At 43.2% G+C, this 72,089-nt stretch overlaps 1 protein-coding gene across 1 annotated transcript; it reads right to left on the bottom strand.

The window, feature by feature from the left end:
• Positions 1 to 39,866: 39,866 nt before the first annotated feature.
• On the bottom strand, positions 39,867 to 71,652 carry QDPR (quinoid dihydropteridine reductase). The gene is made up of 7 exons (XM_082243205.1): positions 71,484 to 71,652; positions 71,214 to 71,306; positions 68,838 to 68,934; positions 62,979 to 63,119; positions 52,605 to 52,713; positions 41,679 to 41,762; positions 39,867 to 40,072 (listed from the first exon to the last, which is right to left on the bottom strand). Exons 1-7 carry the CDS (start codon positions 71,571 to 71,573, stop codon positions 39,967 to 39,969), a joined length of 720 nt encoding a protein of 239 aa, XP_082099331.1. The 5' UTR covers positions 71,574 to 71,652; the 3' UTR covers positions 39,867 to 39,966.
• Positions 71,653 to 72,089: the final 437 nt, after the last annotated feature.

The following is a 72,089-nucleotide window of genomic DNA, read 5'->3' as shown; positions in this document are numbered from 1 at the left end:
TCAAGAATATTTATTGCACACATTTCACAGCCCCCCCCCCCCCCCATCACAGTGCCCCTTGCAGTCTGCCCTCCGTCTCTCTAATCACAGTTCCCCCTTTTGCACTCTCTGCCTCCCTCCCCTGCATAGTCCTACCTTCAGCATAAATAGATAGCTAATACTATTAGCAATGTGTTTAAGTTTGAGTATGAGATTGGAGACTTGCTAAAGGAGATGGCCAGAGACTGCAGACATAGTACAGGAGATGGTCAGAGACTGCAGACATGGTACAGGAGATGGTCAGAGACTGCAGACATGGTACAGGAGATGGTCAGAGACTGCAGACATGGTACAGGAGATGGTCAGAGACTGAAGACATGGTACAGGAGATGGTCAGAGACTGAAGACATGGTACAGGAGATGGTCAGAGACTGCAGACATGGTACAGGAGATGGTCAGAGACTGAAGACATGGTACAGGAGATGGTCAGAGACTGCAGACATGGTACAGGAGATGGTTAGAGACTGCGGACATGGTACAGGAGATGGTCAGAGACTGAAGACATGGTACAGGAGATGGTCAGAGACTGCAGACATTAAACAGGAGAGGGTCAGAGACTGAGGACATGATACAGGAGAGGGTCAGAGACTGAGGACATGATACAGGAGACGGTCAGAGACTGCGGACATGATACAGGAGACGGTCAGAGACTGCAGACATTAAACAGGAGAGGGTCAGAGACTGAGGACATGATACAGGAGATGGTCAGAGACTGAGGACATGATACAGGAGATGGTCAGAGACTGAGGACATTAAACAGAAGATGGCCAGAGACTGAGGACATGTTACAGAAGATTGTCAGAGACTGCAGACATGGTTCAGGAGATGGTCAGAGACTGCAGGCATGGTACAGGAGATGGTCAGAGACTGCAGACATGGTACAGGAGATGGTCAGAGACTGCAGACATGATACAGGAGATGGTCAGAGACTGCAGACATGGTACAGGAGATGGTCAGAGACTATAGACATGATACAAGAGGTGGTCAGAGACTGCAGACATGATACAAGAGGTGGTCAGAGACTGCAGACATGATACAAGAGATGGTCAGAGACTGCAGACATTAAACAGGAGAGGGTCAGAGACTGAGGACATGATACAGGAGATGGTCAGAGACTGAGGACATTAAACAGAAGATGGCCAGAGACTGCAGACATGATACAAGAGACGGTCAGAGACTGCAGACATGATACAAGAGACGGTCAGAGACTGCAGACATGATACAAGAGACGGTCAGAGACTGCAGACATGATACAAGAGATGCTCAGAGACTGAGGACATGATAGAAGATAGAAGGACACTAGGGGGGCCGGAGAGCACAGGCGAAGCAGAGAGCACTGGAGGAGCTGAAGGGCATGGTGGGGTGGGGGTGGGGGACTGGAGAGTATTAAGAGGGGGTTTGGAAAGCATTGCAGGGGGGTTGGAAGGCGCAGGGGGTGGAGAGCACTGGGGGGGACAGGGAGCATAGGGGGGAGGGAGATGAAAAGCACAGTGGGGAGCTGAAGAGCACCGGGGGAGGGCTAAAGAACAGGGGGCAGTCCAGTGCACTGGGTGGGGGGGTTAAGAGCACTGAGGCGGGGATAAGTGCACCGAGGGGGGGGGATAAGAGCACCGAGGGGGGGGAATAAGAGCACCGAGGGGGGGGAATAAGAGCACCGAGGGGGGGGGGGGAATAAGCACCGAGGGGGGGGGAATAAGAGCACCGATGGGGGGGGGGGAATAAGAGCACCGAGGGGGGGAATAAGAGCACCGAGGGGGGGGGAATAAGAGCACCGGGGGGGGGGAATAAGAGCACCGAGGGGGGGGAATAAGAGCACCGAGGGGGGGGAATAAGAGCACCGAGGGGGGGGGAATAAGAGCACCGAGGGGGGGGGAATAAGAGCACCGAGGGGGGGGGGATAAGAGCACCGAGGGGGGGGAATAAGAGCACCGAGGGGGGGGAATAAGAGCACCGAGGGGGGGAATAAGAGCACCGAGGGGGGGAATAAGAGCACCGAGGGGGGGGAATAAGAGCGCAGAGGGGGGGAATAAGAGCACCGAGGGGGGGGAATAAGAGCACCGAGGAGGGGGGAATAAGAGCATCGAGGGGGGGGAATAAGAGCACCGAGGGGGGGGGATAAGAGCACCGAGGGGGGGGAATAAGAGCACCGAGGAGGGGGGAATAAGAGCATCGAGGGGGGGGGAATAAGAGCACCGAGGGGGGGGAATAAGAGCACCGAGGGGGGGGAATAAGAGCACAGAGGGGGGGGGGAATAAGAGCACCGAGGGGGGGGGGAATAAGAGCACCGAGGGGGGGGAATAAGAGCATCGAGGGGGGGGGGAATAAGAGCATCGAGGGGGGGGGAATAAGAGCATCGAGGGGGGGGGAATAAGAGCATCGAGGGGGGGGGGAATAAGAGCAGGGGGGGGATAAGAGCAGTGAGGGGGGATTAGAACACTGGAGGGGGGGGGGGGGGTTAAGAGCACTGGTGAGCCAGCAAAAGAAGTTGTATAGGAGGGGGATGGGGCAGCTGCATATAGATGAATTGATCTTTCCCTATTCTTCCTGCAGGAGGGAAAGGAGGAGAATCAGTTATTCAGCAGCTGCAGAAAGAATAGAGAAAGATGAATTCCTCTATATGCAGCTTCCCCATCCCTCTACTACCCAGCACACACACTTGGGCAATGGGCACTCACCTTCTTCCCGCCGAGGCTCCGCCCCCTTCTTCCCGCCAAGGCTCCGCCCCCTTCCCGCCGTGGCTCCGCCCCCGCTAGTCCCCGCACTGAAGGAGCTGCCACTGCCTGCCCTTTACACAGTGCCCTTTACTCCACTGCATCCAGTGATTGGTGGGCGATCTGGGGCAGCCGCAAGGAAGGAGAGTGATTGCCGCTGTCAAGTAGCATTGATTTCGGGTGTGGGCGGGACCGGTATGCGGGGCTCCGCCCCATTGTTCCGTGCATAGAGAAACAGAAGCGGTCTGGGGAGGAAGGTGGGCGTGGCATACCGGCCCCGCCCACACCCGACATCAATGCTGAAACTTGACAGCTGCATTAACTCTCCTTGCGGCTGCCCTGGATTGCCCACCAATCATTGGATGTGCTTTATAAATTTTACACTGCTGAGGTATGTAGCCCGAGTTCTCGGCCAAATCCAGGCTTTGGGACTCGGGGCTAATCATTTTAAAAAAGCAACAGGAGACCCGGGGCTTTTGGGGAGCACACTCGGGGCTATAGCCCAGGTCAGCCCCCCCCTGCCGACGCCACTGAGGAGGAGCCTGGAACACTTTATCTTTTGGTGCCCTGGAAAAGCTGGTCTCTTGGCACCAAAGGAACCCAAGCAGCCCAAGAGAGCAGGGAGAGACAGGCCACTTGAAGAGCCAGAAGGTAGACCGGAGGCCACAGATACTGAAGACGCTTGCTAGACCCAATTTTCCTGTGTGTTGCCGAGAGACCAGAATGCTATTCAGGCCATCCATTCTTATAAGCAAGGCCACTGAGTGATCTGCATCATCCAGAGGGGCCCCTTCCACCACAAGACCTTGCTGATACCAAGAGTTGGTGAGAGGACTGCTAGCCCACCCTGTTTTGTTGCCCACACACAAGCCACTGGAGAGCCACATATCTCTATCTAAGTTGCAGTTACAATTCAACCTTGCCGCATTACCCTTAACATGCTGTGATATTCTTTGTTGTAATTCGAGCCACCCTTACCACTATTGTACTGCTGGCAGGAGTAAGGAGCATCCTTAAAGTGCACCAACGCCAACTTAAAAGGGCCCCAACATTAGCCGGCAAAAGACATCCTTTAGAGACTGTCCCACCTGCTGTTTCTTCAGCCCCTTCCTCCTCTTGTTTGCCTGTATGGTAAATGTAGTGTTGCTTCATTGACTACCTAGCCAGTCTAGACTGCATTTCAAACACACAGGCAGCAAAGTCCTTCTTGGTAAATCTTATTACCTCTGGGTGGCCTTGCAACTGTTTATGCTGAACTGTGTGAATATTATGTCATCATGCCTAATCTTTTCCTTACTGACGCAGAGCAGAGTGTTGTAATGCATTCTCTTTAAGAGTAATTTGCCTAACCATGTTTGAATATAAAATCTTTTGAGTAACAATATACAGTATTTCACAAAAGTGAGTACACCCCTCACATTTTTGTAAATATTTTATTATATCTTTTCATGCACTGAAGAAATGACACTTTGCTACAATGTAATGCAGTGAGTATACAGCTTATATAACAGTGTAATTTTTGCTGTCCCCTCAAAAAACTCAACACCTGCCATTAATGTCTAAACTGCTGGCAACAAAAGTGAATACACCCCTAAGGTAAAATGTCCAAATTAGGCCCAATTAGCCATTTTCACTCCCCGGTATCATGTGACTCATTGGTGTTACAAGATCTCAGGTGTGAATGGGGAGCAGGTGTGTTCAATTTGATGTTATCGCTCTCACTCTCTCATACTGGTCTCTGGAAATTCAACATGGCACCTCATAGCAAAGAACTCTCTGAGGATCTGAAAAAAAGAATGGTTGCTTTACCTAAATATGGCCTAGGCTATAGGAAGATTGCCAAGACCCTGAAACTGAGCTGCTGCATGGTGGCCAAGACCATACAGCAGTTTAACAGGACAGGTTCCACTCAGAACAGGCCTCGCCATGATCAACCAAAGAAGTTGAGTGCACATGCTCAGCGTCATATCCAGAGGTTGTCTTTTGGAAATAGACATATGAATGCTGCCAGCATTGCTGCAGAGGTTGAAGGGGCGGGGGGTCAGTCTGTCAGTGCTCAGACCATACACCGCACACTGCATCAAATTGGTCTGCATGGCTGTCATCCCAGAAGGAGGCCTATTTTATAGATGATGCACAAGAAAGCCCGCAAAACTTTCTGAAGACAAGCAGACTAAGGACATTGATTACTGGAACCATGTCCTGTGGTCTGATGAGACCAAGATAAACTTATTTGGTTCAGATGGTGTCAAGCGTGTGTGGCGTCAACCAGGTGAGGAGTACAAAGCTTGTCTTGCCTACAGTCAAGCATGGTGGTGAGAGTGTCATGGTCTGGGGCTGCACGAGTGCTGCCAACACTGGGGAGCTACAGTTATTTGAGGGAACCATGAATGCCAACATGTACTGTGACATACTGAACCAAAGCATGATCCTCTCCCTTCAGAGACTGGGCCGCAGGACAGTATTCCAACATGATAACGACCCCAAACACACCTCCAAGATGAACACTGTCTTGCTAAAGTAGCTGACGGTAAAGGTGATGGACTGGCCAAGCATGTCTCCAGACCTAAACCCTATTGAGCATCTGTGGAAAATGGAAATTGGTGGAGTGCAAGCTCTCTAACATCCACCAGCTGATGTCGTCATGGAGGAGTGGAAGAGGACTCCAGTGGCAACCTGTCAAGCTCTGGTGAACTCCATGCCCATGAGGGTTAAGGCAGTGCTGGAAAATAATGGTGGCCACGCAAAATATTGACACTTTGGGCCCAATTTGGACATTTTAACTTAGGGGTGTACTCACTTTTGTTGCCAGGGATTTAGACATTAATGGCTGTGTGTTGAGTTATTTTGAGGGGACAGCAAATTTACACTGTTATGCAAGCTGTACGCTCACTACTTTACATTGTAGCAAAGTGTCATCTCTTCAGTGTTGTCACATGAAAGGATAGAATAAAATATTTACAAAAATGTGAGGGGTGTACTCACTTTTGTGAGATACTGTATATTCCAAACAGTTTTTTTACCCAAAAAAAAAAAAGAATCCAAGGTGTCCGATTTCAGGCACTCTTATTATTCGGTATCAAAGGTATTCACTGAATTGGTTCTCACTCTCTCTCTTATCATAACCTGGTGCGTCGAGGCCCTTGTAAGGTCGTGGCAAAAGAACAGATTACCCACCAGTTGCTCCTATGAGAGTAGCGCTATAATTGTCTGCAATTTTCCCTTTAAAGCGAAACTGAAGTCAGAATATCCCTCCATTTTAGGGTTGCAGGCATTAGATCCCTCAGTGGGCACTGACATCTTCTCCCTGGGCTTCTTCCCGGTGCTGGTCTTCAGCCATGTATGCTGAACTGTTCATTCAATAGAAGATTTTGAGCAGAGAGGTAAATTTATTTTGCTGCAAAAAAGACATGGCAAAGCTCTTCTGAAATAAAAAGCTGCCTGTTTGCAAATTTTTTAAACATTTGTTTAGTTCCACTTTAAAACACAAGTCCTGGTTCCTTAGTTACTCCCCACTCCTCAAAATCTGTACCCTTCCACCTTTTGCTTTTGTACTTTAGTACTGCCTTTGTCTGCAGTCTTTTGACTAGCCTCATGATGCTGAAGGGTCATTTTCCTTTTTGCCTCTTTTCTGGGTTGGCTGCTCTCTGCACCAGTACACTGTGAATGCATGGTGTCATGGTGCCCCCCTGCACTCACAGTTCATGCTTAGTATTTAGTATATTTAATATGCCAGGTCCTGATGGAAAATGAAATCAGCATCTCCATAAGGCTGGTCAGCAGATGGAAGCATGAAGTGCTCTAGAATTTCCTGGTAGAGGACTGTGCTGACTGTGGGCTTAATAAAACACAGTGGACCAACACCAGCAGATGACATGGTTCCCCAAATCATCACAGCTTTGGAAACTTTTGCATTTAATTTGGAAATCAAGCTCCCAGAGTCTGTGTCGGAGAAACGGCCATGCTGCAACTGGCAACTCCGCCAGTACTTCCCATGGCCGCAATGGACTCAGGCCATAGACTAATTCACTGGCCTATAAAAGGACTCTGCTCAGCCCATCAGATTGCTGGATTGTCTTCAGCTCTTCCTGTTTCCTGAGCATTGCTACTTCCTGGATTCCAGTTTGACCCAGCTTGTTCCTGACCTGTCTGCTCTCTCTCCTGGCTTTGACCCTCGGCTTCGTCTGACCATCCCTTCTCCAGTTTGGCTCTCCCGTTATCTGATCTCGGCTTGGCTCACGGACTTGCTTCCTGTCTACCTGCCCTCCAGTACCTGATCTTGGCTTTCCCATGGACTTGTCTGCTTCTGGCCTTCCTGCTATACCTTTGACTTGCACCTGTTGCAGCTTCTTGCCGAGCCCTGTGTTCAACCCCCGGCCAGTCTTACACCTACTGCCTGGTTGTTCCTGGTTCCTCCTTGTATACCTGCCCAGCACTCTGCTAGAGACCGCCTGTCTACCATCAGGACCCTGCCGGCAACCAGTGCTTCTGTGGGCGCTACACCCTCTGTCTCAACCCCAGGGGTGTGCCGCACTCAGCTGCAAGGGGAGCCCTCTCTGCATCTCGGCCTCGGAACAGGTACGTGACAGTCTGGAGTGGAGAGGCACAGAATCCAAGATGTATGAGGGCCAGTGTGACGTTTTCCACTGTCAGTGATGATTTGGGGAGCCATGTCATCTGCTGGTGTTGGTCCACTGTGTTTTATCAAATCCAAAGTCAGCGCAGCCCTCTACCACAAAATTTTAGAGCACTTCATGCTTCCCTCTACTGACCAGCTTTATGGAGATGCTGATTTCATTTTCCAGCAGGACTTGGCACCTGCCCACACTGCCAAAAGTACCAATACCTGGTTTAATGATCATGGGATAACTGTGCTTGATTGGCCAACAAACTCACCTGACCTAAAGAGCAGGGATCCTCAAACTATGGCCTTCCAGCTGTTGCGGAACTACACATCCCATGAGGCATTGTAATTCACTTATAAAATTATACTCTGATAACACCCCACTTCAATATGTGGTATTGGGGGGCACTGGTTTATCACACCAGTTGTACAAAAAATTGGCCAGTGAGTTTGGCACTGTGTGTAGCAGAGTTAACGCAGCAATAGAGGCAATATTATTGCAGGACACAAATACACTTATAAAAGTATACTCAGATAACACCCCACTTTAATATGTGCTATTGGGGGGCCACTGGTCTATCACACCAGTTGTACAAAAAATTGGCCAGTATGTTTGGCACTGTGTGTAGCAGAGTTAACGCAGCAATAGAGGCAATATTGTTGCAAGACACAAATACACTTATAAAAGTATACTCAGATAACACCCCACTTCAACATGTGGTATTGGGGGGCCACTGGTTTATCACACCAGTTGTACAAAAAATTGGCCAGTGAGTTTGGCACTGTGTGTAGCAGAGTTAACACAGCAATAGAGGCAATATTGTTGCAGGACACAAGTATACATATAAAAGTATACTCAGATAACACCCCACTTCAATATGTGGCATTGGGGGACCACTGGTCTATCACACCAGTTGTACAAAAAATTGGCCAGTGAGTTTGGCACTGTGTGTAGCAGAGTTAACGCAGCTAAAGAGGCAATATTGTTGCAGGACACAAATACACTTATAAAATTATACTCTGATAACACCCCACTTCAATATGTGGTATTGGGGGGGGCACTGGTTTATCACACCAGTTGTACAAAAAATTGGCCAGTGAGTTTGGCACTGTGTGTAGCAGAGTTAACGCAGCAATAGAGGCAATATTGTTGCAGGACACAAATACACTTAAAAAAGTATACTCAGATAACACCCCACTTCAATATGTGGTATTGGTGGGCCACTGGTCTATCACACCAGTTGTACAAAAAATTGGCCAGTGAGTTTGGCACTGTGTGTAGCAGAGTTAACGCAGCAAAAGAGGCAATATTGTTGCAGGACACAAATACACTTATAAAAGTATACTCAGATATCACCCCACTTCAATATGTGGTATTGGGGGGCCACTGGTCTATCACACCAGTTGTACAAAAAATTGGCCAGTACGTTTGGCACTGTGTGTAGCAGAGTTAACGCAGCAAATGAGGCAATATTGTTGCAGGACACAAATACACTAATAAAAGTATACTCTGATAACACCCCACTTCAATATGTGGTATTGGGGGGCCACTGGTTTATCACACCAGTTGTACAAAACATTGGCCAGTGAGTTTGGCACTGTGTGTAGCAGAGTTAACGCAGAAAAAGAGGCTATATTGTTGCAGGACACAAATACACTTATAAAAGTATACTCAGATAACACCCCACTTCAATATGTGGTATTGGGGGGCCACTGGTCTATCACACCAGTTGTACAAAAAATTGACCAGTACATTTGGCACTGTGTGTAGCAGAGTTAACACAGCAAAAGAGGCAATATTGTTGCAGGATACAAATACACTTATAAAAGTATACTCAGATAACACCCCACTTCAATATGTGGTATTGGGGGGCCACTGGTCTTTCACACCAGTTGTATAAAAAAATTGGCCAGAGAGTTTGGCACTGTGTGTAGCAGAGTTAACACAGCTGTGGACCCTTTGACAGGAGCTTTGACTTGTTGTCTGCCTGTATGTAGAATGGAGAATTGTCTTTGATAAGGTGCGTTCTGTCATTCCGACAGGTGGTGCTGTGCTGCGGACTTGAGCAGCGCGGGAGCAGAGACTGACAAGGTGCGGGAGCAGAGGCTGACGTGTGTGAGGAGCGCGTGTGTGTGTTTGACTGAAGGAGCGAGTGAGTGTGTGTGAACACCCCCCCCCCCTTCTAAAGAGAGCGGCGGCGGCGAGCGGTGCGAACCCCCCCCCTCCTGAGGAGAGTGGCGGCGAGCAGTGCGAGACCCCCCCCCCCCCAGAGGTAAGAGCGTTGTGTGCGGACAGGGAGCGGTGAGGTAACCCACCCCCCCCCCTGCAAGGGCGGGCGGCAGACAGAGAGAGGGCAGGGGGGCAGAGGAGACGCACAATACCTGACCTGGCCATTGGCAGGGAGAGGAGCTGAGGGGAGACTGATCGGAAAGTGACAGAGGAGGGAGGCAGGAGCCTAAACAAGTGTCAGGCTTAAAGGAACACACACACAGGACTGGTGACTGAGGTTGAACACTGAGGCTCAGCGAGTACCTGGTGAGTATCCTTGCGACTGGGAGTGTCCTTGCGACTGGTGAGTATCTAGCGACTGGTGAGCATCTTGCGACTGGGAGTGTCCTTGCGACTGGTGAGTATCTAGCGACTGGTGAGCATCTTACCACTGGTGAGTGTCCCTGCGACTGGTGGGTGTCCTTGCGACTGGTGAGTGTCCTTGCGACTGGTGAGTGTCCCTGCGACTGGTGAGTGTCCTTGCGACTGGTGAGTGTCCTTGCGACTGGTGAAGTGTCCTTGCGACTGGTGAGTGTCCTTGCGACTGGTGGGTGTCTTTGCGACTGGTGAGTGTCCTTGCGACTGGTGAGTGTCCCTGCGACTGGTGAGTTTACTTGCGACTGGTGAGTGTCCCTGCGACTGGTGAGTGTCCTTGCGACTGGTGAGTGTCCTTGCGACTGGTGAGTGTCCTTGCGGCTGGGAGTGTGGTGCGACTGACCGGGCTGTGCAACTGAGTGTTGGGCAACTGAGAGTGTTGTGCGACTGACCGGCTGTGCGATTGTGAGTGTGGTGCGACTGAACCGGGCTGTGAGACTGTGAGTGAGTGCGACAATAGTGTGATGCGACTGACCGGGTGGTGCGACTGGGAGTGTCGTGAGACTGACCGGGCTGTGAGATTGTGAGTGTTGTGCAACTGAGTGTCAAGTGAGGGTAGCGGAGTACCAGACGGTGAGAAGGTAGAGATAGGAAGCTAGGAAATAGCCACATAGGATAGACTTAAATCACTGAATCCCCATTAGATTAGATTAGTAGGTACAATGCCCGGCGGGTGTGGAGATGCGATTCGGTGTACATCTTGTGGTATGTATACGTTCCTCGATCATGAGATCGAGGGCGAATACAAATGCACAAAGTGTAAGCACGTTGCTTCCCTGGAAGCTCAGGTCCTGAATCTAGGGAAGCAGCTGGCAACACTGAGACGCATGTCCATACTGAAGGAGAGCTGGGATCGTACCAGTCAGGTGCAGGCAGGGGCCTGCACAGAGGTGGGCGGAATGACCGAGGTGCAGGCAACAGAGCAGAGTAGACATGTGACAGTTAGGAAAGGTAGAGGGCAAAAAGGCAAGGAGGCTGATCCTGGGCTGGAGTACCCCAATAGATTTGCCCCGTTGCGTGATGTTGGGGAAACCAGTCAGGGACCAGCATTGAGGACTGGAGCAGAGCGACGCCCCTAGCTGCCAGGGGAAGAACTCCTCCCGTGAGGCTGGGAGAAAGGGAAAGGAAAGACAGGTGCTGGTGGTAGGGGACACAATTATTAGAAGGACAGACAGTGTAATCTGTGACAAAGACCGTGTGTGCCGAACAGTCTGTTGTTTGCCGGGCGCTCGGGTTCGGCACATCGCAGATCGGGTGGACAGATTATTGGGTGGGGCTGGGGAAGACCCAGCTGTCATGGTACACGTGGGTACCAATGACATAGGCAGAGGAAGATGGAGAGTCCTAAACGATTTCAGGGACTTAGGCGCTAAGTTGAGGAATAGGACCTCCAAGGTAGTATTTTCCGAAATACTACCTGTACCTCGAGCCACACCAGAGAGGCAGCGGGAGATTAGGGAAGTTAACGAGTGGCTGAGGAGCTGGTGTAGTAAGGAGGGTTTCGGGTTCCTGGAGAACTGGGCTGACTTCTCAGTCGGCCACCGGCTCTTTTGTAGGGACGGATTGCACCTAAATGGGGAGGGTGCAGCCGTACTGGGTGCGAGGATGGCCAAAAAGCTAGAGGGGCTTTTAAACTAGGTGATGGGGGGGAGGGTACAGATGTAGAATTAGCCAGGGGAAAGCAAGTTGCAGAGGGCAGAAATGGGGGCACTAGCTGTAGGATGTACGGAGCTCCTATACCCAGGATGGGTATGGGGAAAAATCAGGAGAGCAGCCTAAAAACATCAAATGAGGATATATGTAGCCGCTCAAAATTAAGAGGTTTGTATACCAATGCCAGAAGCCTGGCCAACAAGATGGGAGAGCTGGAGCTGCTGATGTTTGAGGAGGATTTAGATTTTGTGGGGATAACTGAGACTTGGTTTGCCAGCTCCCATGACTGGATGGTGACCATTCAGGGGTATTCCCTTTATCGCAGAGATAGAGAAGATAAAAAAGGGGGAGGGGAATGTCTGTATATTAAGAACAGTACACAGGTAAATATGAGGGATGATATTAATAATGGAGCTAAGGACGAGGCAGAATCCCTATGGGTAGAGCTTCAAAGGGAAGGCACAGTGGGGAAGGTAATATTGGGCGTATGCTATAGGCCCCCCAACCTGAGGGAGGAGGGGGAGGCGGACCTCATTTTACAGATAGGATTGGCAGCAAGGATGGGAAATGTCATTATAATGGGGGACTTTAATTATCCAGATATAGACTGGGCAGATGGAACCGCGCATTCAGCCAAGGCTAGGCAGTTCCTAAATATCTTGCAGGACAATTTCATGGGTCAGATGGTGAATGCACCGACAAGAAACAATGCGGTACTTGACCTACTGATTACCAACAATACAGACCTGCTGACGGATATAGAAATACGGGAGAACTTAGGAAACAGTGACCATAGGTCAATAAGTTTCAGTATTAATTACAGTAATAGGAAGCAGAGGGGTAATATAAGGACGCTGAATTTCAAAAGAGCCAATTTCCCAAAACTGCGCTCGCTGCTAGAAAATATCAAATGGGATAGAACCCTGGGAACAAAGAACACAGAGGAAAAATGGGAGTGCTTCAAGAGCATACTTAACAAAGGGGATTGACCAGTGCATTCCAAAGGGAAATAAATTTAAAAGAGCAAAATTAAACCCTGGGTGGCTAAACTCCAACATAAAAATGCATATTAGTGCTAAAGGAAAGGCTTTCAAAAAAATACAAGGCTGAGGGGTCATTGGCAGCATTTAAGCATTACAAAGAGTGTAATAAGAAATGTAAAGATGAAATCAGGGCGGCTAAAATAGAACACGAGAGACATATAGCGGAAGAGAGTAAAAAGAACCCCAAGAAGTTCTTTAAGTATATAAACAGTAAGAAAGCGAGGTCAGAACACATTGGCCCCATAAAAGATGACAAAGGAAATATGGCCACTGAGGACAGGGAAAAGGCGGAAGTGTTAAATAATTTCTTCTCTTCAGTCTTCACAAAAGAATCGTGGGGCTACACGAACCCAGCTTGTAAGGCCAAACTAAACAACACACCTCAGGAAGTACCCCCATGGCTAACAGAAGATAGACTTAGAACTAAACTTGAGAAACTTAACATAAATAAATCACCGGGACCGGATGGCTTGCACCCGAGGGTTCTTAAAGAGCTCAGCCAGGTGATTGCCAGACCATTATTCTTGATCTTTAAGGATAGTTTACAGACGGGTATGGTGCCAGCAGATTGGAAAAAGGCCAACGTAGTACTAATATTTAAAAGGGGGCCGAGGTGTATCCCGGGTAACAATAGACCTGTCAGCCTAACATCTGTAGTCTGCAAGATTTTGGAGGGGATGTTAAGGGACCACATACAAGACTTTAGTAATGAAAACAATATAATTAGTAGTAATCAGCATGGATTTATGAAAAATCGTTCTTGCCAAACCAATCTATTAACCTTCTACGATGAAGTGAGCTGCCACCTAGATAAAGGTAAGCCTGTGGATGTGGTGTATCTGGACTTTGCAAAGGCCTTTGACACCGTTCCCCACAAACGCTTACTGTACAAACTAAGGAAGGTAGGTATGGACCATAAGGTGAGTACCTGGATAGAGAACTGGCTCCAGGGGAGAGTCCAGAGGGTGATGATTAATGGGGAATACTCGGATTGGGTGGGTGTGGAAAGTGGGGTCCCCCAGGGTTCGGTCCTGGGACCAATCCTGTTTAATTTATTCATAAATGATCTAGAGGAGGGGATATCTAGTACAATCTCAGTATTTGCGGATGATGCTAAACTAAGCATGCCAATATCTTCTATGCAGGATGTGGAAACCTTACAAGCGGACCTGAAAAAAATAACGGGGTGGGCAACCAAATGGCAGATGAGGTTTAATGTTGATAAATGTAAAGTAATGTACTTGGGGGCCAGAAAGCAAGCTACTCACTAGGGGGGGACCTCTGGGGGAGTCTAGGATGGAAAAAGACTTGGGGGTACTGGTTGACAACAGGCTTGGCAGTGGCATGCAATGCCAAGCAGCTGCAAGCAAAGCCAACAAAATATTGGGATGTATAAAAAAGGGGATTCACTCCAGAAATAAAAAGATTATTCTCCCGCTCTACAAGACTCTGGTCCGGCCACATCTGGAGTATGCTGTCCAGTTCTGGGCACCGGTCCTCAGGAAGGATGTGCTGGAATTGGAAAGAGTCCAGAGAAGGGCAACAAAAATAATTAGGGGAATGGAGGACATCAGCTATGAGGAAATACTACAAGCACTGAACCTATTCTCTCTAGAGAAGAGACGTTTGAGGGGGGATATGATATCAATGTACAAATACTGTACTAGCGACCCTAGCATAAGGAACAAACTATTCAGAGTAAGGAAATACAATAAGACACTTGGCCACTCACTAAAACTAGAGAAAAGACGGTTTAACCTTAAAATGCGTAAGGGGTTCTTCACTGTAAGGGCGGTAAGGATGTGGAATTCTCTTCCACAAGCAGTCGTATCAGCAGGGAGCATTGATAGTTTCAAAAAACTATTAGATGGGCACCTTAAAGACCACAACATACAGGGGTATACAATGTACGGTTAAAAGCAAACACACACACACACATCATAGGTTGAACTGGATGGACTGATGTCTTTTTTCAACCTCACTAACTATGTAACTATGTAACAGCAAAAGAGGCAATATTGTAGCAGGACACAAATACACTTATAAAAGTATACTCAGATAACATCCCACTTCAATATGTGGTATTGGGGGGCCACTGCTCTATCACACCAGTTGTACAAAAAAATTGGCTAGTGAGTTTGGCACTGTGTGTAGCAGAGTTAACACAGCAAAAGAAGCAATATTGTAGCAGGACACAAATACACTTATAAAAGTATACTCTGATAACACCCCACTTCAATATGTGGTATTGGGGGGCCACTGGTTTATCACACCAGTTGTACAAAAAATTGGCTAGTGAGTTTGGCACTGTGTGTAGCAGAGTTAATGCAGCAAAAGAGGCAATATTGTTGCAGGACACAAATACACTTATAAAAGTATACTCAGATAACACCCCACTTCAATATGGGGTATTGGGGGGCCACTGGTCTATCACACCAGTTGTACAAAAAATTGGCCTTACCTTCTTTAATGCCTTGATATGCAATATTGCCCAAATGAAAATGAAGGCATAGCAGGATTCTATCTGTTTGCTGTTTTGTGGCCAAGTAAATTATTTTCTACCCAATACAGACGAACATATAAAAACCTCCATTCAGGTCTTGTATAGAAATACAGAAACGTATTTTAAATGGTGCTGTGTTTTGTTATCTGTTTTTCAAGGTGGAAGTGTTGTTACTAAGTACTGAAATGAGAAAATAAAGGTGCCAGGCACGAGGGATGAGTAACACAATTCCACATCGCCAGCACTCCTGTTTGCAGATGAGAGGCAACCTAGGAGGCAGATTTAAGCTTCCTAGATAAACATATTTTGCAGCTGAGATGAGGATTTTCAGATTTCTCAGTAAAGAAATACTAAAGTACTGGAAAAAATATTAGATCCAATAAACGTCTCTTCAAAAAATAAACTTTAGAAATTCATAAAGGCCATAAACCAGACTTCCTCTGAAAGACATGGCTCTTGAATATGTATGGGGAAACCATACATAGCGTTATAATTTATTGTTTATTGTCTGAGGTAAATTATTCTTTAAATTACCAAATTACACTGAACTCTATAATCAGGCATTCATTTATTACAGGTATTTATATAGCACCAATGATTCATGCAGCACTTTACATACTGCACATTGCACATCACAATCTAAGGTCCTTACCTCACATGCATACATACACATACACCGTTTAGACAGGAGCTATCAACCCACCAGCATGTCTTTGGAGTGTGCTAAAAGTTTTATAAGTAAATAAAAGGGATACTATAGTGTTTTTAGTACATTTTTTATTTTTTTTTAACATTTGTGTTTATATAAGCTTTGACAAGCAGGGCCTTCCCAATCCTCTTGCATTGAATTGTATTGTAACTGTACTGTCTCCTTTTGCATTGTAAACTGCTGCACAAACTGTTGTCGCTATATAAATCCTGCATATACTACAAACCCAAATCCAAAAAAGTTGGGACACTGAACAAATTGTGAGAAAAAAAGGAATAGACTAATTTACAAATCTCATAAACTTATATTTTATTCACAATATAATATAGATAACATATCAAATGTTGAAAGTGAGACAGTTTGAAATGTCATGCCAAATATTGGCGCATTTTGGATTTCATGAGAGCTACACATTCCAAAAAAGTTGGGACAGGTAGCAATAAGAGGCCAGAAAAGTTAAATGTAAATATAAGGAACAGCTGGAGGACCAATTTGCAACTTATTCGGTCAATTGGCAACATGATTGGGTATAAAAAGAGCCTCTCAGAGTGGCAGTATCTCTCAGAAGTCAAAATGTGCAGAGAATCACCAATTCCCCCAATGCTGCAGCGAAAAATAGTGGAGCAATATCAGAAAGGAGTTTCTCAGAGAAAATTTTGAAAGAGTTTGGAGTTATCATCATCTACAGTACAAAATATTATCCAAAGATACAGAGAATCTGGAACAATCTCTGTGCGTAAGGGTCAAGGCCAGAAAACCATACTGGATGCCCGTGATCTTCGGGCCCTTAGACGGCACTGCATCACATACAGGAATGCTACTGTAATGGAAATCACAACATAGGCTCAGGAATATTTTCAGAAAAACATTGTCGGTGAACACAATCCACCGTGCCATTCGCTGTTGCCGTCTAAAACTCGATAGGCCAAAAAAGAAGACAAATCTAAACATGATCCAGAAGCCCAGAGGTTTTCTCTGGGCCAAGGCTCATATAAAATGGACTGTGGCAAAGTGGAAAACTGTTTTGTGGTCAGACTAATCAAAATTTGAAGTTCTTTTAGGAAAACTGGGACGCCATGTCATCCAGACTAAAGAGGACAAGGACAACCCAAGTTGTTATAAGCACTCAGTTCAGAAGCCTGCATCTCTGATGGTATGGGGTTGCATGAGTGCGCGTGGCATGGGCAGCTTACACATCTGGAAAGGCACCATCAATGCTGAAAGGTATATCCAAGTTTTAGAACAACATATGCTCCCATTCAGACGTCGTCTCTTTCAGGGAAGACCTTGCATTTTCCAACATAACAATGCCAGACCACATACTGCATCAATTACAACATCATGGCTGCGTTGAAGAAGGATCCGGGTACTGAAATGGCCAGCCTGCAGTCCAGATCTTTCACCCATAGAAAATATTTGACGCATCATAAAGAGGAAGATGGGACAAAGAAGACCTAAGACAGTTCAGCAACTAAAAACCTGTATTAGACAAGACAACTTGTCTCCTCAGTCCCCAGACGTTTGCAGACTGTTATAAAAAGAAGAGGGGGTGCCACACAGTGGTAAACATGGCCTTGTCCCAACTTTTTTGAGATGTAGGGATGCCATACAATTTAAAATCAACTTATTTTTCCCTTAAAATTATACATTTTCTCAGTTTAAACATTTGATATGTCATCTATGTTGTATTCTGAATAAAATATTGAAATTTTAAACTTCCACATCATTGCATTCTGTTTTTATTCACAATTTGTACAGTGTGCCAACTTTTTGGAATCGGGTTTGTAAAAATAATAATATAAATGAATACTTTAACCACTTCCCGTCTGCCCACAGCCTACAAAACGTGGATGGGAAGCAGTGCAGATGCGAGTTAATGTACCTGTACATCAGCCTGCATCGATGGCTCCTGCACAGCTCCCAGAGTGCGCCCCCGGGAGCCCAGTGATTGGTGTGTTCCCTGGACACAGAGGATCACATTGCCCCTGGGTCCGGGTGATCGCATGGTCTTGTACCATGTTATTGCTGTGTCCAATCACAGCAATCACATAGTACTCAATATAAACCGAAAGTAAACATGGGTTCTCTCTGTTCTCACACAGATCAGTTGTGAGAGCAGAGAGAACAATGGCATGCAGCTTATGTGTGTACAGTCTGTCACACTGCATTTTCCCCTTATAGACTGCAGTGTCAGCCTGTCCAAGTGTTCCTGATCACCACCAACAGCATATTACAAATAAAAAGTGCAGGCAGCCCATGTCTCCTGTCCCAGTGTTACTAGTGCTCATAGTAACACCACCGTACACCATACCAACGTCCCAATTTCACCTTTAACAGCACCAATATGGTGCTGCTAGTCCTCCCTGTGTTTTGTCTCTAGATAAGATTTCATATTTAATCTGTGGTTTCTTTTTCTGCAAGATATAATTAACTATTAAGGTTCTATGTTTTTTTTAAATAAGTCTGCGGAACACTTATTGGCAACATCTGGAATTTACAAAATACAAAATCTTTGGTACTATTATCATTTTAACCAGATTTATGATCATGAGATAGGTTTCGATGCCATCTTCCTTATTTCTTGTTTGATTTCGTTCAGTAGTGGAATGTAATTTTCTTGGTAAAGTTCCCTCGCATTTGCTGTTAAGTTTATTCCCAGATATTTAAATACTTTTTTCCCCCCACATAAATGGGAATTCCGATCCCAACTTTAGTTCTTCTCTCTTACTTATACTCACATTTAATATTTCAGATTTAATTGGATTTATTTTTAGATTTGACAAGGTTCCATACTTTTTAATTTCTTTCATCAAGTTTGGTAATGATATTCTTGGGTTGGCTATGTTGAACAATACGTCATCCGTGTATGCGGCAACTTTATGTTAAACCTCACCAATTTTTATTCCCCCAATATCTACATTAATCCTAATCCTTTGACAAAAGTGGTTTTAATGATAACACAAACAGAATAGGGGATAATGGACAGCCTTGTCCCGTTCCATTTTGATATTAAAAGGTAGTGACAGTTTTCCATTTACTTTGACCGCCGCAGTTGGTCTGTTATATAAGGCTTTAACCCACTTCAAAATGTTTGGTCCTACTCAGACAGCTTCCACCATGGCCATCATAAAGCCCCAGTCTACCCTGTCAAAGGCCTTCTCAGCGTCAACTGACAGAAGAAGACCCAAGGGCCTGTTTCTCCTCATTTTTTGCATAATTAATAACGTTCTGATCCCATTGTCCCTTCCCTCTCTCCCTGGGACGAAACCTGTCTGGTCCACTTGTATCCACATGGGCATCAACTCCTTCAGTCTGGTTGCTAGGATTTTTGCGTAAAGTTTTATATCCTCATTTTATAGTACAATCGAATCGGTCCATAGCTTGCACACAAGGTTACGTCCTTTCCTTCCTTTGGGATTAGGGGTAATATGGGCTAACAGGGACTCCTTCCTAAACCCTGTCCCTTCTCCTATACTATTAAAATAAGCCCATAATTTAGGAATCAGTTGTTCTTTTAATTTTTTATAATAGAGGGTCGAGAAGACATCCGGGCTTTTACCTGTGGGTGTATTTTTTAATACCATACCAGCAATCTAATCACCACTATATGCCATACCAGTGTTCTGATCACCGCCATATCCCATACCAGCATCCTGATCATTGCACTATGCAATACCAGCATTCTAATCTCCACCATATGCCATACCAGCATCCTGATTACCACCATAATCCATACCAGCATCCTGATCATTGCAATATGCCATACCAGCATTCTAATCGCCACCATATGCCATACCAGTGTCCTTATCATCGCCATAACCCATGCCAGCATCCTGACCATAACCCATCAAGGCATCCTGGTTACCGCCATGCGCCATACCATAGTTTGTAGACTCTATAACTTTCACACAGACTAAAAAATATTCACTGTTTAGAGTTATGTTTACTAAAAAAAATGTAGCAGAATACATTTTGGCCTAATTTTATGGAGAAAGATTATTTATTTGCAAAACTAAGAAAAAAGTGTTTTTTTTTTTTTTCTCAACATTTTTGGTATTTTTTTGTTTATATTTAGAAAAAAAAAACAAACACAGTAGTGAATAAATACCACCAAAAGAAAGCTCTACCTGCCTAAAAAAAAAGATAAAACTTTCATTTGAGTACAGCATTGCTGACCTGAGTAATTGTCACTCATATTGTGACAGCGCTGAAAGCTGAAAACTGGCCTGGACTGGAAGGAGGTGAAAGTGTCCGGACTTCAAGTGGTTAAATTCCAGTTTCACAAAAAAAACCTTTAGGGCCTAGTCACATTACATTGCTAGTACAGACATGAGCACAGACATGCATAATGTAGAGTGCTGCATTACATTTTGTATGCACTTTGGTGCAATTTGTTTTTACACGCTGCACTAAGGTGCATTGTTTTTTTTTCCCACAGCAGCAAATAAAATGATTTTCTTTTTTTGGCCTTTCACACATTGCAATGAGCTGTACAGTTGTATAAAAAATTGCGCTAAACACACATGTAATTAGTGTTTAACTAAAAAATCAACAAATATAAAACATTCAAAAACTTCCCAATAATAAATTGTCCCAAGGAAAAAGATAATCAGTCCTTGTGAATAAACACAAATATTTTCGCATCACCCGTAAAGAAATAATGAAAAAAAGTAAAAATGTAGAAATGAAATTCCCCCAGTGTTAAGAATATCCAATCACCACAAATCGAGTGCAACCTCCACCTTATAAATTGCACGCTTACCAGATAGTATGGACCCCCATCACAGAGGGTCAAACACACTTGCGGCTAATACCCAGCCAAGGCCTTTGATTGTGCTGTCAGGGTAGATGGAATCATAACCTTGTCAAGATTCACATTAGGTAGACACAGCAAGGATGGATGTCAGAGCTATCCACGGAACACTGAAGGCGAGGATACTCCCACAAACAGTAGATCTCTCGGGCGGCGCAGGCCTCCTCTCCGACCTGGGTGTTCCCGGTGACGGCGAGGCCCAGCAGAGCAGCCCGCTGTGAGCCCCGGAGTGGGTTATAGGAGGAATCCTGGAGCTTGGGGCAGACGGCGGGGAGGGAAGGAAAAGAGGTGGATGGACACAGACACCGAGAACAGCTACCATCTGGAACAATGGGGGTTCCACTGGATGCCAACATGCTGCACTAAGGTGCATTTTTTTTTCAGCAAGTAAAATTGTTTTCTTTTTTTGGCCTTTCACACATTGCAATGAGTGTTGTAATGACAAATAACTTCGTCACAAGTGCTCCTGACAAAGTAATTTCTATGAAATGTGTTAGAAGAAGCCAGAGCCCTGTGACTTTACCGCACATGTTGAAACTGCACGCACAAGACCAGAAAGTGGTCTAGCTCTCTCACACAAGACTGGGCATTCTGGTCCTCAGTGCTGGGTATAATCACTATAGGGTGTAAGTGCACTTTATTATGCGTTTATTATTATGTGTTTTCATAAAGAATGTTTGTGCAGTGATCTTCCCAATGCCATGTGTTGACAAAGATATACAGTATATAAAAAGAGACTAGTGAATATTTAACTTCCCTAAAGTACCTGTGTGTAATTGGTCAAATACAGTATCTACTGCTTTGGTTGACAATCTTATAAGGTTAATGGGTCAATAATAGAATGTGAGTTAATTAACAATTGGATGTCCATAGAAAATAAACAACACTTGTAAGAACAGGAGTATGATCATTTTACTTCTGGGGGAGTCAATGATGGAGAAGGATCTTGGTGTTCCGGTAGATCCTAAGCTTAATAGCATCCAATGCCAAGCTGTGGTTTCCAAAGTAAACAAAGTCCTTTTTTTGTATTAAGAGAGGCGTGGACTTCAGAGAGAGATATAATTTTGCCCCTGTACAAGTTATTAGTAAGACCTCATCTGGAATATGCAGTTCAGTTTTGGCCACCAGTTCATAAAAAGGATATTGGGGAATTGGAGAAAGTGCAGAGAAGGGCAACCAAACTGATAATAAGAGGCATGGAGGAGCTCAGCTATGGGGAACGATTAGAGGAATTTATTCTCGCTTGAGAAGAGGAGATTAGGGGGGATATGATCAACATATATAAATACATAAGGGGTCCATATAGTGAACTTGGAGTTGAGTTATTCACTTTGGGGTCATCACAGAGGACAAGGGTGCACTCTTTACATATAGAGGAAAAGAGATTTGATGATGTGAAATAGACTCCCTTAAGAACTGGTTTTGGCCAGCTCAGTAGATTGCTTTAAAAAAGTCCTGGATTCTGTAAATAACATAACTGGACTCTAACATTTATAGGTAAGGTTGATCCAGGGAATATCCGATTACCTCTCGGGGATCAGGAAGAAATTCTTTCCTCTGCTGGAGCAAATTGGATCATGCTTTACTGGGGTTTTTTGCCTTCCTCTGGGACCACTGTGGATATAGGATAGCGTGTATGGGATTGTATGATCCCCCCCCCCCTTTATTGGTTGAACTAGATGGATTTGTGTCTTTTTTCAACCAGACTAACTATGTATGTACAGTATCTCACAAAAGTGAGAACACCCCTCACATTTTTGTAAATATTTTATTATATCTTTTCATGTGACAACACTGAAGAAATTACACTTTGTTACAATGTAAAGTAGTGAAAATGTCCAAATTGGACCCAAATTGTCAATATTTTGTGTGGGCTCCATTATTTTCCAGCACTGCCTTAACCCTCTTGGGCATGGAGTTCACCAGAGCTTCACAGGTTACCACTGGAGTCCTCTTCCATTCCTCCATGATGACATCACGGAGCTGGTGGATGTTAGAGACCTTGTTCTCCTCAACCTTCTTTTTGAGGATGCCCCGCAGATATTTAATAGGGTTTAGGTCTGGAGACATGCTTGGCCAGTCCATCACCTTTACCCTCAGCTTCTTTAGCAAGGCAGTGGTCATCTTGGAGTTGTGTTTGGGGTGGTTATCATGTTAGAATACTGCCCTGCAGCCCAGTCTCTGATGGGAGGGGATCATGCTCTGCTTCAGTATGTCACAGTACATGTTGGCACTCATGGTTCCCTCAATAAACTGTAGCTCCCCAGTGCAGGCAGCACTCATGCAGCCCCAAACCATTACACTCCCACCACCATGCTTGACTGTAGGCAAGACACACTTGTTTTTGTACTCCCCACCACGCTTGACACCATCTGAACCATATAAGTTTATCTTTGTTTCATCAGACCACAGGACATGGTTCCAGTAATCCATGTCCTTAGTCTTCTTGTCTTCAGCAAACTGTTTGCGGGCTTTCTTGAGCTTCTTCTTTAGAAGAGGCTTCCTTCTGGGACAACAGCCATGCAAACCAATTGGAGGCAGTGTGCGGCGGATGGTCTGAGCACTGACAGGCTGACCCCCCTCCCCTTCAACCTCTGCACTAATGCTATCAGCACTCATACGTCTATTTCCCAAAGACCATCTCTGGATATGACGCTGAGCATGGGCACTCAACTTCTTTGGTCGATCATGGTGAGGCCTGCTCTGAGTGGAACCAGTCCTGTTAAACTGCTTTATGGACCACTGTGCTGCAGCTCAGTTTCAGGGTCTTGGCAACCTTCTTACAGCCCAGGCCATCTTTATGTAGAGGAACAATTCTTTTTTTCAGATCCTCAGAGAGTTCTTTGCCATGAGGTGCCATGTTGAACTTCCAGTGACCAATATGTGAGAATGAGAGCGATAACAACAAATTTAACACACCTGCTCCCCATTCACACCTGAGACCTTGTAACACTAACGAGTCATGTGACACTGGGGAGGGAAAATGGCTAATTGGGCCCAATTTGGACATTTTCACTTAGGGGTGTCCTGACTTTTCTTGCCAGTGGTTTAGACATTAATTTCTGTGTGTTGAGTTATTTTGAGGGGACAGCAAATTTACACTGTTATACAAGCTGTACACTCATTACTTTACATCACATGTGTCAAACACAAGGCCCGAGGGGCGAATCTGGTCCCCCAGGCCATTTCATGTGGCCCTTGGGGCTTTTTATTTTAGCCAGAAAGTGGTGGAACTCCATTCACTTCTGTGTTTAGCCTTCTGTGTTTACAAGAACATATTTCCTCTTGGCGGCTCGTGGCTCTCACATATACTTGCCTGCCCTACATGCACTCATGGCGGGGACAGGTGACGACCAATAATCTCTCTGCAAGTACACAGTACACTCCTTAACCCTGCAGTCTGTACACAGAACACTCCTTAATGCCCCATACACACGTGCAGATTATCTGCAGACTTTTGTCTGCAGACTTACCTTTTCTATGTAGTGCAAGGGCCTGCCGGATTGCATACAAATTGAAAGTGTTTAGGTTTGACCTCATATTATATGGTTTTGGTAAGTGTGCAGACAAAAGTCTGCGGATAATCTGCACGTGTGTATGGGGCATAACTCTGCACTCTGTACAAAGCATACTCCTGAACCCTGCACTCTGTATGTAGCCCACTCCTGAACTCTGCATACATAGTCTTACAGATACAACTGGCCCTTTGAGGGAAATCATAATGCCGATGCTGCCCTTGATGAAATTGAGTTTGACACCCCTGCTTTACATTGCAGCAAAGTGTCATTTCTTCAGTGTTGTCACATGAAAAGATATAATAAAATATTTACAAAAATGTGAGGGTTGTACTCACTTTTGTGAGATACTGTAACTATGTAACTTCTACTGACAGCTGTACCTAGGAATATTGCACTTTGTGGGTATAGGTATTGGGGCAATACGTTAATGAATTGTAATTGTGATTTTTATTATCTAATGATTCATTTTTCTTTTCGAATTGTGCTGTTTTTTTCATTAGCATTTGTGTTTATCATATATTTGAACACATAGTAGCTGGGTCAGGGTTTCATCTGCACTTTAGCTAAGTGCTGAATTTTTGTGAGATTTATGCTACAGCAGTAAAAGACCTGGAGGTCCTAAATCGCATTTGCCACCTGCTGACACTTAACATCCCCCTTCCTTGCCTTAATGCAGTGCAGCTACCTGATTTTTTCTTTTGTGCTTATCTGAGAGTGAAGAGTGTTAGGTGGCCGGCATTACCATATATAACAGCGCTGCATTATGGACAGATCACTGGATATGCTGACATACAGCTTATAGGCTGAGCTTCCAAGAGAAATACCACAGTAACAGGAGATGAGAATTTTAGATTTCACAGTAAAGGGGCTCTAAAGAACTGGAGATATAGATAGATCTAAGTAATGGATGTTTATAAAAATAAACTTTAAAAGTACACAGTGGTCAGGAACAACCCTACACTGAGCATATTTTATTTAGAATTTCTCTGGATCACATGGAGATCCTGAAGATGTATTGGGAACCCAAACATCGACATCTGTCTTTCTGTAACCGAACAAGCTCAGCGAATTCCTAGTTTTGATGAAACATTTGGAAATGTATATTACTAAAAACTGATGGGATGTTAGGACATAAATATACAGACACATGTATGTACTTATTTTGTACTTTAATTTTAAAATGAAGCAAAAAAAGCTTATTTTATGTATTAAGCGCCTATTGATTTTTTTTTTCCTTTTTTAACAGCAGGATTTTCCCTTTATTATTTCAGCTTTAAAATACAAAACCAAATCTTGGTTCCAAAAAAGATTGAAAGCAAAACCAGGACAAAAGGATTGTGTAAAACCTCTTACAGTGGTGCTTTACTGCCACCTAGTGGCTGAACTACTTAGGAATAAATGTTAAACCAAGATTCCAATTTTAATTGCCTGTGCTCTGGCTAGAAAAAGGAGAGATTTACAGCCAGTTTGTTTTGCTGCTAAGATTCTTCTTTTACAGTTTGCTACAATTTGACAAGTTCTACTGTTATCAGATCTCTGTTCATATATCCCATGTCCCTGGCTTTGAAAATACGTAGCAGATTCTCACAACCGGGCAGCTTCTGAAAAATAGAATTCTAGGTAATGCTGAAAGTAATTCTACCTATTCAATGGGGTTCATTTACTCTTTAATTTAAAGAGTGTAAACTGTCCCCTTGGCAAATTGAATGTTTGCTTTCCAAAAACAGCATTTACTTAGTTTAGTGAATAAGGTGAAAGTAGAAAGGAAATTTTATAATAGCACTGCATATTATTATATTTATTTATGTTAAATCTTATTTTTTATTTTTTGGTTTTGTAATGGAACAAAATACATTTATGTATGTTTAACTGGGTTAAACACAGTACATTTAATTGGCAAAGGCTTGGACAAAATCAAAGGGCAAAAATATATGACTTTAGTTTGAGCACACACAAAGACATATAGAAAAATGAGTAACAAGTACAATAGCACGGATGTCTTCTTTTGAGTGTTCATAATAATAGCACAATGATAAAGAGGTATTGTGTCCAGTTTTACTTGCACAGTATATTATTACATTTTTCACTGTGCAATGGTAGAAACTATAAAATAGTATTCCTCTATTAGAACTATGATACTAGAAGGTAGAAAGAAATTGAGAGAGCAAAAGTGAGGGGCAAGATCCAAAATAAAAAAGAAGGGAAAGAAAAAAAGAGGGGGAAAGGGATTGTTGGCACCTACTAGCCCGTCACAACTGCATAGTGATATCGGCCACGTTAGTTAGCCAATATATTTCGGAATTCTTGAGAACATTCAAAAGTTGTCCAGGCCCAACTTTTGGTTTATCCCTACAACTGCACTTTTGTAACCTCATTCCGTTGGTACCCCTGCTGAGCCGTTCCCCTGGTGTAGTTCGATACCCTTCAACAGCATCTGTAATCCTCATATCTGGGTACATGAATCCATAATAACCTTGGACACAGCATTTTGTATCTTTTGTTCTGTATTGAGGGGTCGGAGTATCTAGTTCGGGGTTTTTTTTTGGTGCACATGTTTATGTACATTAGGCATGCGCACAGGGTGTGCCAGGTGTGCCCAGGCACACCCTAATCACCCTGTGCAGCACAGATTCCCCCTCCTACCCTGACTCCCCTTACCCTCACCCCCGCAGCTCTGCTGGCTTCTCTCCCACCAGTTGTTGCTGCGGGGATGCTTTAGGATGAGTGGGGAAAGGAGCCGGTAAATATATAATTTACCGTCCCCTTCTGTTTCTGAATGAACATCGTGAGTGATTGGTAGTGTATGTTTGAGCTTTGGTGTGCACACCCTAATGCATTAGGCTGAACACACCTATGTGTACATATATGTTACTATGTATGTATGTGTGTATATATATATATATATATATATATATATATATATATATATATATATATATATGTGTGTATTTATTTATATAACTTTATATGTATATACTGTTAAAAAAAATTAAAGGAACACTTTTTAATCAGAGTATAGCATCACGTCAATTAAACTCCAGGTCAGTTAAGTAGCAGAGGGGGTTGTTAATCAGTTTCAGCAAGTGTTAATGAAATTAACAACAGGTGCACTAGATGGGCAACAGTGAGATAACCCCCAAAAAAGGAATGGTTTTACAGGTGGAGGCCAGTGAATTTTTTTTTTGCTAATTTTTTTGCTAATTTGCTAATTTTTTCTAAATGTTTTTCACTAGTTTTGCATTTGGCTAGGGTCAGTGTCACTACTGGTAGGCAATACCTGGACCCTATAGAGGTTGCACAGGCAGTCCAAGTCCTCCAGGATGGCACATCAATACGTACCATTGCCAGAAGGGTTGCTGTTTCTCCCAGCATGGAGGAGATTCCGGGAGACAAACAGTTACTCTAGGAGAGCTGAACAGGGCCATAGAAGGTCCTTAACTCATCAGCAGGACCGGTATCTGCTCCTTTGTACAAGGAGGAACAGAATGAGCACTGCCAGAGCCCTACAAAATGACCTCCAGCAGACCACTGGTGTGAATGTCTCTGACCAAACAATCATAAACAGACATTATGAGGGTGGCCTGAGAGCCCAACATCCTGTTCTGGGCCCTGTGCTCACTGCCCAGCACCTTGCAGCTCAATTGGCATTTGCCATTGAACACCAGAATTGGCAGGTCCGCCTTTATGAATGCGTCTCTGTATGTATACATGTGTGTATGTATGTGTGTGTGTGTGTATGTATGTATGTGTGTACATGTGTGTATGTGTATGTACGTATGTGTATAAATGTGTGTCTATGTGTGTGTGTGTGTGTGTACATGTGTCTGTATGTGTGTACATGTGTATATGTGTGTGTGTGGTATGTATGTGTGTACATGTGTGTATGTATGTACTGTATGTGTGTAAATGTGTGTCTATGTGTGTGTGTACATGTGTCTGTATGTGTGTACATGTGTGTGTGTGTTACTTTTAATCCTGACCCCCCTATTCCTGTACCATCAGAACTGTTTTTTTAGGACTTGTTTGTGATAGCAGCAAGGACTGCTGCTCCTCTGAAAATAAATCCATGCTCAGATTGCTATTCAGAGGCATTTAACAGGTGGTAAAGAGACAATATGTTGCCTCCTCACCAACTGTTTAAAGCCTGTAAATGAAGCATCACTACACTGCAATCATGCTATGCACACAGTTGAGGGGTGGTTGTAGTGCAGCCCCATTCCCGCTGGGTATACCTCCAGCTGCAGCCACAGCATGTGTACACCCACACCCGCTGCCTCTGCAGCTAAAGATGGAGAAGTTGAGGGTGGTAACAACAGCTCGACTATGTGGTTTTACTGCCCCTCCAACCTGACATGTGAACAAGCCCTTGGTTCATATCTGTGTAGTGCATGCTATGTGTAGGGCATCCCATTAATATCAATGGGCTTCCCTACCCGCAGAAATGCAGGGAAAGAAGTCCCTGACCCTTTTTTTAAAATTGCGCCGCACCCTAAAAGCACCCCCTGTTTGCCAATCTGTGGGGCACTATTTAGAATAATGTCACCCCTAAAGAGCAGAGCATTTGTCTGTGTGTCAGGAATGAGCGCGATTAAGCGAATGTTCCGCTCATTGATGCTCTGGTCCATATCTGGGAGGAAATACCCCAGGACATCATCCATCATCTCAAAAGGAGCCTGCCCCGACATTATCAGGCATGCATACAGGCATGTGGGGGCCATACAAACTACTGAGTACCATTTTGAGTTGCTGCAATGAAATTTCAGCAAAATGGACTAGCCTGCTGCATCGTTTTTTCACTTTGATTTTCAGGGTGTCTGTATGTATGTATGTGTATAGATACAATATATACTTTTTTATCTTTATATATATATATATATGTATATTTTTTTTTTTTTTTTTTTGGTTACCCTGTATGATACCTCTGTACCTTTTGTGTATTTGTAGACTCTGTTTTGTTATTGAAAATTTCAATAAATTAAGATTAAACACAAAAGTTGTCCTGGCGTGTCCAGTATGTCTGTCCAATTAATCGTATTCTGTGGTTACTAGATGTTCAAAGTGCATAATAGTATCCAATTCAGTAACCTATTCCGCTAAAGTGGAAGGTGATGCAAAATGTCCTTTGTAATTGACCATATTGTGCCAGGAATAATAGATAATAAGGCATTAGGTATCACAATATCCGTTACCCTAATATAAGTTTGTAACGTACGGGCCCAATTGTTGAATTTGTTTGTAACTCTATGGCATACAGATTTCCAGGTGGACTAACTGTGTACATTTACCTTTCACCAAGTAAGTGTGCCAACTGTTCAGCTCATTGGATAAAGTAAAATGCTTCAAAAGCAAGAGAAGACGGTTTGATCGCTGGATATTTTTTAAAATCATTTCCCTTCAAACTTTATTAAAAATCATGCCAGCTTTTGAAATTCTTCATTATTATTGCAGTTTGAAGGTAGATTGTTTACAAAGAAAACAACATGGGAACTAAACCTGTACACTCTTCATTAGAAACACCACGCTTTAGACAGCCGAGGTTACTGGTGGATGGCTTTATGTCCGCTTTGAGGTTTGCTTTTTCTAATTGAAACTTTGGATTGAGCCTTCTGATAAGAGAGGAGTGGGTGCGATAAGACTTTTACTTGTTTATGAAAATATAATAAACATAAGTCCACACTATTATACACCTAAACAAATGTAAATGCCTCAGCAGCTTGCAGAAAGACTGACGTATTTAGCCCTTCAAAAATGTACATGAAAAACTGCAAAGCTTAAAATAAATTACTTTTCTTTAAAAAGATGTTCTCTCATTCATTCAGTGACCTCCACCAAGTTTATGCCCTTCAGTCAGTGACCTCCATCAAGTCAATTCACCCAGAATATTTCAAGTCCTGAAAAGCTATTAAATTCAAGTGCTGAATATACAGTGCCTTATGAAAGTATTCGGCCCCCTTGAACTTTTCGACCTTTTGCCACATTTCAGGCTTCAAACAAAGATATAAAACTGTAATTTTTTGTGAAGAATCAACAACAAGTGGGACACAACCATGAAGTGGAACAAAATTTATTGGATATTTCAAACTTTTTTAACAAATAAAAAACTGAAAAATTGGGAGTTCAAAATTATTCAGCCCCTTTACTTTCAGTGCAGCAAACTCTCTCCAGAAGTTCCGTGAAGATCTCTGAATGATCCAATGTTGACCTAAATGACTAATGATGATAAATAGAATCCATCTGTGTGTAATCAAGTCTCCGTATAAATGCACCTGCACTGCGATAGTCTCAGAGGTCCATTTAAAGTGCAGAGAGCATCATGAAGAACAAGGAACACACCAGGCAGGTCCGAGATACTGTTGTGGAGAAGTTTAAAGCCGGATTTGGATACAAAAAGATTTCCCAAGCTTTAAACATCCCAAGGAGCACTGTGCAAGCGATAATATTGAAATGGAAGGAGTATCAGACCACTGCAAATCTACGAAGACCTGGCCGTCCCTCTAAACTTTCAGCTCATACAAGGAGAAGACTGATCAGAGATGCAGCCAAGAGGCCCATGATCACTCTGGATGAACTGCAGAGATCTACAGCGGAGGTGGGAGACTCTGTCCATAGGACAACAATCAGTCGTATACTGCACAAATCTGGCCTTTATGGAAGAGTGGCAAGAAGAAAGCCATTTCTTAAAGATATCCATAAAAAGTGCGGTTTAAAGTTTGCCACAAGCCACCTGGGAGACACACCAAACATGTGGAAGAAGGTGCTCTGGTCAGATGAAACCAAAATTGAACATTTTGGCAACAATGCAAAACGTTATGTTTGGCGTAAAAGCAACACAGCTCATCACCCTGAACACACCATCCCCACTGTCAAACATGGTGGTGGCAGCATCATGGTTTGGGCCTGCTTTTCTTCAGCAGGGACAGGGAAGATGGTTAAAATTGATGGGAAGATGGATGGAGCCAAATACAGGACCATTCTGGAAGAAAACCTGATGGAGTCTGCAAAAGACCTAAGACTGGGACGGAGATTTGTCTTCCAACAAGACAATGATCCAAAACATAAAGCAAAATCTACAATGGAATGGTTCACAAATAAACATATCCAGGTGTTAGAATGGCCAAGTCAAAGTCCAGACCTGAATCCAATCGAGAATCTGTGGAAAGAACTGAAAACTGCTGTTCACAAACGCTCTCCATCCAACCTAACTGAGCTTGAGCTGTTTTGCAAGGAGGAATGGGCAAAAATGTCAGTCTCTCGACGTGCAAAACTGATAGAGACATACCCCAAGCGACTTACAGCTGTAATCGCAGCAAAAGGTGGCGCTACAAAGTATTAACTTAAGGGGGCTGAATAATTTTACACACCCAATTTTTCAGTTTTTTTATTTGTTAAAAAAATTCATGATTGTGTCCCACTTGTTGTTGATTCTTCACAAAAAATTACAGTTTTATATATTTAAGTTTGAATCCTGAAATGTGGCAAAAGGTCGAAAAGTTCAAGTGGGCCGAATACTTTCGCAAGGCACTGTACTTGATGGAGGTCACTGACTGAAGGGCATAAACTTGGTGGAGGTCACTGAGTGAAGAAAAGCACATCTTTTAGAAGAAAAGTTAATTATTCCAACTGCTGCACTTTTTCATGTTAGTTGACACTGGTGTGTATACATTTCAGCTTGAGCTATTGAGCTCTGTAAACAAGAGGCTTTATATCAAAGAAGCAAATGGAGAGTTTCTAAAATTTGAAAAAGAGCATGAAGATCCATCTACTGGCTCAGAATGAGAATTCAAAATGTTCATGTGCAATATTTCATTTCTACCTGACCTAAGGAAAAAAAAATGTCCTGGCTGTCATGCTGACCAACTGGCTTCAACATTTTCTGCATTAGTGACGCAGAACAAGTATGTAGACCAGGACAGTCAGAGCCAATTTAGGGTTCCATGCGCTGTTGCAATTCGAATGACAATTGCACGGTCATGCAACACTGTACCCAAACAAAATTTAAAAAAAAATTTCACACAAATAAAGCTTTCTTTTGGTGTAATTTAACCACTTCCAGATGGCCTACCGCATATATACTGTGGCAGAGCAGCAGGGCGGGCCGGCTGTGCGAAATCACATCCATGTACGTGATTTCGTCCACAAGGTCTGGGCTCCCTCCCCCGATTGCACGCAGCAGGAGCCAATAAGTGGGTCCGGTGGCCGCGATAGCCACCGATCATTCAGAGGAAAGGCACATTGGCTGTCTGCCTATGTAAACAAGGCAGATCGCCATTCTGTGAGGGAGGAAAATGGAGATCTTCTGTTTCTGCTAAGCAGAAACACGGATCTCTGTTTTCCTCCAGTCACAGTATCCCCCCCCCCCACCCTTAGAAAGCCCTCCCTAGGAGCCCACTTAACCCTTTGATTGCCCCTGATGTTAACCCCTTCCCTGCCAGTGTCATTTATACAGTGACAGTGCGTTTTTTTAGCACTGATCGCTGTATTGGTGTCACTGGTCTCCAAAAATTGTCCCTAATGCCCCATACACACGTGCAGATTATCTGCAGACTTACCTTTTCTATGTAGTGCAAGGGCCTGCCGGATTGCATACAAATTGAAAGTGTTTAGGTTTGACCTCATATTATATGGTTTTGGTAAGTCTGCAGACAAAAGTCTGCAGATAATCTGCACGTGTGTATGGGGCATTAGTGTCAGATTTGTCCGTCGCAATGTCGCAGTCCCGCTAAAAATCGCTGTTTACCGTCATTACTAGTAAAAAAATAAATACAAATTCCATAAATCTATCCCAAAGTTTGTTAACGCAATAACTTTTGCGCAAACCAATCAATACACACTTACTGGGTTGTTTTTTTGTTTTTTTTTTTAACAAAAACATGTAGCAGATTACATATAGACTTAAATTGATGAAGAAAATTGATTTTTTTTTTTTTATTGGATAAGTTTTATAGCAGAAAGTAAAAAATATTGAGGTTTTTTTTTCAAAATGTTTTTGTTTAAAGCGCAAAAAATAAAAATACAGAGGTGATCAAATACCACCAAAAGAAAGCTCTGTTTGTAGGGAAAAAAATTACATCAATCTTATTTGGGTACAGTGTCGCACGACTGCGCAATTGTCAGTTAAAGCAACACAGTGCAGTATCACAAAAATGGCCTTGTCAGGAAGAGGGTAAAACCTTCTGGGGCTGAAGTGGTTAATCACCACTGGGTTTTTTATTTTTTGATAGCTTGTTATAAAATCTTGTAAATAGGTAACTTTTCTTTTTCACTGATGGACACTGATGAAGCTGCACTGATGAGGCGGCACTGATAGGTGGCACAGAAGGGCACTGAGAGGTGTCATGATAGGCAGCACTAATAGATGACACTGATGATGAAGCACTGATAGGTGGCACTGGTTGGCACTGATCAGCAGCACTGGCGGGCACAGATTGGGACGGATTTCCCTGTAACAGAAGCCGGTCACTGGCTTTCTTCTATTCCCCTCACGCGAATCATAAGGAGAAAAGAAAGCTTATATCCAGATTCTGTTTACTTCCATGATCAGCTGTTATTGGCTGATAGCTGATCACGTGGTAAAGGGCCTCTGTGATTGGCCCTTTACCCCGTTCTGTGATCAGCCAACTGGAAAAAGGACTTGATGATCACAGAGTGGGTTAAAGTGGTAATAAACTCTACTTTGTCACTTCTACCTACAGGTAAGATTTTAATAAAGTATAATGAAAATCTCCAAAAATGTTTAGGAGATATTTACGTTTTGCATCTGGTGATGTCACAGGGGCATGCGCACTGCACTCTGATGTGGGGGCACATTGAATGTGCTGTCAATTCAGAGAGCTGTGACGTGACCGTGACTTCCATGCACATGAGTGATGGCATTGCGGCTCGGCCATTCAAACAGCCGCAGCCCGGGAATCCCGAAGGAAGACCAGGTGAACATGGAAGCCTTTTCAGCATCAACAGCATGTCAATGGAAGGATCTGGTTTACAGGTAACACTTTGCATACTAGCACGTTATGCCATTCATTTTCAGGAACATCCACCATACACTTAAATGAATAAGTGTGGGAGGAGTATCTAAACCTACTTATTTTTGGTGGTTGCATTTGTTTTCTGTTTTCAAGCTTTTTTCCCTTTACTATCATCCAATAGGGTCCATCCAATGGGCTTAAAAAAAACACCAGTTCCCTTCCTGAAAACAAACGTTCATATTGTTTTTGTACGAGCATTTAGCGTTTCTTTTTGCCAAAAAACCTCCTCTCAAAAATGCAATCCAGGTTTTTTTTTCTTCCTGCCTCTAAAACGATGAACCTAAAATTTGCTTCTAAACATCCTAATGTGCATGGACACATAGGATAGCATTGAGCTGCTTCTACAGGCAAAACACAAAACTCCTGTAAAAGCTGTTTTTTAAGCTAGCGTGCAATGAGCGTTCCTGCTAGTAACACACTTCCTGTCCTAGTGTGACAACACTCCCTCACTGTACGGTGTGCATGCAGGAGCAGCGTTCTCACCCTCCTCACTTTCATAATTTAGGGGGGAGGTGTTATGTGGTCTACCAAGAGAACCGAGAGACAAAAACTCATGACAGCTGGTAGAGGCAGTGAAATCTATCAAGTCATTCCATGTTTGGCAGTATTAACAGGTATTTGTGTGTAATTATAAAAGAGATTACCTTTATATGAGTTTTCTGGTGTCAGAAAAGTACAAACACTGGGATCGATTCACTAAAAGATAAATACTGTATGAATTTTTGCCTTAAAGTAGAAGTCCAGTCCAACACTAACTATACTTATACATGATCCTAAGCCTATTCTAACTTCCCCGTAAAGGAAAGATGTCTATACTGTACTTACCTATTCTGAAGGTACTCAAGTCCGGTCATATGACCGGCTCCCAGTAACGTATTCACTGTAGAGGAAGGACAGCCGACAATGGATGCTCCATAGTAAGTATGACGTTATCATGTAGGCATATCTCCTCTTCACTGAAGCCAGCTGCTGGAGAGATCATGTGATCTCAAAAATAGTCAAAATTTAACACCTAAATTTAGTGTTATTTCCAATGTTTTATTGCAATTTTTTCTTTTTAAAACAGGCTAACACTGTGCCAGATAGAGATTTTTCTGTGAATGTAGGCACAGAGAAAAATTGTAACTATAACTATAAAAACTTTGTAAGGATAGGGTAGTGGTCGTTTGTCACATCCTCTGGTTGGACACCAAGCAAGGGTCACATGAGAAGTCTACTCTGGGGAGGGTTCTTCTGAGTTATGCTAAGCACCAGATACAGGGTCACTTTACTATACTTTGCTTTGTGTCATCTTCGTCAATGCCCTGGGACAAGGCTGCCGTGGAGGAATACTTAACCTTAAGATGGGTCCCTGCTCTTAGAGATGAACGTACATCATGTACACTTGGATTAGAACTGTTCTCCAGTTAACTCTTGGTTCCCCGTGACAACGTACATCTTCTCAGTAACGTGCACTTAGGTGTGACATGTTGAGCTATGTCCCCATCCACATGTTTAAGATTATATATATATATATATATAGTAGCGGAGTGGGCCCCGCTGTGCACTCTGCATGGACTCCCCACGTGAACTTAACTCTTGAACCTCAAAATCTCTGTATAGGATGGGAACCTCTGCTGCACACATCAGCTCCCTTTGCTCTGGGAGACAGACCGCTGGCAGAAGAAAGTGCCGACAACATCTCCATCACTGCTAGAGGCTGTTACATAAATACCAGCTACACGCTACCGACAGGCTGCTTGTTAAATGTTTATTACTCTTGGCAACCACTATTGTCTTCACATTACTCCACATACCCCCAATGTGTTAAGAAAGACCCACTTGGTAAACTGTGTGTGTGGCGGTTACTTGTGATGCACCTCTTTAGCAACTTCACACCAGGCAAGGACAAGGTTCCAATATTTTACTTAGAAAAAAGTGCAAAAAGGAACAATCCAAAGACCAACATTCTTACAGCACAACTGGTAACTACAGGCTTGTGCTGTCCCAGTATACCTGCAAAGGTGAAGTCTAAGCAATTACAGTCCTTCAATCTCATGCAGATGCAAGTTCTTCAGAGGCATGCTCCAGTGCTGGCGGCAAACCCTCAGTACAGATGGCTTTAAATCCCAGCAGTGATAGCTAACTTCTTTCAGCTCCTTGTGGGTATCATTCTCTGTCTCGCTCCCCCTTACAGGCCCTGGATACAGCTATCCCTTTCCCCTAAGGCCTCCAAAGGGGAAAATCTCCATACGCTTTGTCCCCCAAGAAGGAACTCCTCTGGGGGCAAACGATGACTCCTACTGGACCACTGTCTCATATTTGTATACCACAGGATTAGAGGGCTGGACCCAGAGCTGAAAAAGCCCAAAAAGACCAAAGAACCATGAAAGCATTACCTCCTACCCTTCCGGCCAAGACAGCACCCATCTAGCTGTTTTAACCCACTTACAACTTTCTTGCGCTTCACTCACAAAACAATCTCCCTTCAGCACAATGTTACAACGTTTTTACATTATGGAGCATAACTACCACATTCCTACATTGTTTTCTTTTAACTTATTGGCCAGTGCAGACTCTCTCTCATTATTTGTACAATCCTAAATATCAACTGACTACCAAAATAACAATAAGGGCTTTTTTGCGGTATTTATGGATTTACTGCACATATATACTGAACTTGATGTTTACCGCCAATTCGTCAGTTTACAATCAATGAACTGACATTTTTTGTATCGCTAATTGTTTTCTATGTGTCCTAGCAGGGACTGGCATTCTTCTAGTGCAGAAATACACAGGCTACTGCACTATATGTGAACAGGCCTTTGTGGGCTGTTGTTGAGGCCTTTAAATTCATGGCGTCTGAACAGAGCGAATCATGTGTCGTCAGTACCACAAGCTTTTATCAGTACACATGGATGCAAAAAAATATGCTGAAGGTGGTATTTAGGAACCAATGGATGAGAGTGCATGAGGTATACTGCAAGTATGACCACAACACCTTACATAGGGAAGAGGAACGTGTACATTATTTGGATTTCAAATTGGTGAAGTTCTAAGTTTAGTTATTGGTGTGAAGTTGAAAAGAACCATGTATAATAAAAGGCAATAAAGAAAGTATCAGCAATGTAGGCCAATTAGACCTTGTGCTTAGCCTAGGTCATCAGATAAGTTTGTTAAATTAAGTTTAGAACATACAGGTTAATAATGCACATAGGCATGCACAGAGGGTGTGCCCAATGTGTATCAGTCACTGGTGGCGGACCTCAACATCCCCCGTATGGAAGAATAGGAAGCCAGTATTGAAAGAAACAATGCCATTGCAGGCCTCCATCTGAAAATGGTGGTTGCCTTGCTGTCTCTTGTATCTGAACCACTGACCCAAACTAGCATTCAGATTAGGAAAGGCAGAACTCCTAATCAATATGCTTCTTCCAAGTCACTGGCTGAATAAGTATCAAAGCCATTGGATCACCATGACGGCCTAGTAATTAGCATTTGTAGTAGAATATGTCTGCAATGGCAGCCTTTATGCTTCACCAGTACCAGTTTATACACAGGTCATGCATGAGAGGAGCCTCAAGTTTCTTTAGACTGGAGAGGCAAGAGAAATAAAAAAAAAAAAAAAAAAAAGGAGCCCTTGGTACAGAAAGTGAAAGGAAATCTCAGCATTGACCCAAAACAAAAAAGTAATGGGTTTTACCTATAGTTCTAGTTTAATGTTGAATATTGTGGTGAATGTGTAATTCTCTAGTTGACAGAGCCACAAAACTCCATACTTCCTCCAAGATAATTTTATTCTCAACACTTTCTCATTTATGAAGTAGGCTATGGTAATCTTATGTAGGCTGAGGACAGAACTCAAAAAGGAAGAATTCATGAGTAACTCCACTTTTGTTTAGAAAAAAAAAAAAAAAAAAAAAAAAACACCACAATCCCCTCTGGGTGATCAATGTACATTGCAGGGATTTTAACAAACTAGGTTGTTGATGCTCACTGGTTTCTGTTATGAGGAAAAAGTTTTTTTTTTTTTTTTTTTAAAACGTTTCTAAATGGCAGGACTTTCATCATCAGTGGATATACTTGCAGAGCTCTAATGAGGAACGCTGCAGTGCCTGTATGCCTTTAAAAGTTTAACCCTTTAGCAAAATCTCATCAAAAATGACATTTTGTTGCAGAGGATGCCTAAAATCTGACTTGTATCTTAGTGCAGACCTCTGGGAAAATCAGTGAGACAAATCACACAAGCAGCAAATGACATTTCTGAGGAAGTTCTGTACACTGTGTACATAATGCCTCCAGGGTGCCATATTGCATTGAGTTTTACAGCACTGCAGAGTTAAAAAGAAAATACATTTTTGTAAAAATGCTAGATTTTTTTTGTTTTATTTGTCATTTTTTTTTTTTTTTTCAAAAAAAAAAAAAAAAAAAAAAAAGTTGAGTTACCCTGAACTTATTGGACTCCTGCAAGTTTCTTGCTTTTTTTTTTTTTTTTCCAATTTTTCGGTTAGCAATTTGTCTTGGTATGTGTGTGTACTTTAGGGCCCGCTTATACTATGAAGTTACCTGCATTCTTCCCTGTGGATAAATGCAGGCAACTTCCACTACAAATAATAAACAATATTTTTCTATGTTTCATGCTTTTACTAGAACACCGTTTCACTGCATTTCAGAGATGTGCAATATTATGCAACATTTGCATTTCATCATACCTCTCTGGAAAGGAAAAAGAAAAAAGAAAAAAGAAAAAAGAAAAAAGAAAAAAGAAAAAAGAAAAAAGAAGAAGGAAGAAGGAAGAAGGAAGAAAGAAGAAGGAAAGGGAGCTTTGTGATGCAATTAAATACACATCACACTGCCCCCTACTGGCTGCTGGGACAGACAGCTGCTGCACACTAAACCACTGATATAGTGTACAGGGCATTGTGAACGGGCCGTAAAGAGAAGTAAAGCTTCCTCTGTAACTTGTACCTATAGGTACGGTAAGTCTATGATAAGTTTTACCTATAGGTACTGTAAATTGCTCCTAAACATTCACCGTTTAGGAAATATTTACTTTGCATGCAGCCATTGAAAATCACTGACGCATATTTTTTTTGCATTTTTAGCAAGTAAAAATGCATCAGTGTGAAAGCAGCCTTAGTCATTTCATAAACCTTCATTAATTGTTTGTTTGAAGCAGCCATTGAAAAAAAAGACTTCAGAATACATTTGCCAAAAAAAAAAAAAAATAAGTTAGAATAAAAGGATAGTGTAGTGTAGCCCTGCACCTTCATTTAACCTAGACTCTTGGTGTCTCATGTCGTTCCCCCCCCCCCCCCCCCACCCCGACCCAAAAAACAAGTTACATTTCCCAGAGAAAATAAGGCAAAATGCACCTCAGAAGGCCAAATGCAGGAATGGTTTATTCAAAAACTAAATTTTAAATTGAATATTCAAAAAATTCCACGAACAGCTTAAATGGGATGAGCTAATACTTTAACAATGAATGATACAGGAAAATTACAATAAAAGGTTATTGTTTTTGGTTACTGGTAGTACATCATAAAAGGGCTAAGAAATACATATTTTAGTTTGTTTCCTTTATATTCAGAATGGTAACTAATTAAAAACTTAAACAAAAAAAAAAAAAAAAAATGACACCCCTAATTAAGGACAACATTGGCTAGTTCACAGACAGACTCCCTTGTGGTTGGGCTCCATCTGTCTTACAGTTGTGCAGGAACAAGTTCTGTTTTTCCCTTTTCTGTGACCACAGTAATAAGGCTGCCAGACTTTGGCCTGTTATCCCCAGTTGTCCAGTTATAAAATGTTCTGCAAAGGAGGAAATAAAATATTTAATAAAGGGTCAGTTATTGCATGATGATCAGACAAGAAGAACAAACAGCAAGTTACATCAATACATTAATACCAACAATTAATACCAATATAAACTAAAACTAAAAGAGCAATAGCTGTGATAACAGCAGAAGTGAATATATTTTTAACACTGTCATCAATTATGATGATAACAGTATTTGTTGACAAATTTTAGACTAGTTATTCATGTGTTACTGAGCCAATTACTTCATTATCTAAATAGATCACATTGATAAAAGAAATGGGTAAAAATTCATAAATATATGATCAGCATTAGACCTGAATATTTAAATATTGTAACATGAGCTATAAACTATAAATCCCATATTCAAGTGTATGTTAAAAAGGCAAAAACACTTTTGTTTTAGATATAGTGGGTTAAGCGGACCTTTGATGGATCAAAACTCAACAGGGATGACTTCTAAGGCCGGGCTCACATCTGTGCGAATTGGATGCGGTTTTCGCATGTTCGGGGCAGGCGTGGGGTGGTTTCCAAAAAAATCCTGTGTGTGTTTTTGGGCCCGATTCCGGTGCGAATTCAGGCAAAAATTCAGACCAAAACTGCACCGAACCGGTGAACAAAAAACGCACCAGGCCCCAGGCTGGAAAAAGCGGTCACACATGTGAACCCGGCCTAAACAATCAGCTTCTTTCCAACTGGAATGTTGGAAAACTTTTCCCAGTCAGCAGCTGCAGCCATGATCAGTGTATTCTGACAGCTGAGGAGTCCCGCTGTCAGGGTACAATGGCACAGCAGGGAGGATTCCTCCATCCATCTCCCTTGTGTTGAGGATGAAATCAGTTTTGCCGGCTGATGAAAAAATAAAAAACGATCCAGCCATCACCAACCCTAAACTTTTTTTTTCCATTACCTGTGATCCTGTTCGATAGATCCCCGCCTACTGTATAGATTATCCATGGGATAAAGATAGCCATACAATATCAGTGGGTTCTCTGCTAATGAATACTGTATTATGTATCAGGATTACCATAGATTCGTTTCACAAACTGAGCATGTAAACGGTTTTCGTGCAAGTTACCTGAGATTTCCCATAGGCTTATTAGATCGCACATTTTTGATGCATTTTCTGAAAATGCACCAAAAGTCTTGTATGCTGCATCTTTTGAGCGCTTTTAGAACAAAAAAAAAAAATGCACCAAGAATGCACGCTGTAATAGAAAGCTTATGGGAAACCATGGATAACCTGTACAAAATCTGCAGGTACATGGCACTGCACCCGCCCTGCGGCCAAACCGCACCACAGCAAATGTAAAACTGCCTTTAGCGTTTAAGGTGCCTTAACTGCAGAAATATGTGAGAAATGAAAGCTGTACAGCAGAGCATGTGTAATGTTCATACATGCTAAGAGGGTATGTAAAAAGGAATATATTACACACCTCATTTACATACTAGCACTTTACAGTGCTAGAGAAATACTGTCACTGCATACAGCATCAGACAGTAATTGTGCCGAGCGGAACATCACAAGGTAAACAATATAATAAGAACATAGTCTGGGGCGAGAGGCTGGCAGCTGATAAGAGGATACTGTGTACTCACTCCGCGATAAAGTCTAATGGTGTCCAAGAACTGAAGTCTGCATCAGGCATTGAGGCTCTGTTGGCTGGCGTATCCAAGGTAACGCTGGCAATGGAAAAAGATAACGATTAATAAAACACACACTGTACACCTAAGAGCAGCATTGTATGTTAACCCTTCCGGGAATCTACAAAACAGCGCCGATATATATTTGTACATTTAGACAGAAGAGGCTCCTCTTCTGTCTGCCATCTAGGGCTGCAACTAACGATTATTTTCATAATCGATTAGTTGGCCGATTATTGTTTTGATTAATCGACTAATCGGATAAAAACCTCAACAGGTTGGTGTATAATTTAGTTAATATTCTTGAATATCTATATGCAGTGGTAAATATAAATATCCAGCTAAATAGTTGGATATTTAATCCACTATGAGACAGATATAGGTATTATTGGAGGTTTAAATTAGGGATCGACTGATTATCGGCAAGGCCGATATATCGAGGGCCGATATTGACTTTTGCCAATATATCTGTATCGGCCCTGGAACTGGCCGATATTCCAAACATTGCTCATGTAAGGGTAAAATTATGTCACATGGCATAATTCCATTTACACATTTTATTGAATATGCCACTTACATGTGTACAAATTAAAGATATAAGCAATTCCACATTAGCAGATCTGCTGGCAGATCGGTATCTCTCACCCACTTGCCGCAAGTGATACCCAGGTGATACCGCTCCATTCGGCATCCACTCAATACTGCTGTCTCTCACCCACCCAATACCGATCCGTCTCTCACCCACTTGCCGTAAGTGACACCCGGGTGATACCACTCTGTCCGACGTGACCGCCAAGATCGTATGCTGGACGGACAAATCTTCAAATAGTGTGTGTGGTTTTTGCTCAGGAGTTCTATTCATTTTAAAATTGAATGTTAAAAGCAAGTGGAATTTTCAAACACCACTCGTCCATTCAACAAATATACAAATCATTTTTGTATAAATATAGATGCAAATATTTTTTGTCCAAAAATCCAATACATGTATGGGCAGCATAAGACATTTAGTAACACCAACACAAAAAGCAGCATGCTTTTTTTTTTTTTTTTTTTTAATCACCTTTCATGATGGGGTAAAAAAAAAAAAAAAAAAAACAAAAAAAACTCTGCCTTTAGAATCACTTGGTTCCTTCCCTTGCCCAGGACTACATTTCCCATGAGGCATTGCTCCTCACACATTCACAAGTTCTCTACCATCAACTGACATGTACGGACGGTGTACTGAGCTGTATGTGCGTTGCACTGTATTTTCTGATATGTAAACAAATAATGCATTCTGTATGCACAACAACTAATCGGCTGACCGATTAATCGATTACGAAAATAGTTGACAACTTTTTTTTTTATAATCAATTAGTTGTTGATTAATCGATTAGTTGTTTCAGCCCTACTGCCATCAAAGCAAGCTGTTTGCTATGGGGTGCTTCGTTGCAGGCAGCCCTCCAACTGATAGACTCGTTTGGTAACTTTTCTGGGATACGGATCATTTGGGACAAATCAAATCAAGTTTATCCCCTTGGCTCCAGGTCTACCCCTCTGGCCACTGGTACTTCATTGCAGTGGGTTACAGAATTTAGGTATTTGGGGATTAGGGTGTCCATTGATGTTCGTTCATATGGTGTGGTTAATTTGGGGAGCTGTTATATATGGGATCGAGGTGTGTCTCCGTCCCAAATAGTGCAAACACCAACAAAAATCATAGCCCATGGGACTTTTAAACGAGACACAAGCAACGGATTAAAAACACAAAAAAGTATTTTTTGAAAAAACGACAAAAATTTTAGAATCATATCATGATAAATAATTTCCAAAAAGGTCCAACAGTAGAAAATACATAGGATGCATGCGTGTCAATGTATAAACATTCCAACAACCCTTGACCATCTGTACCATCTCTCTACACATTTCACGAGATACAAAACTCACTTCCTGAGATGCACAGATGAGAATCTAAAAAACACAAATTCAATTTAGAGAGAGAAAATATATATGTTTTTTATAATAATAATAATAATAATAATAATATTAATAGATCCCACCTCGTAACCGGACTGACAATTCATATAGTTGTCCGAATCCTCATTGGTCAATTGTCCAAATGGCTCAAAAAAAAAAAAAAAAAAAAAAGGCACACCGGACGAGAACACCCCCTGGTCTCTTAAATAATTTGTGTTTTTAGATTCTCATCTGTGCTTCTGAGGAAGGGTTTTGTATCCCACAAAACACGTAGAGAAATGAACGGCACAGACAGTCTAGTATTGTTCGAATGCTTACACATTGACACGCATACTATGCATTTTCTACGGTTGGATCCTTTTGGCAATTTTTTATCATGATAGGATTTTAAAATGTATATATGAGGTTATGTGCTTCAAATAATACATTATTGATTTTTTAATCCGTTTTAATCTGGTTCTCGTTTAAAGTCCCGTGGGCTAGGATTTTTGTTGACGTTTGGTTAATTAGTTCCCCTTACTCCAATCTCAGAGATGCACCACCTAGCGTGCCCTCCCGTTGTCCCCGGTGGGCAGAATTAACTTATTAAAAATTATCCATCTTCCCAAGTTATTGTACTTTTTCTGTAATACCTCTATCTGCATTACAAGGTCATTCTTTGACAGGTTGGATGGTGTGGTTGGTTCCTTTGTTTGGGCTGGCAAGGCTCCTAGGATGGCTAAATCCGCACTGAAACTTCCGCTCTCTCTCAGGGGGGCCTGTCACTCCTGGAGATCCGCCTCTACTATTGGTCAGCAGTTTTAGTTCTCTCAACTGAGGGATAACCCAGCGGTAACACTGGAGGCGGCCATAGTGGGTTCCTACGCTACTCTATCAACTTTGTTTTCTCAGTTTTCTTGTTTTCTCAGAATTGAGAGCGCACCCTGCCTCAAAAAAAAAAAAAAAAGGATCACTATTAAAAAGCGTGGTAGCAGGCCAGGGCACGATATTGTCAGCCCCATGTGGTTCCCATTCTATGCATTAAGACAGAAAGCCTTCTGTGTGCAGCAGCACCCCCTAATACCTACCTGAGCCCCATCTATGTCCATGAGTCCTTTGGCCATCTGAGATCTCCCCCTACTGACTGGCGGAAACACAGCACCATTTGCTCCCGCAGCTGTCAAAATCAATTAGCCAATCAGGAGAGAGAGCTCAGCTTTGTGTCTGAATGGATGTGTCAGCTTGCTGTGGGGGCACTCGACAGGAGGGAGGGACTAGGAGAAGCAAAAAGGGACCCCAGATAAGGAGGATCTGGGCTGCTCTGTGTAAAACCAAATGCACAGAGGAGGTAAGGATTAGGGATCGACCGATTATCGCCAACACTGATATATCGAGGGCCGATATGCACTTTCCCCGATATATCGGAATCGGCCCCAGAAGTTACCGATACTGCGCGTGGCGCACATGTGACATCATTCTCCGGCATGCTGCATGCGTTCTGCCTTCTAAGATCGCCTCCCATGCCTCGGACAGCCGCGTGTGCAGCCAGCTGCAGTCCGGTCACAGTGCCAGCCAGCCACAGGCCCTGGCCTCACCCACCCACCAGGGTGCCAGCCATCGACCCACAACAGGGTTCCAGCAAGCCAGCCACCCACAACAGGGTGCCAGCCACCGACCCACAACAGGGTGCCAGCAGCCAGCCACCCACACTGCCAGGCGTCAGCCACCGACCCACAACAGGGTGCCAGCAGCCAGCCACCCCACAACAGGGTGCCAGCCACCCACACTGCCAGACGGCAGCCACCGACCCACAACAGGGTGCCAGCCAGCCACCCACACTGCCAGACGGCAGCCACCCACACTGCCAGGTGTCCGCAACCGACCCACAACAGGATGCCAGCAAGCCACCCACAGCAGGGCAAGGTGCCATCAGCCAGCCATTTTTTTTTTAACCTTATGGTCTCTTTCAAATTGCAATGGAGATGGATGAAGACAGAAAGTGTAAAAGTGTGGTCTGGGACTATTTCTTGTCTCAACCATCTCCAGGAAAAGCAGCAGTATGCAACACATGCACAAACAATATAAACATGGGATCAGTAACTGCAAAACACAAAAATACATCAAATCTTTGGGCCCATGTAAGAGTTCATATTCAATTATATCATGCAGCACAGAAAAAACAAAATGAATATCAATGTGATTTTGAAATACCTCCTCCACTATCCCAGGCAACAATAACCGATATGTTTCAGAAAAAAAAACACGTGTCACAGTCTAGATTCAGATGGAAGATCCCAACTGCTGGACAGGGTAATCACAGAGATGGTCACTGATAACCAGCCATTTACAATGGTGTCTGACTCAGGATTTAAGTGGTTGATATACATACTTGAGCCAAGGTACACACTGAAGAGTGAGCAGTATTATCAAACCGAAATGCTGGGAAAGATTCACCAAAAGGTCGTTCAGAAAGTAAAGGCTATGCTACAACCAGAGAATGCTGGCAACTTACTCTCATTCAGGACTGACTGCTGGTCAGGACAAAGTCACTAATGATTCTTACATGCCATTGACAGCGGATGGACAAAAAAGGCAATAGGTTTTAAATACAAAAGTGATGCAAGGATCCCACACTGAGTATAGTAGAGAAATGTTTCTAGGCATGCTTGAAGACTGGGGAATCAACAAAGACCGAGTGATGCTTGTGCTCCTTCGAGACAGTGGAGCAAACATCCGGAAAGGAATGCTTGCTGATATGTCAGACCTCAGTGTGATGGCACACAACACCCTCCAACTTTCAAATGATGGTCTGTCAAGCCAGAGAGCTTTGATTGATATATGTTTTGAGAAGCATGAAGAGATTAAAAATGTCGTGCTGGCAAGTCTTTTGAATCCTCAATACAAGAACAATGCTTTCTCTTCTGATGATGTATTGGCCATGGCAAAACAATGGCTGACAGAAGATATTCAACAGGAGGTGCAGGAGGTTACTGCCGAAAAGACAAGTCCAGAACAGCATTTTTATAATCTGAAAGAGCAGCATGCTGCAAAAACAGAAAAATGTCCAAAAAGATGACAACGAACAGAAGAGAATCTTCATCATGGTCAAATTGATCATGACATTTTCAGTGTTTTATTGGGGCCTCATGCGAAGGATTCTTCTGAATCTGCAATAATGAGCCTGGATGATGAATTTCATCTCCATTTGAAGGAACCAGTAATTGACAGAAGTGGTGACCCTCTTCAGTGGTGGAAGGAAAATGAGGCATGCTACAAAAGACTTGTTTCCATGCTAGAAGATACCGCTCTGCTCCTGTACCAAGTGAGCATGTTAATGAAGTGGCAGCATTTTATGAAAAAAAAAAAAAAAAACACAGAAGCCCTTTAACAGGTGAACATGAACATGCTGAAATGTTATGCTTTCTGCAGTATAATATATTTTTCTACCTAACTGGGAGTATAGAAAAGTGTAGTAGTACTAGTGTCCACTCCAATCCCCTGGCTAGCTTTTGTCTAGCATTTTTTCTAGCAGTTTTGCACTGACTGCAGTAGTTGCAGTGAGTGCAATACTGCAGTATTAATCCACTGACTCCAGTCCAACTCCAATCCACTGTCTTGCTGTTGTCTACCTTTTGTTCTAGCAGTTTTGCACTGACTGAACTGCAGTAGTGATTTAAAATTATTGCAGTGAGTGAGTGCACTACTGCAGCAGTTTATGCATCATTAACAAATCAGATGATGTGATTTCTGATGTCCCTGCAAGTGCAGTTTTCATATCAGTTTTAATGCAGTTAGGTGTGAAGAACGAGCCATTAAATGTTAATAAACACTGACATGTTCAGTAACAGATTTGTGCAAAATTTTAAATGTTTAAAAAATCGGCCGATACCGCTATGCATTGGCCACAATATCAATATCCTTTCTGACCAATTTCCTCCTGGCTCTTTCATGGAGTTTGGAGCAACTTCCTGATCCAGGGACGGTCTGTGTTGTACCACTGTGTTGTGTTGTATGCCAGTGGCACTATCTTTTGAAAAAAGCATTTATGCTGAAACGCGTCAAGGCCACGCTGCTGACAGCCTACCTTTGTATCTGTATACGCTCTTTACCACAAGATGTTTGTAAGTGCAATTTGGTGTATTTTTATTTAATAAAAATTTTAGCAGTGCTACACTGTTTTGTGCTCCCTTGTTTTTTGGTTCCTTTCTGGCCATTTGACAGAGTGAGAGCCTCTCTGGTGTGACGGTTTAAGAGATATTTACCTTACATGCAGCCAGTGACGTCACTGGCGCATGCGCTCTGAAGGAACGGCCGCTGGTGCCGTGACCGACGGCTCCCACGCGCGGGAGTGACGTCACCGCGGCTCCGGCCAATCAGATGGCCGGATGCCGCGACCCCGGAAGACGGGCGACTGAACATGTCGCCCGTCATACAGGTGAGTGAGCGGCGCGGGGGGGGGGGGGGCTCGTTGTAAGGTAAGTATTTCATAATAAGCTATTATGCGATGCATACTAGCTCATTATGGGTTTGTCTTTCAGGTTGTAAAAAAAAAAATTGAAACAAGTTTACAACCTCTTTAAAAACCCATTGAAAACCTGTGGAATGAACGACTTGAAGACTGCAGTCCACAAACAGTAATCATCAAATTTAACTGAACTTGAGCAGTTCTGCAAAGAAGAGTGGGCAAATATTGCAAAAACTACATGTGCAAAGTTAGTAGAGACATATCCCATATCTGTAATTAAAGCAAAAGGTGGTTCAACAAAATACTGATGCAAGGGGGTGATTCTTTTTTCCAACTCAGCGAATCTGTTTTTGATTTTTTTCTGACACACCAGTGATCCCTTTTACCTGGATGTAATAAGCTGCACTGAGTAAATACAGCTGGATAAAAGATACAGGCTGCAAAAGAACAAAAAAATTGGAATATTTAAAAAAAAGGGGGGGGGGGTGATTATTTTCTATACTCCCTGTATGTGCAATAGTAGGAAGTGTGTGTGAGAGATAGATAAAAAAAAAAACACACTATATATATATATATATATATATATATATATATATATATATATATATCTTTATATTTATTAGGGATAGACCGATATGGTTTTCTTTCAGGGCCGATACCGATATTTTGGTCAAAACGTAGCAGTATGGGCCGATATTTTGTACATTTAAAGTTTTGAAAAATAAAGACAATATTTGACACAAATCTGGTACTGAACATGTTCATTTTTGTTTAATGCTTAATGGCTGGCACCCTGTGGTGGATAGCTGGCTGGTACAGGACCTGTGGGCAGCTGGCTGGTACAGTGCCTGGCTGGTAAAGGGCCTGTGGGTGGCTGGCTGTCTGGCACCCTGTGGTGGGTTGCTGGCTGGCACCCTGTGGTGGGTGGTTGGCTGGTACAGGGGCTGTGGGTGGCAGTTACAGGGCCTGTGGGTGGGTGGCTGGCTGGCTGGCTCGCTGATACGTCATCATTAGTGGACTTGCGGTTCAACGCTGTCCAAGCTTGATCTGGCTCCCCCCCCATTGGCTTCCCCTGGTATCGTCATCTCCCGGCTGCTGGTTCGGCCTGAGGGCGGAAGTACCACGTACTGGAAGGGACTCAGGAGCCATGAGGATAAGCTACTGCCTTAATGTAAGTTTTAATTAATGTCATGCAAGAAATCTTTACTGCTACACTCAGTGGCGCCTGTTCTTCTTTCTCTTACGTGCCAGCGGGATCTCTGCTTCTGCCTGTCAACAGCGCTGCCCTCCGTGATAGCACCGGAACATTGCACAACTGTGAAGTCCTGACTGTTCCCCCCTCCTTTTTTCCCCACCTAATTGGGGACCCATCCTACGGCACAAGCGCCCAACACATCCTCTGTTCTCAGACTCCAGACATGGCTGTCCAAGGCGAGGGAGTGACAATGATGTCACAAAAAATATCAGCAATACTGGCCAGTTCCGGGGCCGATACCGATATATTGGGGAAAGTGCATATCGGCCACTGATATATCAGCCTTGCCGATAAATCGGTCTATTATATATATATATATATATATATACATATACATATACATATACATATATACACACACACACACACACACACACACACACACACACACACACATACATACATATACACACACACACATATACACACACACACACACACAGATCAGCCATAAAATTATGACCACTGACACGGCAATAATTATTATCTCACACAATGGCACCTGAAAGTAAGTGGGATATATTATTAGGCAGCAAGTAAACATGTTGTCTCTGGCTGGTATGTTAAAAGCAAAAAAAAAAAAAAAATGGGCAAGCGTAAGGATTTGTGCAACTTTGAAATGGGCCAAACTGTAATGGTAAGATGACTGGGTGAGAGCATCTCCTAAGTTGCAGCTCTTGTGGAATATTCCCAGGCTACAGTGGTCAGGAGCTACCACTAAAAGTGATCCATGGAAGGAAAACTTGTGACAGGGATATGGGCAGCCAAGGCTCGTTAATGCACGAGGGGAGGGGAGGGGAGGGGAGGAAAGGCCTGTGTAGTCCGATCCAATAGAAGAGCTACTGTAGTTCAAATTGTGGGAAAAAAAATAAGAATGCCGCTTCCTATAGATAGATGTCAGAACACAATGCATTTAGGTTTGTTAGATATGGGATCACGTAGCTGCAGCCCGGTCAGGGTGCCTATGTTGACCCATGTCCACAGCCAAAAAACGCCTACAATGGGCAGGTGAGAAATCAGAACAATGAAAGAAGGTGGCTTGGTCTGATGAAATACATTTTCTTTTACATCATGTGGATGGCTGTGCGTTTTCTACCTGAAAAAATAAACAGATGGCATCAGGATGCACTATGTGAAGAAGGCAAAAAGACAGTGGCAGATATAACATACCTTCAGAGGTTTAGTGGAGTTCATGCCTCGACGGCAGGTCATGGTTGTTTTGACGGCAAAAAAGGGGGAGGTGGTCATAATGGCTGATTGGTGTATATGTCGAGGGTTGACATCAAAAATTTAAATATGATAAATAGTCTCAATGGCCCGCCAATGACTCCCAATCACCGACTTTACACTGCTACCTTGGACCCCCAAACTTGTTTACAATAGTCTACCTATTACATCATTCCTTGTGCTCTCCTGCAGTGTGATAATCTGTACCCTTCTCAGGGAGAGCACTCACTGTGATAACCTGTACCCTTCTCAGGGAGAGCACTCACTGTGATAACCTGTACCCTTCTCAGGGAGAGCACTCACTGTGATAATCTGTACCCTTCTCAGGGAGAGCACTCACTGTGATAATCTGTACCCTTCCCAGGGAGAGCACTCACTGTGATAATCTGTACCCTTCTCTGCACCCTTCTCAGGGAGAGCACTCACTGTGATAATCTGTACCCTTCTCAGGGAGAGCACTCACTGTGATAACCTGTACCCTTCTCAGGGAGAGCACTCACTGTGATAATCTGTACCCTTCTCAGGGAGAGCACTCACTGTGATAATCTGTACCCTTCTCAGGGAGAGCACTCACTGTGATAATCTGTACCCTTCTCAGGGAGAGCACTCACTGTAATAACCTGTACCCTTCTCAGGGAGAGCACTCACTGTGATAACCTGTACCCTTCTCAGGGAGAGCACTCACTGTGATAATCTGTACCCTTCTCAGGGAGAGCACTCACTGTGATAATCTGTACCCTTCTCAGGGAGAGCACTCACTGTGATAATCTGTACTCTTCTCAGGGAGAGCACTCACTGTGATAATCTGTACCCTTCCCAGGGAGAGCACTCACTGTGATAATCTGTACCCTTCTCAGGGAGAGCACTCACTGTGATAATCTGTACCCTTCTCAGGGAGAGCACTCACTGTGATAATCTGTACCCTTCTCTGTACCCTTCTCAGGGAGAGCACTCACTGTGATAACCTGTACCCTTCTCTGTACCCTTCTCAGGGAGAGCACTCACTGTGATAACCTGTACCCTTCTCAGGGAGAGCACTCACTGTGATAACCTGTACCCTTCTCAGGGAGAGCACTCACTGTGATAACCTGTACCCTTCTCAGGGAGAGCACTCACTGTGATGATCTGTACCCTTCTCAGGGAGAGCACCCACTGTGATAACCTGTACCCTTCTCAGGGAGAGCACTCACTGTGATAACCTGTACCCTTCTCAGGGAGAGCACTCACTGTGATAACCTGTACCCTTCTCAGGGAGAGCACTCACTGTGATAACCTGTACCCTTCTCAGGGAGAGCACTCACTGTGATAACCTGTACCCTTCTCAGGGAGAGCACTCACTGTGATAATCTGTACCCTTCCCAGGGAGAGCACCCACTGTGATAATCTGTACCCTTCCCAGGGAGAGCACTCACTGTGATAATCTGTACCCTTCTCTGCACCCTTCTCAGGGAGAGCACTCACTGTGATGATCTGTACCCTGATCTGTACCCTTCTCAGGGAGAGCACTCACTGTGATGATCTGTACCCTTCTCAGGGACCAACACATGCATCATGCCACTTTGATACAATTTGTAGCAGAAGCTGGCCATGGTATCAAAGGTCACTCCTATGGCTGATGAAATCCACATTCTAATCTAGGGCTATTACTATTTCCTCAGAACAGACAAACAAATCTTAATGAGATGATATTGAAAGGAAATGCTCTATTGAATGAAATACATAACATGCAGGGCAGGTTAATAGCTTGAATTATTTGGATACAAACACTGGCAGAAATATAATAACTTGTTTCAGAGTAAAGTCAGGTTTTCCTACTCCATAAAAAAAAAAAATCAGAAAATGGTTTATTTTCACATGATCAATAAGACAGGCTGTCCGGCAAGCGCCTGTATTGTATGAACAGGAACAGCATCCTCCCGCTGCCTCGCAGTCAGTCTAACAACACATTCAGATTCACAGTGTGGATCGAAAATCTTTAACAAATAAATAGAAGACTTACGGGAGTACGGCTACAGCGACTGACTTCGCTGGCAGTCCACTCTTCTCACCGCCAAGGCTCTGACAAAGCTGGTGAACGGCTGCCTTTGCCATACCATAAGCAATCATACCTAGGTCAAAGAAAGAGAAAAGCATGTAATGTGATTAAAGTACAAATCTTGGGAATACTTTAGTTTTGGAAAGTCGTGTCATTTTTTTTTATGGATGTCTGTAGGGATATTTTCCCTCACTTGCTGTCCTGGTGATGTTGATACCTAGCTAGTAATTTACTGGCCTGGGTTGTAAAAAATAGTATTTATGATATCTTTCCTTTTAATAAAACAGGTAAAAAAAAAAAAAAAAAAAAAAACACACACACACACACACACACACACACACACAGGTAAAAGAGGTCGGTATCTAAAGGCCTCAGTGACACTTGCCATTTATTCAGGTATTTATACGCATATGACATATACGCAGCACTTTAAAGTGTTACTAAACCTACAACAGTAAAATCAGTGTGTATATGCAGTAAAGTATGCTGGTTATACTGACTGTGGAACTTAAGGGGTTAATTCTCTGCATTGTGTAAAAAAGGCTGCTTGATCCGGTTTTCTCCTTCCACTAAATCCAATATATTTCCTGATATTATTAGAGCCAGGTGTCAGGCTGCACATGCTCAGTTCAGTGTATATTGCTAGTGGGTTTTTTTTTTTTTTGCTTTTCTTCTTGAGAAAGTGCATGTGATCAGCATAAGGCCAATCAAGTGTCCAGACAGGGTCAGGGGTCCTGCATTCTCATAGGACAATCAAAACTCCTCCTACAAGCTTTAATCAAACACTCATAGAAGTCACAAGACTGCTCTAACTGCCAAAAAAAAAAAAAAAAAGAAGATCATGTTCCCTAAAGCATGTTATACAGCACAGTGTTTGTGCTGTGTAATTTGGCCTACCATATCACCTAAAAAACCTGGCTGATCCTGCCTGGCTCCACCCTCCCCCCTGTAAACTGACCATAGTGTATCATGGCTGCTGAGCTCTGACACCGTGGTCAGTTTACGTGCCTCCGTCGCCCTCTTCCCCCTCCCTCCCTGTCTGCTCCTGTGTCAGTGCCCGCCCCTTGCTCCAGCTGCTAGAATAACTTTTATTGTCCTATATGATCCACTGTTCCCAGATGACAAGTGCTCCTGTGTGTTATATAAAAAAAAAAAAAAAAAAAAAAAAAAAACGAATTTGCTGTAAAAAACACAGAACGCACAGCAAAATGCACTATAGCACGTATCAATTGCATAGATGTGAATGGAGCCTAAAGCCCCGTACACACGAGTAGAAATTCGGCCGGGAAATTTCGTCCGACGACCGATCTGCCGATTTTTGGATTGTTAATATGGTGCTTCCGACAACCGACTCCGACTTTTCGGTCGAAAAAAATCCTGGTGTGCAGGCTATAAAATTTTTGTCGACCGTCAAAACACGTCCGATTTTCGTCTCATTAGTACAGATTTCGATGGGGAAAAATCTTATGAGCAAGACTGGGCATGCTCAGAGATGAAAGAACACAAAGAAAGCAATCCAACACATGACATCACTTCTGAAGTAGAATTCTAGTAGAATTGCGGGAAAATTAGTGTGCAGTCTAGAGCACATTCCAACCAACAAAACACCACTCTGGACAAAAGACGGACGACCGGTCGGCGGAAATTCGTTGCATGTGTACGAGGCTTTAGAAAGAAGTGAGAATATTTTTGATTACCTTACAAATCTTATACACACTATTACCAGAAGTATTGGGATGCCTGCCTATATAAACACACACACACAGCAACTTTAATGGCATCCCAGTCTTAGTCTGTAGGGTTCAATACGGAGTTGGCCCACACTTCGCAGCTAGAACCGCTTCAACTCTTCTGGGAAGGCTGTCCACAAGGTCTAAGCCTCATGCGTCGTATACAGCGTTAAGCCGCGTCAGACCTTCCCCCCCACCCCATGTCAAAAATCAATGGTTTGGGAGCCCATTGACTGGAAGAGATGTCCCATCCAAGTTGGATTACGATGATCGAACTTGTGGTGCAACTTATGCTGAGGATCTTGAAGGGGAACTCCACGCCAAAGTGGGAAAAAACGGCGTAGGGGGGTCTCCCCCCAAGTTCCATATCAGGCCCTTTGAGTCTGGTAAAGATCTTGAAAGGGAACCCCACACCAAAATGAAAAAAAGATAAATAAATAAATTCATATCAGACCCTTAGCCGAGCATCCAGCACAGTAGGTCAGGAAAGGGAAAAGGAAGAGCGAGGGCACCCCCCAACCCAAAGTACCTTGTCCCCATGTTGAGGGGGGACAATGGCCTCTTCCAGACAACCCTGGGCGGTGGTTGTGGGGGGTCTGTGAGCAGGGGGCTTATCTGAATCTGGGCGCCCCCTGTAACAAGAGGGACCCCAGATCCCGCCCCCTCCATGTGAATGAGTATGGGGTACATACCCCCTACCCATTCACCCCATGAAAGGGAAGTCCTTCATTAAAAATCTCTTTCTGATCTTCTCTGCTGCCAACCAGGTCCTCCTCCGAGGAGGTCTCCCATGTATATATCTGCTCTTTTTGGCTTCTTATATAGCTGTGGGGTGTGGCCATCCGGTGACGTCACCCCGAGACCCGCTCCTTGTGTCATCACACAGTGACGACACAAGGGACAGGGTCCCCAGGTGATGTCACGGGGTGGCCACACCTCACGGCTATATAATAAGCCGCAAAGAATTGAGTTGGCATAATTAAGGGAGACATCGGAGGAGGACCGGGTTGACAGCAGAAAAGACTGGAGGAAGATTTTTAATAAAGGATTTCTTAAAATAGCCTCATTTTTTTTTTTTTTTTTTTTTTTTACACTACACTGCCTTTTATGGGGTAAATAGATAAGGATACAATGTACCCCGTACTCATTCATATGGGGGTGTGGCTGGGATCTGGGGGCCCCCCCTTGTTACAGGGGGCATCCAGATTCCGATAAGCCCCCTGCCTGTAGACCCCCCGCCTAGGGTTGTCGGGAAGAGCCCCTTGTCCCCATCAACATGGGGACAAGATGCTTCGGGGTGGGGGGGATGCAGAGCTCCCCCTGCCCGAAAGAACCCCCCCATGTTGAGGGCGTGTGACCTGGTATGGTCCGGGGGGGGGGGGGGGGCATGGGAGTTCCTCTTCAAGAGCTCAAGACCTCAGAGCACAACTCTTGGGTCACAAGTCAAATCATCATGATCCGACTTCTATGGAAATCAGTGGGCTGGAAGTCATATCAGAGACGGCTCATAGGCAACCATTGATTTTGAATAGGAGGCAGAAAAACGCTGCTAAAAGCTAAAGCAGCTAAAAGCGCATTACCGCCAATGGAAAAAGCTACTAAAAGCCAGTTTTTACAGCTGCTTTTTCCTGGCGTTGGTAGTGGCTTTGCAGCTTGTTTTTCCAATGCCCTGTGTGTGTGTGTATGAGGCCTTACGAGTGTGTCTATGGGAATGTTTGATCATTCTTCTAGAAGTGAGTTTGTGAGGTCAGGCACTGAGGAGGACGAGAAGGCCTGGCTCGCAGTTTGCGCTCCAATGCATCACAAAAGTGTTTTAGTGGGTTGAAAGCAGGACTCATTTCAAGTGCACAAAGCAAGGTCCATAAAGACATGGATGAGAGAGTTTGGGGTGGAGCAACTTGACTGGCCTGCACCTCAACCCGATAGAACACCTTTAGGATGAATTTAAGCGCAGATTGCGAGCCAGGCCTTCTCGTCCAACATCAGTGCCCAACCTCACAAATGCGCTTCTGGAAGAATGGTCAAACATTCCCATAGACAAACTTATAAACCTTGTGGACAGCCTTCCCAGAAGAGTTGAAGCTGTTATAGCTGCAAAGTGTGTGCCAACTCAATATTGAACCCTACAGATTAAGATGCCATGTGAAGTTCATGTGCAGGTAAAGGCAGGTGTCCCAATACTTTTGGTAATATGGTACATATATCCCTTTTAGCTAGCCTATTCCAGGACTGCCCCATCCTGAGGGCTGTGACCCCAAAAATACACTGCAGGGACTTTAAGATCTTTAAAAAAAAAGGAAATGCATAAATTCACAATAATCTGATGGGTGCCAACTGCCAAATGGGTTAATTGAACTTTGTAAATGGTTCTTTACTAATGTGTTCAGATTATACAGGCAATTATTCTTATTCTGTTTATTGGCGTACAGCAAGTAAAGATATCAGAGGAATAAACAGACCTCCAATGGTCTCTGCTGTGCAGAGCCTACAGAGCCCTAATGTTTCTCTTTCAGCTTCTACTGGATGCAGAACACTGACAGTGAACCCAGACGTGCCTGGGACCATCAATGTAGACGTCACAACACCGGGAGTGGTGAGGGAGCTTTCTTCCATACAATGTGAATGTGATCACATCAGCGTGTATTAATTGCAGGGGTCCTCCAGGTTGATTACAGGCTTCAGTCGTTAAATAGCAGCGAGTTTATAAATCAAAAGAAAATGGCCAAAAATTGAACAGAAGCCAGTGGGTGGATAAAATCTGCCTTTTAGTTACACAAAGCCACAGGTTTTCATTGTACAACATTCCATCCTTCTAGCTGTCAACCTCCTAGCGACCAATGGCATCATCAGTTGTTAAGGAGAATGTCAGTTGCCTGCATATCACCCTTGTTTGACCCGCCTTTGCCACTCTCCATCAGCTTTGGTGTCTTATTAGCTAAGTAATGGAGAAAAACTGAGGGAGAAGAGAAACACTGGGATACTAGTCAGTACCAGTCCGCAAAAATGTATTTGCTTTGGTAGAATAAATCACCACTAGTGTTGGGTGTCCTACGTGTTTTGATGTTGCTGCGTTATGTAAAAACTATTAAGAAAAGTTTTTACATTTTAGAATGGGGCACCTCAAGACTGTCCATATTTATAAAGGGTGCCTTGACTTAGGGGAAAAAAAAAAAAAAAAAAAAAAAAAAAACCTATATGTATGACCAGCATAAGCCTACGAGAATGTGCAGAATACAGTAAAAACAGGAATTTCTTCACAATTGAATTAATGAAGTGAATCCCCATACATGTATTGAATCCTTCAGTAAATCATTCTTAATGTGTACACGTTTGTCTGCCTTCTTACCAATAGCCCTTCCTTTGCAGACTGTGTTAATTAAGCCAAATCATCCTAAAACAGACATTTCCCAATCCTTGTTATGTAATATTCATCTGTTCCATATAATGAAAGGCACATGTCTGCCAATTAAAAGGCATTCCTAAAAAACAAGCGCCTATGTGTGGTTATTATGATGCAACAAGATACTATAGGAGTTCCTGGTAATTTGTACATCAAAGGTCAGCAGATGTAATATAATAAGCCCCATATGAACACACAGTACTGCGTGTAATTTTTCTTTTCCGTGGGTTTCCAAATGAGTCAAAGTATATTTTTCCAGGATCAAAGAACAAATATTACAGAACATCTTTTAAAACAGAAAAGGGATACATGTCATAAGGAGGCAAAAGGTCTTCTGTACAATCCGATCCTTGTACAGCAGTAGCTATCAAACCTGTAGGTCTATGGTCATAGCATAGCATGTGAAAGATGACAGATTTTTATATATATATATATATATATATATATATATATATATATATATATATATATATATATATATATATATATATAAAGGGGAGGCATCATTTTCCAGCATTCAGCACTCCCAGTTCTAGATCAGGACTCATTCCCAGCACCTATGGCTGCAGTCCTGCGTTCATCTAAGCTGTCAGTGATGTCTCATATGGTGGAGAGAAGATTGCTGCCAAGAAAAATTCATATTAACCAGACTGTAGCGTATATATATATATATATATATATATATATATATATATATATATATATATATATATATATATATATATATATATATATATATATATATATATATATATATATATATATATATATATATATATATATATATATATATATATATATATATAGTCAATTCCCTGAGCACTTCTGTGTTCAGCCACTGGGCACAACACATGTTTTCTAACTTGAGCCTTACATGTGGTGACACCAGCGTCTTCAGGGTCTTAAAAGCAAGTCTGCACAAGTTGTCTTAGACCCCAAGCATGCTGGTAGTTTAGCAATGCTGTATTGTGCACTAGACTGTAGGTAGTGAGCACAGGTTTCCCACCCATCCCTGCTGCTTGCAGACAGTCAATGTCTGATTTGCAGTATGCGTCAGAACAAACGACTGCCCTAAACGTGCGTACTGCTAGATGCCCCGTCCAGCTGCAGAAGCTGTTAGCTTCTCAGAGATTGGCAGATATCTTGCAGTGGAGCTGAACGGTACACCTGTGCCCCTTGCCCCCCAGCAGATAATAGGCAGAGCTCCATACACCGGAGCTAAACACCGCCTTTCCTGACCTATTCTTAAAAAGTTGTGTTAACCACTTAAGCACCAACCCTTTTTCTGACACTTATTGCATACAAGTTAAAAATCTGTATTTTTTGCTAGAAAATTACTTAGAACCCCCAACCATTTTATATAGAACTAGACATTAAGCCCGTTAAATTAACGGGCGCTAGAACGTATATATATATATATATATATATATATATATATATATATATATATATATATATATACACACACACACACACACACACACACACACACACGTATTTATACATACATTTATATATACACACACACCACATTTTCAACTGCCGCCTCCCTCCAGGGGGGATAATCGGATTGGTCGGGGGGGCCTGTCCGGTCCCTCTATAAATATTCATGAGGTCGGCTTTATTGAAGACATCACACATTATTTACTATTTATTAATATCACATATTCTTGACTCTTAATTGATGATATCCCATATTATTTACTCTTTATTGATGATATAACACAGTGCTGACTCTGCACTGATGACATGACACCTCCCTCCAGTGATCGGAGTGTCTGGAGGGCGCCATGCTCTCTCTCTGAGGTGATGCTGAGCCGGGAGAATTCTGTGACGGATCTCCATGACAACCAGCAAACCTCGCTGTGCAGGGGGGAGCCAGTGGTGCCTTTTAAAAGCGTGACGTCGTGACGTCACTGTTCAGGCTCCTCCTCCCCGTCACCTCCCACCTCGCAGAGACGGAAGCCGGTGGGGTCCGGGCAGGTCCGGGTGCTGCTGGCGGAGGAGAGATGCGCGACTCCAAGGTGAACGTGGCCGTCCGGATCCGGCCTGTGAACCGGAGAGGTGAGCCCGGGAGCGAGGGGAGAGAAGGGTCACCCCCCCCCCCCCCCCATCAACTGGTAGGGGATGCCCCCGCCAATACAGAGGCGGATGTTTAAAGGTGGGCGGGGATCCGCTCGTACACACGCCCAGCGCCGGCCGGTGTTCTCTGCGTCCCAATCCCAACGGCTATCCGTGGTGCACATGCGCAGTAGCCCATTTCCACGGACACAGGGACGGACGCAGAGACACAGGGCTTTTATTAATATAGATAATTGTATTTATTTTTTTCTTTTTGCAAAGCCTCTGGAGAATAAAATGGCGGTCGTTGCAATATTTTATGTCACACAGTATTTGCACAGTGGTCTTTCAAATGCAATTTTTTTGGAAACCATACAATTCACTAGATTAAATATATTTATTATTATTATTATTATTATTATTATTATTATTATTATTAATAATAATATACAAGCAGTAAAGTTAGCCCAATTTTTTTGTATATTGTGAAAGATGATGTCACGTGGAATGGCAACAAACTACAGTACTTAAAAATCTCTATAGGTGACGCTTTAAAAAATGTTAACAGTTACTAGTTTAGGGTTACAGTTAAGAGTTAAAATTATTGCTCCCGCTCTGACGATACCTCATGCGTGATGCAATTGCATATTTTTACGTATGAGTTTTTTTTTTTGGAGAACGAGCACAGGGGGATGGGGGGGGGGGGGCGTCATAAAAATCCTCCCCTTTAAGAAAAAAAAAAAAAAATCTGATCACTTTTATTGCCGTCACAAGAAATGTAAACATCCCTTGTGACATGAAAAGACCCCAAATCCTACCTTTGCACTTTAACCGGTTGCCGACTGCGCACAGTATATTTACTGCGGCAGTTAGCCCCGGCCAGGCAGAGTGACGTAGATCTACGTCACTCGCCTGTCACTGGCATTTGAGCCAATAGCGGGGGAGCGCGCGCCCGCCTCAGCTCATTCAGGGAGGAGTGCGGGCGTGTGACCAGCGGACCCGATGTCCGCCGGTGACACTACGATCGTCGGTAGAGCGGGAGAAAGGCGGGCGGCTTATGTAAACAAGCCGCCTGTCATTCTCCCCTGTGTAAAAATGGAGATCAGACGATTCTACTATGTAGAACCGTTGATCTCTGTTTTTACACTAGTAGCCATGTCCCACTACAGTTAAAAGCACGCCCCTAGGACACACTTAACCCCTCCCTGTCCAATACAGTTAACCCCTTCCCTGCCAGTGTCATTTTTACAGTAACAGTGCATATGTATAGCACTGATTACTGCAGTAATGTCACTGGTACCCCCAAAAGTGTCAAAAATGTCAGTCAAGGGTCCGATCTCTCCGCCGCAATGTTGCAGTACCGCAAAAAAAAAAAAAATAAAAAAAAAAAAAAAACACAATACCAAAAATGACAAAAATCTTTCCCTTGTTAGTAAACGTGATAACTTTTAACTTTTGCGCAAACCAATAAAAATACGCTTTTTGCGATTTTTTTTTACCAAACATATGTAGCATAAAACAATTTGGCTGAAAATGTTAAAAAATTTTGGATTTTTACATTTTTTGGGGGGGGGAATTTCATATAAAAAAAAAAAGTGAAAAATATTGTTATTTTTGAAAAAATTACGCTCTTTTTTTGTTTATAGCGCATGATAAAAAAAAAAAAAAAAAAAAAAAAAAAAACCCTGGTCAGGAAGGGAAGGAAAATCTTCTGGGGCTTAAGTGGTTAAAGTATTCAAAAATGCCAAAATCTTCATTTTTGAATACAATACTGTCACTATTTAAAAAAACAGCACCACTGGCAGCCGAGTAAACCGGAAGGGATGTCGCTTCCTGGTTACTTTATTGGAAACCTAATCGAAGTCAGCTTTATTTGGGACTCTGACCAGCCGGCAAAGAGTCCCTCCCCTGTGATAACGGCCGAGAGGCTGCTGAGCCACATCGGTTGCGATCATTAGAAAGCCAACCGCTGGATCTAAAAAAAAAAAAAAAAAAAAAACAACGGTTCCCGGGGTGATGCCTCTAGCTGCAGGCATAACCTCGGTACAATCACCTCTTCGAGCCGACATACAGGTACGTCTGTTTGCAGGAAGAGGTTAAAATCCAGTTGCTGCAATACATTGAGTCACTGATCTAGAGAAAAAAAAACACACACACACACTCCAGAGGAAGGCAAAAAACCCCAGCAAATCACCATCCAATTTGCTCAAGCAATTGGATGCAGCTACAACTACCCTCTCCTCTGACTGACAAAGCTGCTGTCCAAGGGTGGCTTCATTGCTCCTCCATCCAGAGTAGGACAGGTAAACGGGAAAGCGTGCCCCACTCCACTAGGCAATGTCTATGAAATATAGGCACAGTACAGAGGCCATTAAAGGACAACATCTACAAGGGACTCCAACAGGTCCACATACCTTCTTCTGTGACTTACCATTTGGCAAATCTCAGAGCCAACTACAACACGTGTCCATCTTATCAAGCTTAGAACAGCAGTGATCAATCCATTGGAAAGTGTGGATGAGTAAATACTCTCAGGTCCCAAACCTTAGTTAGTAGGCATTGTTCATTGGCTCTCCAAAATGAGAATCTGGGACCGCAACTCTAATGTAAGGGTACAGGCTGACCTCTTATACATTACAATGTTCAGGTAGACTGTTGCCAAACAGATCAGACCGCTTTTTTTTTTAGAAAAAAAAAACAAAAAAAAAAACCCACAGATCTTCAGATGGGGAAAAAAAAAAAAACAAACAAACACACACACACACACACACACACACACACACACGAAAGGAAAGTATCTGTGATCTGTATCTATGCAGGCAAAAAAAAAAAAAAAAAAAAAAAAAAAAAAAAAAAAGGAAACACCCAACACGCATGCACCTAAAATTTGATTAGTCACTTGGGACCAGCAACAGCACAGTCTAAAGCTCACCCCACATGTTACAATCTGGTTGTGCAATGATTGCATTGGATAGAATATTCAGGTGCTTCCTCAAATGACATAGTTTTGCTAGATCTAAGTGTTGATTGTAATAAGACTGTATTGTCAAATTTTGAAATGTATGGGATGCCCAAGTCTTCCAATTACATACATATGTCAGATTGTCAAAAAATAAAAAAAATCCACATTGCTGTGAAAAGTTATACCTGGGGTAGCAGACAACCCAGCATTTGCACCAGACAAGGTGAGAAGGCCTCCTTCTTTAAGATGCTTTGAGGCGAGATGGCTGGAAATGGTCGAGGTCCAAACACTCTGTTTCCACATCAGGTCACAGTTCTTGTAAAATGCTATGAATTAAGAAAGCAAAATTTAAAGCAAACAAAATACAGGATCTAAAAGAGAAATCGAATCCTGCTAACGCAATATTCGATTATTTTTGAAGGCTATGGACTGCTGAAGACTTTACCTCTCACAAAAAACTGTTTTTTTTTTTCTTTAGCATGCAAAGATAAAGAAAAAAGACAAATTATATTATATATATATATATATAATAAAATTAAGCAATTTCTCTAGGTTAGTCCTCATAGCTAAACAAAAGAAATTTACAAGTGTACAGCTAACCCAAAGCTTGCCATACACTAATAAAATGTCATCAAAAAATAAATAATAATAGCAATTTTTTTTAAAGGTTATTCTATTGATTAGTCATTATTGGTGTCAAATCAATGATTGTTTGACAGTAGCGACGAGAAAATTTGAATCAGAAATTTCTTGAATGATCAAATTTCTAACAATGTATGCAGTGTCTGTTCAGGAAACTCCATTCATAAAACAAAAAACAAAAAAAATTAGAAAGTAAAACTAAAAATGGTACTTACAAATGCAATTCATCAAGTCTCTGTTCACATCAAAAGGTAATGGAGAGATTTTGTATAAGAAATGTAAAAGCCTAGCAGTGTATGGCCAGCTTTAAGCTATATCTAGAATCGCAAAAGGTTGACATGCGATAGAGAAAGCGAGAAAGCATGAAATAGTCATATTTTGGTAAAACAAATTCTTATCTTTTCTACTACTGAAACTATATAGAATATACTGTTTAAGTGTTTCATTTCAAATTGCATTAGGATAATAAAAAAAAAAAAAAAAGGCCAGGAAACGAACTACACATTTAAAAAACAAAAAATTTTATTTTGATCTTTCATATCAGTAAAAGGCAGCTAAGATAAACAGTGGTAATCGTTATCTTGTCATGATCAGAAATCATTAACCAGTGGAAATACTGATCTACCAGAAAACCAAGTCAAAAAAAAAAAAAAAATGGACTGTAGGACAAAAAACAAGATCAGCAAAATTTGTTGAGAAATTAAAGCATTTACAGTTAAAGTATTTTCCCATTATTTGGGTTATTTAAAAAAAAAAAAAAACCCTTAAAAATACCTTTCTGGTCTCGGAAACCGCTGATAATTTCTACAGCTACAGTTTGTGGTACATTAGTGTGATGGTCAAAAGGAAAGAAAATGCTTCTTACATTTAAGCCGGCCATAGACTGTTTAAATCTTGGCAGGCTCCTGCTGAACCGGCCAAGATTTGAACAATGTATGGTTAGGCTGAATATACCCCAAGTTGATCAATCAATTGGGTACAAGCAGCCTGATGGAATTTACATGCAATTATTGCAAGAGTCAGGAGATGACAGTGGCTCGGCAGGAGGAACTCTTGCATCAACATGGTCTGCGTTGATGGCGGAATTGAGCAAATTGACCAACCCGCAGTTGCAGGAAATACATTTTCTCAGTCTATGGCTGAGTCAGAAGGAAGAATCCTCCCCTTAAAGATAGCTAAAAAGATGACTGGTGTCAGTGGCTACTCATCCAAGAGGCAGCCCATTGCTCAAGGAACCTGTGGCAACCTCTGGAGGAACCCTGGTTGAGAAAGGCTGCTTTAGGCATCCCGCTCCCCCCCCCAATGTGCCGGTACACACAGGCCCACAAAGAGTGACGAGTATAAGGCTTCTTTCACACGGTCCGCCTCCGCAGGCGGATCCGTGTTGCTCAGCGGGGATCGATCCGCGATCCCCGCTGAGCCGGGCAGATGACAGCTCCGTCTCCGCTTGCAGAGCGGAGAGGGAGGTGTCTCAGCACCCGCTGCTCTCTATGGGGGATCGGAGGAGAGCGGACCGCTTGTCCGCTCTCATCAGATCTGCTCCGCTCCGATTACTGAACGGATGGAAAAATAGGGTTTCCATCCGTCCAGATTTCAGCACAGGATCGGATGTGGATGGCAGCGGGTGTCAGCGGAGGTGACCTCCGCTGACACCCGCTGCCCCATAGAACTGCATGGAGGATCCGATCAGATCCGCCTAAAAAACTGACAGGCGGATCTGATCGGACCGCCCGTGTGAAAGAGCCCTAAAGGAAAAAAAAAAAAAAAAAAAAGGACAGTATTGTGCACTCAAATATGCATAAATTATTTTGAGAGGGTAAAATCCCATGGGAATGTAGACTGCACTATTACCGTAAATATAACTTAATATAAAAGAAACACCCAACACAATTGGTAGTTAAATGGCCGCAGCACTTATTGGCATAATAAATAAATAATGGATCAATAAATAATTCAAATAACTTTATTAATTCTAAAATTCTAATAAATATTGAATAAATTCAAACTCCAAATAAATATGCAAATAAAATTATCGCTTAGTCATAAAAAACTCAAGCAAATCAATAAATCAGAAGTCCCCCCTCATAATAAGGATGACAAGCCCCTTAAATGCTGGCGACAGGGTTGGGGGGGGAGGGGAGCTCGCTACGCCGTACTAGACCAACGGAGCCCTCACGCAGCCGCTTATATAGCCCTATTTGATCACGTGACGGAAGCTTCTAGAAGGTCACGTGTTATCCCGTATGACGCGAAGTCACGTTTTTCCCACCCAGAAGACCCGTGCGTGGCTTAAAAGGAATATTCAAAAATTTTTTTTTTTTTTTTTTTTTTTAAATATCTTTATTTAAAAACCAAGCGGCAGCCACAATCCCATGCAGCGAACTGCGTACTGCGCCTCGCTTGCCATTCTGAGAGCATGCAAATACATGCAAAATAAATGCATGAATTTTTTTTCAGGATGTAGCACCTTGTATCAAATACAGATACAATAAATTTGGGCTGAAAAAGCATTGGGATTAGCAAATCTGTTATTCAAAGTACTTTAAGCAATCACAAATCATTGACAGGCACAGCTACTCATTCTTAAAAACATGATAGTGTTTTTAGGATTTTCTCCAGTTATTATCCCTAAAAGATAAATATCACCGAGAAATCAACCAAATAACAAAACAAGAAGCCTTTATAGAACCTCTGCAACTTCAAAACGTGATTAAAAGCAACTTGAGCAGTTTACATACGGAGTATATTAGAGGTAACATTGTAGATCGCTACCAGACACACAGATGGCTAAAAAGGCTGACTCACTCTGAATTTGTCTTTAAGCCATCCTCTATGGAGATGGGAAACTGCCCCCCCTGATGTGACGCACAAAACACGTTCAGGCTTGTATATCCACATTTAGCCTGCTTTCCCTCCTGAGCAGAGCGTATTCCTGGTGATTTTGAAGCTTTTTTTCCCCTTCAAGGGATTTTTGCATGTGTATCAAGCTTCAGGAGTCTATTTTCTAGGTTTGGTAAGGGGAAGAGGAATTTTTTTTGTAAAAATTGAATTTTGAAAAAATGTGCGTATTGCGCATTTACAGGCATTCCCATTGAAGTGTACAAAATCAAAAAACACCTGCATACGCAAAAAAAGAAAAAAAAAAAAAACCTTTGGCTTTTTTTTGTGCATAAAGCGTAGGGTAACTGAGCGTACATGTGAACAGGCACAATCAGAAAGAATATTATGCTGCATGGCCAGGCGTAGGGAAACAAGCAGAAAAAAAAATCACATGCAAAAACATAGTGCAATATAAATATCCACCAACAAATTCTAGCCTACTAGATTTTATTGCACTTTTCACTAGATTTACTACTCTGTTCTGCTGCTTGCAGTTACAAGTGCTTTCAGTCCTCTCTACTGGTTCATTCTAACATCTAAGGAAATCGAATCTCCCCGAATAAGTGATCTGACTAAGGTCTGCCATAGACTGTTCGGAAATCGACCGATTCTGCAGGAACTGGCGGAGATTTGACACATTAATGGGCTGACTGAATATACCAAGCTGATCGACCTATCAACTTGGGTACAGCCAGCCAGCTGGATGAGCTTGTGATTATCGCAAGTGGCTGCTATAACCGCTAGCGATAATCACTGTCTTCTCCCGGCGGAGACAGCTTCCCCCCGCCAGCACCAGGAAAAGACAATTGCTCGGGAGGAGGAATTACTGTCACTGTCTGTGTTGATGGAGGAATCATGCCAATTTCTTTCCTGCAACCCATGGCTGCAGGAAAGAAACGTGAACCTTAAGCTAGCCACATACAGGGCTGCCAATAAGGGGGTACCACAGTTCTCCTGTATGGGGCCTAGGCCCCATTCGTTCAACAGGGGAAGCTCAAGCTGCCATAAAAGCAGAAGGTTAGGCTTTCAGCTGCGGGGGAAGGATGGAGGGAGCAAATAGGGATTGGTTCCTGTATTTGCCCTCTTACCACACTGATCCAGGAGCCTCTTCCTTCCATGGCAGAGGCAGAGGCAGAGTGGTGAAGTAATCTTTTAAAGCTGAACTGTAAACAAAGTGCAAGTTTAAAGGCTAAGATCACCTTTTACAAAAAAAAAAAAAAAAAGCTAATGGTATTGGTGTAACTGAGTCACCTTTGCTAACCATACTTAATTTGGGCTGTAGACCAGATCCATTATTTTGACTTATTCTGCTATGTTGTACTGCAGTAACGACTAGGAATCGTCTTTACCATATCTATCTTAGGCAAACATGCCACTGTATGCACTTCATTGTAGAGTTATGATGCAGCCTCTAAGGCAGTAGTCCTCAACTCCGGTCCTCAGGGCACACTAACAGGCCAGATATTAAGTATTACCTTGGGGAGATGCAGACTAGAGCAGTGTTTCTCAACTCCGGTCCTCAGGGCACACTAACAGGCCAGATTGTAAGTATTACCTTGGGGAGATGCAGACTAGAATACTGCAATCACTGAGCAGCAAATTGTATTACCTGTGATGTATTTCAGTTTTCTTGCAAAGCTGGCCTGTTAGTGTGCCCTGAGGACCGAAGTTGAGAAACACTGGACTAGAGTACTGCAATCACTGAGCAGCAAATGATATCACCTGTGATGTATTTCAGTTATCTTGCAAATCTGGCCTGTTAGTGGGCCCTGTAGGCCAGGGTTGAGGACCACTGCTCTAAGGCATTGCACCCACGATCCTGCAGACTCTTACTGTCTCCTCCAATACAGGAAGGTAGAAGAAATGGACTATGAGGGCGCTCACCAGCTCCCTCGCAGTTCATTGAGATCTACAAGCCATCGGCTGTAAAAGTCGATGGTATTTGTAGTTCGCTCATTCACAGAATTAATGACGCGGCTGTGTGGGCGGAGCCCACAGCTGTGCCATTTTTAAATACTGACAGTGGGTGAGGGGAGAAGATCCCCTGCCCACTATCATGGGGGTTGGGATCAGGGTGAGAGGAGGCAGGAGCTAGAACGTGTTACATGCTTCACCCTAAAAGCAGGTAGAACATGTAACATGTTCCAAAGGGGAACTTATCCTTTAATTCAGACATCAGTTTGTGAGATATAGTAATGAATGTAGCCTACCTTAACATACTTCACGTACTGGTATCTTTGAAGCTTTGTCTAGATTTTATAGGTTGTCTACATGGACCAAATTGCTGGTGGGACCAGTATCTCTTGGAACTTGCAGGCTTGCAGTCTACAGCTCACCGCACCTCAGCAGATATTTTGTACACTATAAACTGACTACATGCGACTCGTGGAAGAGGTTACCTTTTTTGTTTTGTTTTTTAAATTACAGAGTTGAACATCCATTTCAAAAGGTGGGACAATGTGGTTTATGCAATACACTCATCCAGTAGAATATATTTATTTGTTTTGCAGAATAGGACTCACATTTGGCTTTTGCAGAACCTCCAGCCCAGCCTCCAGCTACACACAGGATGGCATCCACCTTTTCTCCATCAAGGAGCTGGTCTACTGCAGACGTAACCTGATGAGAAGTAAAGGAAAAGATTAGTGCTGACTAGTTTCCTGAGAATTACTATGAGCTTAGCAACTGAATTCCCATAGAACAATAGCTTTGTTGGTCACAATATGCGATTTTGGTAGGTAACCAATTATAGATTTAGAGCCCAGAAGATCCAAACGAAAATGACCATTGCTCCAGGATGTCTTAAAGTGATCGCCTTTGTAAAACAACCCATTCAGTTTAAAATAGAAAATAAATGAAAAACATTCGTATATAGAGAAAAAAAAAAAAAAATATGGATGGATGGATGGGGGGGGGGGTCTGGGCTGAGAAGCGACAGTACACTGAGCTTCCCAGTGAACGGCTGTGCAGGAGGGGTGTGTCAGGACAAGTATGATCATTGGAGGAGAGTAGGCTGAGATTCCAGCATACCTAAAGAACTGACCATGGTGTGTTCTCCTGCTTAGTTTGGTCAGTTTGTAATAGGAAAGCAGAGGGACTGGTAGGAACACAAGGGATTTCACACATGGGAAGCAATACAAAGAGAACAGGAGACTTTCATACAAGTACATGGTAGGGCAGGCACATATCAGGAATATGAAATGTTGGGGCAACAAACACTAAGTGCTATAACCCAAAACCCAGTGCTGCAAGCAAGAGTGCCAACCACCAACCACACAGCCATGCTAAGCTCATACACATGAAGACAAGACATGTTATTAAAAAGAAAAAAAAAAAATGGTCACTTTCAAAAGAAATTCAACTTCACGGTAAATGGCAGTCAAGACTGGTGCACACAGAATCTGGTGACGCTGTGCATAGTAACAATTTAGCTTTCTGGTTTTATTGTCAAAGCTTGATTGAAAAAGTTGAAGTTAGAAGCCGATTGGCTACCATGCACAGTTGCACCAGATTCTGAGTGCACCAGTGTTAGTATATCCCCCCCCCCCCCCTCTTCCACAACCCCCTAGACTTAACAAGCATTTAACCCTTGCAGTCTGAGGGGTTCCCCACTGCAAAGGCATTTTTTTTTTTTTTTTTTGTGTGTGCTCAGAGTTGGACTAAGGTGGGTAAAAGAAGGAATAGTTTTTAAAAGAAAGTTAGAGGTGATTATGTGCTCTTATATTCTCAATATAGAATATTTTAACATGAAAACCACCACTAGACATGATAGATCTTCATCCTAAACACAATGATAATCACTGTACAAGTAATAAAGAGGAGCTGTCCAGGATACATTGAATAGCTGCCCCCAGAATCACCCGGCTGCCACATACAGCCAGCCCCCCTAGAGTCACCCAGCTGCCACATACAGCCAGCCCCCCCAGAGTCACCCGGCTGCCACACACAGCCAGCCCCCCCACAGTCACCCGGCTGCGACACACAGCCAGCCCCCCCACAGTCACCCGGCTGCGACACACAGCCAGCCCCCCCACAGTCACCCGGCTGCCACACACAGCCAGCCCCCCCACAGTCACCCGGCTGCCACACACAGCCAGCCCCCCCACAGTCACCCGGCTGCCACACACAGCCAGCCCCCCCACAGTCACCCGGCTGCCACACACAGCCAGCCCCCCCACAGTCACCCGGCTGCGACATACAGCCAGCCCCCCCACAGTCACCCGGCTGCGACACACAGCCAGCCCCCCCACAGTCACCCGGCTGCGACACACAGCCAGCCCCCCCACAGTCACCCGGCTGCGACATACAGCCAGCCCCCCCACAGTCACCCGGCTGCGACACACAGCCAGCCCCCCCACAGTCACCCGGCTGCGACACACAGCCAACCCCCCCACAGTCACCCGGCTGCGACACACAGCCAGCCCCCCCACAGTCACCCGGCTGCGACATACAGCCAGCCCCCCAGTCACCCGGCTGCGACATACAGCCAGCCCCCCAGTCACCCGGCTGCAACACACAGCCAGCCCCCCAGTCACCCGGCTGCAACACACAGCCAGCCCCCCCCCCCACAGTCACCCGGCTACAATATTCGGGTTGTGATTGATCATGTTCTAATAGACAGACAGACAGTGATTGATCAGGTTTCAATATACAGACAGTGATTGATCAGGTTTCAATATACAGACAGTGATTGATCAGGGTCGAATATACAGACAGTGATTGATCAGGGTCGAATATACAGACAGTGATTGATCAGGGTCGAATATACAGACAGTGATTGATCAGGGTCGAATATACAGACAGTGATTGATCAGGGTCGAATATACAGACAGTGATTGATCAGGGTCGAATATACAGACAGTGATTGATCAGGGTCGAATATACAGACAGTGACTCACCTCTTCAGATTGTTGTGTGAAAGAATCTGACAATTTCACAACAACATTGGCACTGGCAGCAGAATTTTCGGTCACATCGATGGATGCCACCCACTGAGGGAAAACACAAAAAAAAAAATTAATTGCAATTAAATGTACATATTGCATGCAATCCAGCTAATCAGGACAAAGTTACACTACAGCTGAACTCCAATCAGTGTCATTACTGTGAACAGTGGAATCAGCCTATTAGCAATCACAGAGTAAAACTTCATGCAGATGCACCGTTACCCAGTTTTTGGATTTGAAGTAATCCACACACTTGGAGCCCAGGGCCCCCCTGCCCCCATACACCAGCACTCTCCGGACCTCAGCAGCCATCCTGTACACAATGTGGAGGGTAAAGTGCTCTCCTAATCTACTCTGTCTGTCTGCTGTCAGTGCAAAGGGCTCGGTCCCGCCCCCATGAATACATCACTGCCCCGCCCATTACCATTTGCCCTCCGATCGTCCAGCTACCTCGGACTGACGTTTCAGCTTACCATTGGCTGTCAGAGGCGGCCGCGAGGCTCGCTAGTTGGTCACGTGGTGCTCAGCTTTATTTAGAGTGAAGGATGCAATGTATCATATCACAGGTGTGCGGGATCAGAGACAATGAAATGGGGGCGGGGCGGTGATCTGTCATTCTATAGAGAATATGAAGATTCCGTACAGGGAGCAGAGACTGCAATAATAACAGAACAGGAAGAGCTTCCAAATCCCAAACCAATCATATCAACTTCTATTAACATCATTATTATATAAAAATATCATGCACTCTGCTATGGATGAGCCCAGATTATGGCTTATTTCATTCCTTTGAGTATTTTAAGGCTGCGTTTACACATTATGCAAGTG

This window comes from Pelophylax lessonae (genome assembly GCF_965119305.1).
Source record: "Pelophylax lessonae genome assembly, chromosome: 1".
Classification (NCBI taxonomy): Eukaryota; Metazoa; Chordata; class Amphibia; order Anura; family Ranidae; genus Pelophylax; species Pelophylax lessonae.
This window is presented reverse-complemented; position numbering and strand designations above follow the sequence as displayed.

What these genes read in the sequence shown, in the direction of transcription:
- QDPR (XM_082243205.1), bottom strand. Translation starts at nt 71,573, where the DNA reads ATGGCTGCTGAGGTCCGGAGAGTGCTGGTGTATGGGGGCAGGGGGGCC. An exon ending in ACTTCAAATCCAAAAACTGG is followed by an intron (nt 71,307 to 71,483) that starts GTAACGGTGCAT and finishes GTTTTCCCTCAG; the next exon opens with TGGGTGGCATCCATCGATGT. An exon ending in AGGTTCTGCAAAAGCCAAAT is followed by an intron (nt 63,120 to 68,837) that starts GTGAGTCCTATT and finishes CTTAATTCATAG; the next exon opens with CATTTTACAAGAACTGTGAC.